General features: G+C 49.1%; 1 long non-coding RNA gene across 1 annotated transcript; it reads left to right on the top strand.

The window, feature by feature from the left end:
- The first annotated feature begins 37,165 nt into the window (after positions 1-37,165).
- On the top strand, positions 37,166-43,644 carry LOC309857394. Its single transcript, XR_014307681.1, has 3 exons — positions 37,166-37,411; positions 37,854-38,002; positions 42,336-43,644. It is a non-coding gene; the product is annotated as an uncharacterized lncRNA (long non-coding RNA).
- The last annotated feature ends 27,966 nt before the right edge of the window (positions 43,645-71,610 follow it).

Below are 71,610 nucleotides of genomic sequence, written 5' to 3'. Positions count from 1 at the left end.
GCATTTTCTATTCCGTCTAAAGGAATGCTAACAGGCAGGTGGAATTCATTCTGTTGCACATGGGGAAACTGAGGCTCCAGGATAGTTGAGTCACTAGGCTAAGGCCTCACAGCTTAGAATCGGGACTTGAACTCGGGACTACGTGTCTCTGGAATCTGAGATTGGCGCACAGCTCTGTGTGCTCTGCTGCTTGTGGGTCTGCGAGAATCATGACTGCTGTGGCCAGGGTCAGGTCCTTGAGCTTCATGTATGTGACCAATTAAGTCAACGGCAGCAACTGCAAAATCTTCCCAGCAAGCTCTCAGCAGCTAAGGGTGCCTCTCCCACTGGACCGGACTCACAGGCTGCGTTTGTCTCTGATCTTATCCACTAGAAAGAGAAGAAGCCAATTTCTTTATGGCTTGCTTTCCTCTTGTAAGAACCTGGGCAGAGGCCAGAGGCAGACTTCTCATAGGTGGCCACAGAAAAGGGTAGAAGGAGGTTTCCATTCAGTGAGGTCTGGGGGAGAGGCATTCGGCTCCAGTAAAGCCGAGCCTTCTAGATTTCCTAATCATTTGATTTGCGTTTTCCTGCCATTTCTTTGCCTGCGTTTTCCTGTGACTCCCATTTTTATAAATGTGAACACCGAGACTCAGAGAGGCAACAACTCATCTGAGGCCATCTGGTTTTTCAATGGTAGCATCAGGTCTTAAACTCTCGTCTTGAGATTCCAGATCTTTCTCCCACAGGATGCTTCTTTTTCTATTAATATGGGTTTATTTGATTTCTCCTGCAACAAACCCATAAATGGTTTGTGATTTCTTTGACAGACATTCAGGAAGGAGAAATCCTAGTCCTCCCTGTTGCAAAGCTGGTATTTTCACTATTTGTTTGTGTCCAGGGGTCAGGTCTATCAGACGTTGAGCCCCGGGGCCGGATGGGTGCCCACTGGAGGCTGGACCCAGGAGCTGGGGTGAAACAATGGGCAGCTCAAGAAAAAGGCACCGCTGGGCCTCTGCTGCGAAGACCACCACTGGCTAGTTTAATTAAGAGCTGGGGGAGGAGTGCTCTGGGAAGAAGAAGGGTGCATTGTGTCCAGGGAGCTGATGAGGTCAGCCGAGGAGGGCTGGGAGGGGCCTGGGAATGGGAGGACACTTGCCCACCTCCTCCGGGATGGCGCAGGACCCCAGCCGGAGCAGGTCTGCGCAGGAAGCTGTTGGGGATGCACAGCAGTGGGACCCGCCTCTAGATGCCTGCTTCCTCGGATGGGGACCCTCCTGGGCCACGGACGGAAGGTCTCCAGGCTCTCTCCAGGCTCCCTGGGGCTCCCTTCTGACTTTCCCCAAAGCCTAACCCCAGGGTTCCCGTCTCAGGTTGTCCACTTACACCATCTCTGACTTTGGGTAAGTCCTGGCAGCCTTGATTTTCTCATATGCAAAATGGGAGTAAGTCGTCCTTACTCTTGCTCTTGGCCCAGCATTCTGGGGTGAACGAACTGCATAAGCAGATGAGACTGCATAGGAATCGTAAATCACTGGGTAAATGCGTGTAGCAGCGCTGAGGCTAACACGAGCCTCCCGCCGTCAATGCACCTTCACCACCCCAGCCGGACCGTGACCACCCTCTGCCTTCCTTTCCTATGATATTAATAGAATCATCTTGATTTTATTTAACTTTTCAACTGAAAATACTTTATTATTTTTCTAATTCTACCAATAATACAGGGTCACTGTAAAACGTTCAGGGAAAAGTTTTAAAGAAAAATAATCAAGGTTTCCACCTTTGACATTGTCACCGGGTGATCCGGGGGAAGCCATTTCTCTTCTCGGGGTCTGATTTCCCCACGTAGCCACTAGATCAGAGACAACAAGTGTGCGCTGCCCTTACTTCGTCCAGCGCTGGTGCCAGACCTCACTCAGGGATCACTAATGGTGATGGCATCTCTGACATCTTGGGCAGGAGGGACCCAGGGTTCAGGCCCTGGAGAAAAGCTTGGAGACTCCCTCAAGCAGTCCCAGCCCTAAAGGGAGTTTCCTCTTATCTGGTTCAAGCATCTTAAGCATGATGCGGCAGCTAATGGCTTCCATTGGGGAGTTCCCTAATAATTTCCAAGAAATTAAAAAAAAAATGAATCTTGCAAAGTCAATGGAATGCAAGCGAGTGACTTAATAAATTCACACCCACACACATGCCTGTGCTCCCTCTTCATCTCAACATGAAACTGGGTGGGGTAAAATATTTTTGAAGCTCAAGCTTCCAGAGAACATGAAGCGTGGGGAAGATTGCCGACAGTAGTGGGGACCAGCTCTGGACAGGCGCTGTGTGTTCCTCACTTCCTTGCAGCGGGGATTATTATCCTCCCCCATGTTACAAAGGAGGGAATTCAGACCCAGAGAACAGGAAAGAAGCCGGTTGTCCAAGGTCACCTGGCTTGTAAGTGATGAAGCAGGGACCCTGACCAGCTTCTGAAGCCCCCCACCCCCACTTTTCTGGGGGAAACCACACAACGTGCCGAGTGAAAGTCTCCATAAACTGGACTGTTTCCAGGAGTGAAGGGGGAAGTGTTTCCTCATTGCTGACGTCAAGAAAAGCATCATCGGAGTGTTACGCACCACGGGTCTCCCCTGAGTTGGACGGGAGTCCTTTGCCTCTTTGCCATGCTTACAGCTGGAGATGTAAGAAACGGGCAGTGCGAGAAGCTGGGAGAATGGGTTCTGGTCTAGCTAGCGAGCAGTTCTGCCTCCTCTCCGGACCGATGTCCCTTCGTGAAACCGTGATGGGACCCTATTTGCAGCCCTTGCACTGTGGTTAACACAATTTCCAGAGCCAGCCTGCTTGGGTTCTTTCCTCAATTTTGCCACATATTAGTTGTGTAACCTTGAACTTCTCTGTGCCTCAGTTTCTTCATCAGTCAAATGAGAGTAATACTCTCCTCTACCCCGCATGGTTGCTGAGAGATCAAATGAGTTAATCTATAGGAAGTAACTACAACAGTTCTAGTTCGCAGGAAGCCTTCATTAGGTCCTAGTTAAGACAGAATCCTGAATCTGCAGGCTTGACCCCAGGCAAAGAGAAGTGAGGGGTGACTTGGCATGGGGGGGCCCTTTCTGATTTCTCCATGGCACACCCAGCTGGGGTAGTGCCTTTACTCTGGGGGTCTTGTCAAAAAAGCTGCAGAGCTTCATTCTCGTATTTGGCTGAAGTTCGATGATATCACCTCCTCCTCCAGGAAGCCCTCCTGGATAAGTGGGCTGGTCTGCTCACCCTCCCTGCTGAGGGCTCCCAGCCCCTGCTGCTGATGCCACCCTTTGGCCTCAGACAAAGCGGGCACCAGCAGAGGTAGCCCTGGGGCCTGGGCCGGCTCGGTGGCTTTCATGAATCTTGAGCTCCCGGGAGCCCGAGCTGGGCTGGTCTGCTTTGAATGCTATTTGCATTGCAATAGGCAAGCCTAGCCTTCAATACAGGCCCCTTCTCTTTTGACAGAACAGCCTCACAATTGCCTATTGACCGGGCACCTGTTCCTGCCCCAGACATTATGCAAATGCCGGCCAGGAGCGAAGCCGCCAGCCCCCCGGGCCATTGTGCATTGAACCCTGATGGCGCCCTGCCAGCTCCCAGCGGCCTTTGTTTCCCGGCTGCGCTGAGCCGCCCCCCCCTCCCCCGCCCCCTGCCCGCCTGAGGTGCCCCGCCGAGGAGCCACCCGCTGACAGCTACTTGGGTCCTTGCACCTGAAGAAAGACCCCATGAGCTGGAGGCTGGCCCATGCTGAGCCCAGGCTGGGGGCCCCCTGAGGCAGCCAGGGACCAGCCGGGGCCCTTCACGTCCCTGGGGACCGCCGAGAGGGGCCTGGCAGGCGAGGAGGGGGCAACCCCAATCGTGCCATCTGGGGGAGGGGGATTATAATAATCACTTTCACATCTGCTGAGGGCCTTCCAGTTTGCAAAACCCTCTTATGGCCGTTCTCCCTGCAAGGCACACCTGCCCCTTGAGGAGGTGGGCAGGACAGGGGGATTGTGTGCCTTTCACAGGGGAGGGGACTCAGGCCCCCTGGGAGGAGCTGGCTGATACCACACAGAGAGTCAGGGGCAGAGGGGGACCCAGGGCCATGGTGCCTGCCTCCAGGCCTCTGGGCACCAGGCTTCTCTTGTTTCCTTCCTCTTGTCCCCCTGTCCTTGTTCACGGCTGAGTCTCCCCTGGGCCACCATGGAATGACGGGCAGCCCACCTCCTCCTTTGGGTTCTTCATCCTCTTCTCTTTACGTCACCCCAGAAAGCTGGGTCCCGGGACCAGCAGCATCAGCATCACCTGGGGCCTGTTAGAAATGCCAGTTTCTGGGCCTTGCCCGGACCTGCTGAGTCAGAAGCTCAGGAGTGGGTCTGGGTTTTAAAGATCCCCTGTGGGTTCTGAAGCCCAGGCAAGGGGGAGTACCAGTGACCCAGACGGCCATTTCCACTTCCTTCTCTACCCAGGCCCTGGCTGTCACTCCTTCCCTCCAGAGTGCGGCCCCCTCCCCCTGCCGCCACCCCCTCTTGTATTCGGGGCTCCTGTTGTCAGGTGCAGGGAACCTTACTCTACACCTGGCTGGCCCCAGTCTCCGGGCACCCAAAGGAGGGAGGCGCAGCTTCAAGAACCTCAGTGTGGGGAGGGCACAGCCGGTGGTGTGCTTCTGTGTTTGAAGGCAGAGTCCTGGTGCTTTGGGAGAGGTCAGGGGTGGGGTGGTGGAGGGGTGTCGGTGTAGACCAGGACTGCAGGGACCAGGACGGCAGGGGAGGCCCATGCGAGATGCATACTGCCAGCAAGGAACCCCTGGGGTGGCATGGGAGGGAGGGGGAGGAGAAGTGATGCTGGCGTCACTCAAGTGGCCCAGATGTCCCATCGCTTCTCCTTGAGCTCCCATCTGACACCACTCGTGGCTACTGCGCATCCAGGAGGAGGCTGGTGCCCCAGGAGGCAGGATGGGTGGGGACCGCTGAAACATTCTGGAGGCGACCGTGGGGGCACCCGAAGGCTGTTCTAGTTGGGGGTGCTTTGCAGAGGCTGCTCAAGAATGGACCCACAGAGGCATCCACAGTGGCAACAACGGATGTCCTCGGGAGGGTCGAACCCCGGATCCCATCGCACCCCTTATGCCCAGCCCAGCCATGTCTGCCCCATTTCCTTGCCTTGGAGGAGCCACAAGGATAGGGTACAGGAGCGGCAGCAGCGTGAGCACCAGCGGGACCCTGAGCACCATCCAAGCTGCCCGCACCGGCCCTTGGGCCCCAGCAATCTTTCACCCAATGCCAGAGTGCTTTAAAGACTTTGGCCAAGGCAGGGAAACCTGATCTCATGAGAGGCCCGGGGAAGGCAGAGCCAAGTGTTGGTCTGGTCTCACAATTTGTCTTCCTCAAGGCTGTCAGAGTGGTCTTTGCTTAAAAGATAAATGTAAAAGAAAAGTAAATACAGTCAGCCCTCCTCATACTGCATTCCGTAGTGCAGCATTCAAGGCCCCTTTAGGGTGTGGGCACTGCCTATCCCGCCCGTTCCTTGGAGCTCACCACGCCGTCATCCTATTACCCCTTTGAGGATCTGCCACGTGGTGTCGTTTCAACACTTCTTCCTTCTGTGTCCGTAGGACTAATTCTACACACGCTTCCCGACTCCTCAAATGTCTCCACCATTGGGAAGTCTTTCTAATCCGTCCCTCTACTCAAGAAACATTTATTAAGCTCCCACTGGGTTCTGATGTTCTGGGCTTTGGGGGTAAGGTGTTGGGTGAGAAGCTGCTCATCTCTCAAAGAATTCCCAGTCTAGCCGCCATGCTGAGAGGCCCTGAGGAGGGATTAGGGGGTTCTGGGGAGGGAAGGCTGATGAGAACTCCAGCACACCTACCCTAGGTGAGTTGTTCAATTGGGAGGGGTCCATGCGGTGGGGTACCCAGGAGTGCCTGGCCTTTGTCTGGATGTGAGGATGGTAGAATTAGCTCTAAGATGCGGAGGGAAGAGAGACAGACAGGGGTTGGAGATCAGATGGGAAGCTATGGAGTCGGGTCTTGGCTGAGTAGAATCTGCAGATGCCAGGCCCAGATAACTGAGCACTCAGTGTCGCGCTCTGGTCCCCACAAGACATTTGGGAACCGTGGACTCAGGATCGGTTGTCCTTGACAGGCACCAGCTGGGGACCCGTTGGGTGCTGGGCACGGGAGGGGTTTTGGTGCAACTTTTCCCTGTGAGTCGTCCCAGGGGCTTGCAGAAGCAAAGATCGCACCGGCCGCCCGACCCTTGCCAGATGAAGCTCTGACTCCCCGTATCCCTGGTGGAGGAGGAGGAAGCAAGATTTGAATGAGGCGGCCTGGCCGACCCTTCATGTGTTCCTCACTGACCAGTCTCCGTTCCGTCGGTCCTCAGAGCTCCTAGCTCTGCGGAGGGGACCCCTGGGATTCCCGCCATGCATAGGCTTGTTTCTGAGGCTCCAAAGCAGAGTCCTCCCCATTGGGTTTATTTGTACCCAGCCCAGGTGAGAAGAGGGAGCTTTGGACCCAGAGGCCCAGATCGCCCCACACATCACCCAGGGGCGCTGGCTGGGTTCTTCTCCTTCTTGGGTTCCCACTTCCCTTGTGTGCTCCCTGCTGAGGCTGGGGCCACTTTGTAACAGCTGCTGGGCTTCCGATGGCCTCCCTCTCCTCCTGAGTGCCGGCGGGCTGTCGGTGGCTGCAGAGACAGACTTGCCCCCTGTGGGCTTAGTAAACACTTCCTTGGAAATTGCGGTTCAGGCCTCCCCCTTCCCTGGTCATCATCACCTGATGGACAATCCAGAGAAACTATATTTTGTTTGTGAATTAGGAGTGGAGCAGGAACCCCTTTCCTTGGCTGTCCCAAGGGAAAACTGCCCGACAGACTGGGCTCTGGTTTGACTCTTCGAAGGTGGCTTAAAGTCAAGAGGGGACCTATGGGCCTTTATTTCTCAAGGGGTGTCTCTCCTTCCCCACGGACCACTCTCCTAGTCGGCTCTGAAGCCACCAATTCTCTGTATGGACGGCTCAGGCCTCCTGCCCTGTGCCTTCCGATCCAGGTGTCGGCATGTTCCTCAGGGGCCTCCTCTGCACTGGGCCCAAGGCCACGGTCCTTCTTACTCATGTGCTCCCTTTTTCATCATTTATCGTCCCATTTTATAAGGGGAAAAAAATCTGAGGCTCCGTGGGGAGAAATGAGCAGTGCTGGGCTGAGAAGCAGCAGGAGACAGAGCCAAGGCTGGGACCAGGTCTGCCTTCTCTCCTTGTCATTCTTGGGACATCCTCATGATCCTGTGTTCAGTTTCCCCCTGCTGCAATGGGAGGGCCCCAGAATGGAGTCCACTGGCATCTGGTGGACTGTGCGCTTCTTTTCAACCCTTATGTCCACAACCCTTATGTTCTTAGTTCTTACTACCTTGGACCATGATGATCACCTGTGGGCCTGTGGAGAAAATGGTTCACAGCTCTGGCATCCATGCAACTCTTTGCCAGAATCTGAGTGACCCAACATTGGGTGTGTCCTTTAATTTTGGCTGCTGTGCTCACAGAATAATCCAGAAGCAGTAGAATCTGAGTCTAGCCTGCCTGGCTGCCTGCGTTGAAATCCTGGCTGTGGACACATACAGCGATAGGACTCTGGATTATTGAAAGGTTTAAATAAATTTCTATGTGTAACATGCATAAACTGTTCCCAGCACATTGTAGCCATTGATTCATGGTGGTTGTAACAGTAATGGAGTGCTCTGGGTCTGAGAGGAGGACTGGGTGATTATTCTGGGTTTTTCCCCGCTTCTGCGGCAAGGCCCAGGACCTGGGGTCCAGATGGGGAGCTGTGGCCTGCATATCCGGCCTGTCCCATCCTTTCCATCTCTGGTGGGCACATGGAGAGTGAGAGGGACCATTTCTGGGTCTTCGGTTCTCAGGGACCAGCTGGGGAATACATGTGAGGCCCTGAAAATTCCAAGATCATGTTAGCCAGATCCGGCGACCAATGCATCCCAGGCTGTGATGGGTTCCAAATAGCGTGCAGAGGCCAGTGCTCAGGAACACCTGGGACATCCGTGACCCTACCTTGGGCCTGGGGACTGCTGCTTGAGCCCAAGACCCCCAGGAAATGGGCTGAGGCCCACAGAGTTCTTCTCACTCCTTCCAGGCCACCCTCTGGCCGGTGGTTCTCTGATGCTGCCTGGGCAGTGCAGAAATATATTTGGAGGACCTCTAAGCTGATCTGAGTAGCCCTCCCTCCTGGGGTCAGAACAACTCTAGAAAGGTTAGGCAGGACATCAAGGGCAGCCTCCAGCCCGGCTTACCTCATCCCCTCCATGGAGCCTGCCTTTTTTCCCTTCCTTCCTGCCTTGAACCAGCCATTCCTGAACCCATTCAGGGCTGCAGACACAGGTGGAGCTGTTGCTTGCCCTGCGGTTCCCCCTCCTGGGGAGGCACTAGCCAGCTCTGGGGCAGCTAATATGAGCTGTTTGCTGGGAAATGTCCAAAGCAGGATGTGTAGGGGGGTGCCTCCCGGACAGCTTTCTGGGGATAGGCGGAGGCTCAGACAGGATGGACAAATATTCTGTCTGTCTGGGTATCTCACATGAGGCGTGGGTGAGAGGAGAGTGTACTGGGGCTTGGTCAGGATCAGGTCTAGAGGCCTTGGTAGCCACTCTATGGAGTTGAGACTCTACCCTGAGGGCAGTGGAGACCCGGGGGTGAGGGAGACTAGGGCTGCGGAGAGGGTGTGGTGGGTGAACAGAGCGGGCTTATTCATGCATGGGAAGATCACTGCGGCTTCTGAGTGGACAGTGATGAGGGTGCTGGGGAGAGTCAGAGCTGCTGTGGTCATCCAGGCAGGAGGAGAGGGGAGATGGGCCCAGGTGCCGGTTGGTGGCATGGAGGGGGTCGGACAGATTTAAGAGTTATTTAGTGCTTCATCGTAGCAATGGGAAGGAAGAAGGAAGGCTTAAGAATGACACCTCTCTGTAGCATGCCTGCCAAGGTTGACACATATGCTTGCATACCTTCAGCAACAGGCACCTCACTACCCGGTTGTTCAGTAAGGTAGCAATTATTTACCTCAATTTAAACCGTATCCACATGAGTCCTAACGCTGCAGCCGCTGACATAAACCTTATTCTCTAATTGCCTCACAGGTGTTTGAAGGCCGTGTTGTCCCATACACTGTCCTTTTCTCCGTCTTTGTCATGTTTATGATTGTTGTTATGTGAACGTCCTCAGATTCCTCCCTCCAATTTGGGCATTTTATTCTACATGATTCTATTTTATCTTTGGTAAATGAAAACACCAAATAACGGGTTTACATGGAGAGCTGGAACGGTCATGTTGCATAGAACAGCCTTGTCATCCTGCTCGGCTTGTTCTCTTCTGGTGGATGATTCTAGATGGCAACCAGAAGGCCGCTTGGTAAGCAGGAAGACACAGACAAGACAGTTAGCTCGCTGGTGTTGCAATGTTCAGAGAGTAAGTACTTAGCCTCAAGTCCCACACAAAGGGTAGTGCCCCAGGAGCTCAAGTCCAGTCTGTCTGTCTGCAGAACCCAGCCCGGGACTTTGCTTCCCTTCTGTTCCCGTGCAGCAGATGGATAAGACAGGAGTGTCAGGGTGGGGGCAGGGGACCAAGTCACAGGCAAGCACAGAACTCCAGAACTCTGTGGCAGGAGTGGGGAGAAACAAAGCCTAGTAGGAGGCCTATTTGGATTTTTCATGGGCTTGGCTTCGGGGAAAAGGGTTTTGGGGAACCACTGATGATCCTGGATTGCTGGAGGGGGTACTGGTGGGTGGTAGTGTTCTTTTTCCCCCAAGGGGGCGTTCAAGAGGAGCTGGGCCGCAGTGGTGGCAGGAGGGAACGTCAACTTGGATGTGATGTGGGTGTTGGAAGGGCCTGTGGGACCCCCAAGGAGTGACCCAGTGGGCAGCGGTCCAGGGTGGGGAAGCATCTCTGTCCTTCCTGCCCTCCCGGTGACTCTGAGTGCAGCTCTCTCCCGAACTGCTTGGCAGCCAGCCAGGCTCCAGGCCCGGCACAAAGGATACCCAGCCACTCTAGCACAGGGCCTGAGAGGAGGGTGGGGGGCTGCTTGGCCCCTGCCAGACCAGCGGTCTGAGTCATACTGCAGAGCCCGGACACCTCCCTGGAGACTCATGTTCAGGAACTACCACACGGCCGGTTACTGGCACATCTGGGGACCTCTGGGGATAGTGGAGCTGTCCCCCGGGAGTCAGGCTGGATGATCTGGAGAACCTGGGTCAGAACGAGCACCGGAAAGTTCAGTGCTCAGTGCTCCGGCGGGTCATCGCAGCCGGGGGGCGGGGAGCAGCGTGGAGCGCTGTGTGAGGCCAGAACACACCGCACACAGCCCTCTCATCAGCGTCGGTTGACACTGCCGTGGGGAGGCGGCCCTGCCAGCTGTGTGACCTTGGACAGTCTCTCAGACTCTCTGAGCTGCTGCCTTTCCTGGCACACAGAGAGAAACAGAGTCCTTGTCGAGAGCAAATGAGGCAAAAGAAGCAAGAGTATGTCCTGTATCGCTGTGGGAGAGGTAAAGAGACCCGGCGGATGGGAACGAGAGAGAGAGAGAGAGAGAGAGAGAGAGAGAGAGAGAGAACAGGAGAGCGAGCCTGGGGCAATACACAGACACAGGGAGAGACTGTGCCACCCACTCACCCATTCAGAGAGAAACAGAGGCACAGACAGAGATGGAAGCAGAGGGAGGTAGACACACGGGGAAATGGAGAGAGTGAGAAACACTGAGGGGGAAGGCGAGGGTTGGCAAGGAGAGAGGCAGGCAGAATTGGGAAACCAGGAGGTGACGAGAAGGAGGGTAGAAGAGCGAGTGAATGAGCAGAGGTGGCAGAGGGAGGTCAGGGCCTGAGGACAGAGGGACAGAGTAGGGACGCAGGGAGGGGGCAGAGGTAGGAAAGGGGGTCCAGACTGAGAGCCTGGCTCACCGCCCCAGCCTCTGGCCCTAGCCCTGCTCCTGGCTGGCACACTCAGTACACGGACCCAGGTGTCCTGAGGCTACCCAGGGTGAGGACATCTTGCCGTGCCCCTGAGCCCGCTGTGGCCAGTGGATATCCCCAAATCCTGCCCCCAGAGATGCCCAAGGATGAGCACTGAACTCTGCAGTGAAGCAGCGGGCTGCCCAGAGCTGGGAGGGCCTGCAGGGCCTGTGGCAGGGAGCGGGGGGTCCTGGTGGGCCCTGTCGGCGGGGGGCCTGGTGGGGCCATGGGGGTGTCTGGTGGGGCTTGGTGGGGCCTGTTGGTGGGGGGGTGCCTGGTTGGGCCTGGTGGGGTCTGATGGGCCTGCTCAGATATGGGTCTGACAGTGGGAGTCTGGGTGTTTGCCTGGCCCCGCATCACATCTGCCGAGGGCCATAAGCCGAGTTCTCCTTTCTCAGCCTCAGTTTCCCTCGGCAAAATGGGTGCTCTCTCAGGACTCTGACACTGAGTCCAGGGACCCAGGCAGCCTAGCCTGTCCCTTTGCATGAGGGCAGGCACAGCCTTTTTCCATCTTGCGATTGTTACTTTAAAGTTGAGTTTACCCTGTCTTTCCTGTTCCTGTTTTCTGCGCCCATGGCGCAGTCCACCAGTCCCTCGGGCCCCTTGACTTGGTGTCTCCTCCCCGTATTTGTTCAGGGAAAGGCAGAGACCCTTGGTGACACATTGGAATGAGCTGGACCAGACCCCAGACAGCTAAATGGCTGTTATCTGGACCCTGAGGCTCCAGAGAGTGGGGTTTGGGGCACCAGGGGACCTACACAAAGATTTTACTGTTTGGGGGAGGCCCCATTTGATGAAGAATCCAAACCAAAACTCCACAACGGGTTGACACTGTGCAAAGTCAAGGAAAGGGTGAGGTCACAGTGCCCGATCTTCCCTCCCTGCCGAGGGCCATGGCCAGAGTCCTGTGGGTAGGGCTGGAGATGGGTGCCACTCCTTCTCACCCAGCCCTGCCCAGACCCTAGGCCGCCTCTAGAGTGGCAGCTAGTAGCACCTCTGGCTAGAACGACTGGGGCCTCTTGGTGGTAGAAGCCAATTACCCTTCTGGCTTTGAAGGAAGAAGGACATACGAGCCCACACTTCTCCTACCCCGGGTCATACGGCTAGGTGGTCTTTTCTAGAACCAGGGCAAAATGCTGGTCTTCTGACTTGCGAGATGCTGGGGACAGGAGCCTGCCTGCTCCAAGGATCTGTTTAAACAAGAGGGAGCAGCCTCTCCTGAGGAGTGATTCATGGAGGTACGGGGTACAGCAAGTGTCTGTTGAAGGGGGTGACGGCGGTGATGAATGAAGGTGATGGTGGAAATGATGCCTGGTCTTCAACGCCAAATCCAACGCAAAAACAAAGAAACAGGATGAGCCTGACTCAGCCCTGTTGAACTCCTCTTCCTAGTATGGAGCCTGGCACTTAGCAGGTGCACAGCAAGTACCTGTGAACAAGTGAATGAATTCACCCGTCATGCTGGCAGTCTGGATGTGCCACCAAATGTGGGAAACTCAGGGGGTTGGAGTCAGCCCTGGGACTTGGATTTCTGGGTGCCATGAGCCCTCTGCTGCCTTGCAGCCCCCTCCCCAGGCATGGCTTCGGAGGGTCGTGAGCGTGGCTGTGTTCAAGGATGGACCAAGGGAGATAAGAGACTTTCTTTTCTCCGTGGAATGGCCTCCATGGGCCAATCCCAGCCTCTCAAGTTCACTTTAGAGAAGTGACTGACTCAGATTTGGGCTGAGCTCTGGAGAAAGAATCCTGGGTCTGTTATTGGCACAGTTGGGGAACAATCCCCCCTTATTTCCCTGCCTGCAATCCTGCCAACTTTCTTACCCATTCCCTGTTTACCAGACTTTCTTCAGGCTCCTGCCCTGTGCCAGGCCAGTGTTGGGGTGGTCTGGCGGCAATAGCGAGGGAAGAAATGCAGGCTGTGGACCCGAGGGGCTCACCGTCTAGTGGGGGAGTAACCGGGCTGTTAGGATTGTCAGGTGCTATCAACGTGACTGTCGGCTTGCGAGGGAGTTCGGGCAAGGGCTTGGAACCTAGCTGGGGAAACTGATCCTGTCTTCCTAGAGGCCTCAAAGCGTGGGGCAACCCTCCCAACAGCCAACATTGCCTGAACCCGGGTGGCTGGTCCAGCCCAGATGTGGCACCCAGTCAGTGCGTGGCTGCCCCGCGGGGCCCCAGGCTTGGCCGGAAACGGCCGTTTGGCCTGTTCTGCCCTCTCCTGCCGCAGGCCCTCGCACGGAGGAGGCCGGAATGTCCTCAGGAAGGGGTTACCTCTCTCCAGGGGGTGCTTCTGAATTCCCGTTTGCAGCTCCAGCCAGGATGTTTTGCAATGAGCTTAGAGAAAGCATTCATTCCGGGAAGAATTGGGGAGTGGAATGCTCCCTGCCAGCAGGGGTGTGGGTGAGAGGGCTCGGGGCTGCCTGCTGGCCTGGGTCAGGGTCGGGTGGACAGGGGGCCTCGCTGGCTGCAGGCTGACCGGCTTCTCCGCCCTTGGGGACTCCAGCTAGGGGCTGTTTATCTGTCTGTCTGCTTGTCCATGTGGATTAGAGAAGCCGGCTGGCTCCTGCCGGTTTCCCAAGCTGTCCGCCTCCCACAAGGCAGCTTGAGCTTCTTTTTGTTTTTATTTTTGAATATTTTGGAATATGACTCAAAAGTGATTACTAAATGGAAAGGTACACTCACCTCCCGCCCTGCTCCTTCTCCCCGTGCCCCCGCGCCCCCATGAGTAAAGCTCCCCTCCTGCTTTCTGTTTATTCATCCAGTGTTTCTATTTGTAAAAATAAGCAGCTACATATTTGCATTGGGGCCTCCTTCACACCCTAGCAGAAACACTCTGTATGTGCAGCTTTGCACCTTGGGGTTTTTTTTTGTTTGTTTGTTTGTCATTGGACAGTATTACCTGGAGATCATTTTACACTGGTAACATTGGGGTCTGCACAGGACTCTGTTGGGAGGGGTCGTGCCATAACAAAACCAGGCATTTGACTGTTTGAACCCAGACCTCCACCCATATTGCGCAGATTCCCCCAGCCGGGTTCTCTTTCTACTTGTTTCCTAAGAATCCAACCAAAGTCTTTCCTCCTTTTGTCTAGCCCTACTGATGTCGACTATGCTCATTCCTTCCTTCCCGCGTGCGGGCAGCGTTACTATTCATGTTCAGGGCAGGAAATGGAGGAATGAAGAAAGCAAGAAACATACCTGAGGACATCACAAGGAGGTGGTAAAGTCTGGGATTTGAACTCAGAGCAATCTGGGCGCAGAATCCTTCTCTTCATGGTGTTGCACTGCTGTAGAACTTAGAGCTACCCAGTGCTGCATCTTCAGGAGCCAGCTGGAGCTCCTGAGCCCATGAGATGGGGAAGAGACTCCATCCAGGTCACACAGTTGCATCCCAGTGGCTCCCCGAGGGGAAGCATTAGTGCCTCTGCCAATCAGACCAGATATCTGAGGTCTCTCATACGTGAGTGGCGGGTTGTGAGAAGTACACCTCTGCTTCCCTGACCTCCTGGGCAGAGGGCTTCAAGCTCATGATGGCTCTTCTGCCCATAAACCAGACTTAAAGTCAGACTCACAGAAGTGGTCCACTAAACCATGGATCAGATTTGTTGTACAGGTGGACACACTGAGGGGGGAGAGATAAGGGAAAAGGTCACAGAGTGCACCAGTAGCAGGACTGGGGTGGATTCCAGGGTTCCTGGCTGGTAGTCTGGGCATTGGCCCTAGGTTGCCTGCACCCAACACCCTCCCCACCTGAGGGTCCTCACTTAGTGCCCCTCTCCTCCAAGCTTATTCCTGTCTTCTGTCAAGATGACCACTTCTAGGCTCCTCTCAGCCCATGCCCAAAGACCAGGCCCCATTTCTATGAGTGTTCATTGGCTAAGGCTGGCCTCCGCCAGCAGGGGGGAGTGGGCTGGCTTGTGCAAGAAATTCTGGCAAAGTCAGCAGCTGAAAACCACCCTGGTCAGCATGAAACACAGAGCTGTGTGTGTGTGTGTGTGTGTGTGTGTTGTATATGTGTGTGCATGTTCTGTGCAGGTGTGTTGTAGATCAGAGTGCATGTTGTATGTGTGCATGTGTGATGTGTGTACATATGTACATGCACACGTGTGTTGCAGGTGCATGTCCACATATGTGCGCATGTATTGTATATTTCTGTGCACACATGTGTGTACTATATATCATGGATGTGTATGAGTGTATGTGTGTATAGATTTTTATTTATTTATTTGACAGAGAGAGGTTACAAGTAGGCAGAGAGGCAGGCAGAGAGAGAGAGGAGGAAGCAGGCTCCCTGCTGAGCAGAGAGCCCGATGCGGGACTTGATCCCAGGACCCTGAGATCATGACCTGAGCCGAAGGCAGCGGCTTAACCCACTGAGCCACCCAGGCGCCCGAGTGTATGTGTGTATATCACGCATGTGTATGGGTGGACGTGTGCAGGTGTGGATGTGTTGTGTGTAGGTGTGTATATGTGTATATTGTGTATTTAGTGTGTGCATTGGTATTGTATGTGTGTGTATGTGCATGGGTGGGTGTTTATGTCTTGTGTATTAGTGTACGTGTGTATTTTGTGTGTGTATGCATGTCTGTGCACATGGGTGGGTGTGCATGTCTTGTGTATGTGTGCATATTGTGTATGTGGATGCGTGTGTATGCATATGGATGGGTAGGTATGTCTTGTATATGAGTGTATGTGTGTATACTGTGTATCTATATACACAGTACAGGTGGGTGTGTATGTCTTGTGTATGAGTGTATGTGTGTATATCATGCATATGTATTGGTGTGCACATGGGTGGGTGTGTATGAGTGTGTATGTGTCTATATCGTGTACCCATATGTGTGTGTACACATGGGTGGGTGTATATGAGATGAATGTGTATGTGTGTATATCATGTATATGTGTGTGTAAACACATGGGCGGGTTGTGTGTCTTGTGTATGTGTGTATATCATGTATGTGTATGTGTGTGTATGCACATGGATTAGTGTGTATATCTTGTGTATGTGTGTATATTGTGTATGTGTATGAGTGTGTATGCACATGGGTAGGTGGGTATGTATGTCTTGTGTATGTGTGCATATTGTGTATGTGCACGGGTGGGTGTGTATATCTTTTTTTTTTTTTTTTTTTTAAAGATTTTATTTATTTATTTGTCAGAGAGAGAGCGAGCGAGAGCGAGCACAGGCAGGCAGAGTGGAAAGCAGAGTCAGAGGGAGAAGCAGGCTCCCCGCGGAGAAAGGAGCCCGATGTGGGACTCGATCCCAGGACGCTGGGATCATGACCTGAGCCGAAGGCAGCTGCTTAACCAACTGAGCCACCCAGGCATCCCATGGGTGTGTATATCTTGTGTATGAGTGTATGTGTATGTGTATGGGTGTATGCATGTGTATGGGTGTGCGGATGGGTGGGCGTGTATGAGTGTGTATGTGTTTATATCATGTATACATATGTGTGTATATGGGTGGGTGTGTACAAAATGAATGTGCATGTGTGTATATCATGTATGTATGTGTGTGTATGCGCATGGGCGGGTTGTGTATGTCTTGTGTATGTGTGTATATCGTGTACGTGTATGCGTGTGTATGCATATGGGTGGGTGTGTATGTCTTATTTATGTGTGTATGTGGTAGTCAAGGCTCAGATGTATAGACCCACAGCCTTTGCTCCCTAACCTCTGCGTGTCAAATCTTTGGTGCTACCCCAGACACACAGTTTTGAAGTTCCATATATCCTGGGAGCCTTTAAATCCTTCGGAGTGTGATGGTAACAGGCTGAGGTGGGCAGCTGCCTGAGTGTGGTGGCCTGAGTGTGGCGTCGGGCCCCAGGGGACAATGAGATCCACCCTAAATGCTTGCTGGGCCATTGTTGGTGAGCCTGAGATCTTGACAAATCACTTCCTCTCTCTGGTCTCCGTCTTCCCTTCCATAAAATGGGGGTAAGAGCACCTGGTTTGTTTTACTGTTAGGGGCATTGCAAGGATGAGATGCGCTATTTGCCATTGGAGATTTTACCAAGCTTTTTCCAATTCTGGGATTCCCACATTTTGCAGGGACAAGAAATTGCACTGCACGTTGTCCTGTATATACATGTGTATGCCCACATATATAAGCCTGAGAGCGTTTAGGGACTAGAGTCATATATTTGAGCATGTGGGTATGTGTATGTATTCCCTAGGATTTAATCACCACCGAGTGCCTGTTCACCTTGCACAGAGCAGAGCCTGTTGGGTCTGCTTGTGTGGGAATCCCAGTGCCACTGCTTACTTAGTTGGGTCGACTTGAACCTCAGTGGCCTCTGTTCTCTTCATCTGTGACACAGCCAGTGAGGCTGGCTACCTCTAGGCTCTTCTAGAGATCGGATGAAAAGGTGCAGAAAGCTCTTGGCACAACACGAGCCTCGCTTATGCGTGTGAGCAGTTCTTCGTTCACCCAGAGCTGGAGGAGAAAGGCATTACCATCACCTCCACCGTGATTTATGATGAAAAGGAGGTTGGTACCCTCCCCCTCCCACCCCTGATCCCTTTCTTTTACCAGATGCCTGGATTTGATGGTCTTAGTTAAGGACCTGATACCTGGGCTGGGTCCTTCCGCTTGCCTGGGACACTGCCAGAGGAAGATGACTGGAGAGGAAAGTCTGGGACAGAGCCGGGAGCCCCGAGCTTTCCTTTCCTGGATGTACCTTTGCTGTCGGGACACCACAGCTGGGACAGAGAACTCCGTGTGTCTTGCAGAATCACCCATCATCCCTAGTAGCTCTCCTCTGCACAGGCGCTGCTGAGTCACTGGGAATCTGCTACGCTCCACGCTCACCAAGAGGGGTTCCCGCTTCAAGTGAGTCTGGGAAACACCGCAGACAGTATCTTTCTTCATGGACGTTAAAATGCTGCTTGGTATTATAAAGATGTTGTAAAACCTGCATTCAACAAATAATTTTGATTTGAATTGACCTGGCATTTCCCAGATGTGCTCTTCTTTTTGAATAAGCCCCACTGTAAATCTCTACAGAGGAGGTACAGACAAGCACAGATCCACAGAATGCATAGTACGGATGGAAATCAACAAAACCACATGTCTCAAGGTCATTCTCAAAGTCAGGCAAATGCTATGGCATAAAGCAGCGCTGACAAGCGGACGTGTCACCCAGGAGCTTGGAAAACGGCAGATTCTGAAGGGGCAGGTCTCCATGGGGCCCTAGATTCTGCATTTGTAACAGGCCCCAGGGCGGATGCCTGGGCTGCTGGTCCCTGGACCATACTTTGAGTGGTTAAGAGGATAAAGAACCCTCTGGAATTTCACCCTTGGGTCTGTCCTTTCAACAACACTTTGAGACCAGTGACCACCTGCAGCCTTTCCAGGATTGGGCCATCAGACCCATCAACACCGAGGTGGACAAACCATTCTGTCTGCTTAGGGAAGGAGTGGCCGGGCTGGTTGAGCGGCTGGGGAGAGCACCAGGGCCATGGTTTAGGGAGGACAAAATCCTTCGCAGCTAGGAAATCTTAAGTGAGTCTGCCTGAAAATATGACAGTCGGGTTGTCCTTCTGCCATCTCTCCTGTCTGGGCAAATAAGGTTGGGGTTGTTAGTGTTTTAATTTATTTATTTATTAATTTTTAAAGAGACATTTCCCCTTTCTTTCCTTGGGTCTGGAGTCATTAAACAGGGATTAGCTGGATAAATAGAGGAAGTGATTTTTAAACTGTTTGCAAACTTAATGTGAAGAGCCCAGCCTTGCAAATTATCACGTCTAATCAGAGGCCCTCGCTTGACTGCTCCAGTAATTGTACTGGTATTAGTCAAATTCTTGTTGTCTCCTCATTAGCCGTGAAAAGGAGACTCAAGATGTACTTCATTAGAGTGTCCTGGAAATCTATTGCTGATGTGGAGACGGAGGAGGGGAGGGAGGGAGGGAGGAGGGGGATGGGAGCGGGAGTGGGTGGGAGGCAGCCATCTCCCACCTCTGAGCTCACCCCCTGCCTGTGCCGCTAGGAGGAGGGCCAGCCGGGGGGCCGTTCTGTCTGACACTCTTGGGTCTCTGCTGCTAAGTCTGGAGCCTTCAGAGGGTGGTAAGCACGTGATGTTCTAGAGGATGCTTGGACTTGGGCTCTCCCGGGAGCTACGCTCACCAAGAGCTAAGGAGGCTGTGGGGGGTCCTGGGCTGCTCTGTGCCTCTCTGTCACTCCAAGGCCGCACAGGAGGGCCCACAAATGAACATTAGCCAGACACCAACTTGCAGGTTGTCTGTTGTCTAATACCAGTTGTCTAATACTTCCTCCCTCCCTCCCTCCTTACTGATGGGATTTTCCTTATTCTCGCCCTCATCAGCTTGACTCCCTTCCCTTTCCTTTCTCTTGTCCTTCTCTTTCAGAGGCAACAGGTATTCATGAAGCGGTAGCTATTTAAACGGAAACACATTGAAATAAAATACACAAAAGAGTCAGTTCTTCATTTGCATGAGCCACATTTCAGATTCCTGAGCGCCACATGCCACTAGTGGCTACTGCATTGGACCGTGCCCAAAGCTCCACTGGACACCTGTGGCCTAGTCCTTCTCTGTTGCACCTGTGCTGATGGGCATGGAGGGAGGAGGAGGAGCTGAGATGCTCACAGTCAGGTGGGGGAGACATCACAGCCATTCTAGCTGTTTGAGGATGGGTCCAGGTGCTAGACATGAGGCACACACATGGAGCTCTCTGGAGGGTGGGGGTCAGCCTGGGAAGCTGGAGAAAACTGCCCAGAGAGCAGGGAATTTTCAGCTAGAGAACGGTCTACATTTGGGTTTGCTTTAAGGACAAGACTGGCCCATCAGTGCCCATGAGTGTGGGGTCCTCACTTCTGAGCTTCGGGTAACATTATTGTCAGTGGCTGAGCAGTGAGCACCAATGTCCCTGCAGCACATCTGTCCCCCACCCCCCAGCAGCCTGAGAGGTCTCCTGAAGGACTGGTGTTTCCATGTCTCTGCAGAGGCTAAGTGTTCCTGCGCTCAGGAGCTGGCGGGCCCAGGCAGGGCATCTGGGAGGCATCACTCAGGTGAGCCCAGGTAATGGTCCAGGGCCCCTCACCATGGCACCCTCTCTCCTCTCTTCTTATGGAGCCTTCTTGGTCACTGACCCCAAGGCACTGCGTGGGGTGAGGAAAGAAGAAATATTCGGGAACTTTAAGATTAGACATATCTGAATTGATCCTGTCTCCCTTGCCTGAGTCTACATGAAGCTATGAGCTCCCTAAGTCACTTCGAGGTATGAGCCTCAATTGTGGCAACTATAAAATGGGGATAATAATGTCTATTTTGAAAGTTTGTCATTGTTAGAAGTAATGATACTACGCGCAGGGTCCACCACGAAGTTGTGGACAATAAATCAATCCTTTCTCCTCTCTGCCTCTCTCCCCCCCTCCTCTCCTTTTTCCCTTCCGTAGGCCCCACCTTCGCTCTGGTCCAGAACTTTGGGCTGTTCCCCTCCTTGAGTCCTTTGTCTCTCCAGGCTTCTGGATGCAGACTTGCTGTCCTCTGTGCCTTAGAATCCAATTTCTCTTGCTCTGTGAAGACAAAGGGCTGAGTCAGCTCCCCAGAGACTCACTCTCAAGGTTCCAAAGAGTCTGGGGGCCTCTGTGCTCGCAATCGGGCTGCTAATGGATTCAGAATGGATTCAGGGCTGATGACACAGCCCTGAAATGTGAATGCGCGGAGGAACCACGGTGGGTTTTGTTTTATGTTGCGTTTGGGTTTGGTTTTGTTTTATGTTAACTTACACAAAATAGGTTTCCTTTTCATCAGGAATTAGTTGTCTGCATTTCTGGCTTCTGGTAACTTCCTCCCCAGCCCTCCAAAGGCCATAGGGGTCTTATTAGTTCGATGCCTCTGGTGCTGTGGGATGGAAAGGGGCCGAAGAGGTGTCCCTGGTCCCTGTGCCTTGTTCTGGGTTGTGTGGGAAGCATGAAGCCTCAGAAGAAAGCCCACTTTGCTAGGTTCTCAGATGATCCTGGCAAAGCTGATGCAGACCTGTACGGACACAGAAGTCAGAGGCAGAAGGAGCACGAGTGCTTTGGGCAGGATTTAGGAGGCCCAGAAAGGTTAGTTGACCTGCCAAAAGTCACACAGCTGGTCAGGTGAACTGGGCTAGACTGTCCTTCCCAGGATCCTTGGCACAGTTGACCCTTAGTCAATGAGTCTGTCATTGCCCACCTACTGCTTGTGAAACATTGTGGAGCTCACACATCATGTGTTTCATTGTATTAGCTACGGCTCCTGGGAGACATGCTGTGTTTTCATGCAGCAATTGCCTTTCCAGCCAGACTGTCAGCACAGGGTAATGAGAGAAGATCCGGCCTCCCATGACCTTGGTGGTGTTGCCTCCCTCCACAATCCAGTTTCCCTTTCTGAAAGCAAAGGGTAGTAATGGCACCATCTTTAGAACATTGCTGCAAGGCAACAAGGAGATGCTATATTGGTGTTCGAGAAACTCCCTACTCAAGAGACTGCTCTTCTAAGTTACTACTCTGGTAAGTTCTATAGGGACCGCTGGGCTAGAACTCAAGTTCTCAAAGTGTGGTCCCCAGACCAATAGTCACAGCATCACTTGGGAACTTGTTAAAATACAAATTCTCAGCTCTGTCCCGTACCCACTGAATCAGAAATTCTGCAGGTGGGGCACAAAGCTCTGTATTCTAATAAGCCCTCTAGACCATTCTCTTACCCCTGCAGTTTGAGACCTTCTGGGTGAGACATACCCTTTCTATAGGCCCAGCATAGTGAGAGATCATTGTGGGTGACAGTATATGCTCGGGGAAGGCTACAGGGGTAGCTGCTGGGTGCTTGCGAGGCATTTATTTGCCATGAGCCGTGCTCAGGAGTGGGAATGTTGCAGGTGAATTTGACAAAGCCTGACCTGTTCCCACCAGTGCCCACAAAACTGGAATGGTGACCACTGAGGCTGGGATCAGGATTCAGATTCTGTCTTGGTTGGGTTATCACAAATGCTATTTCTGGTACTGGGTCAAAGGAATCGGGATGACCACCCATCCACCCATGCACCCCACCATCCATTCTTTCTTCCAACTAAAAGTCATCTATTTGAATTAAAGTTAAGTTATTTGAACTTTATTCTAGCCAAGCTTCCAGCCATGCCCTTGGCTTACAATGCCAGACAGCCCGAGATGTTAAGTTGTGTGCTTTGATTAATTTAAAAAAAGTCAAGTGGGTGAGCATCTGCTTTAATGGAAACAGGTTCACTATCTGCGATATTAAATTAAATATTTCTGTGTGGCGTGAAGCAGGAATCATATTTAAAAGGTCTGGCCCTTCCTTTGCTTTGAGGTGATTTTGAGGCTGGGTATAAGAATGAACCCTGAGAACAGTGGGACGTCATGCCCAGGGGAGGGTCATGAATAAGAATGCGAATTTATTATTTAGCTCCTAGAACTTCCCATCTCTCTCTCTTATCCATTTTCTGATTTAATCCTGAAAACAATACTGTGAAGTCTGGGGAAATGCAGACTCAGAATTTAAATGACTTGCCCCAAGTTACAAAGGAAATGAGCTAAAGAACCATAACGAAATCTGAATCTTCAGATTCTCCCAAGTCCCAAGCTCATCCGCGAGCTGGACGATCTCCTAGTGGAAGATCGGGCTCTGTGTTACCCGAGTCCTCTTTTGGGGAAGCTGGAACCCTTCTGGGATGTCCAGGCTGCCCAATCCACCCATGTGAACAGACGATGGTGGAGTTATGTCTAATCCAGAAGACAACTCAGGACAGACAAGACCCATTTCTAAAGAAAAGTCATCCACTTTCCAGCCTGGGTCATTGCGGGGAACTGGAGACACTTGGTCTCACCACCAAGCGTGACTCCTCTGAGATCAGAATCAGAAACCTCCACGGCTTTCTAATTCCTGATGAATCCCAAGGATTCGACACTTTTCCCATGCCATGTCACCGTGGGGAAAAGAAGTCAAAATAGACATCGGTAGTCAAAATGTGGCTCTTTGGACACTATTAAAACACTTCAGCAACATTTCATATAGAATTAATTAATATAAAACCCAGCATCCTCACTGCTGCATGGCCCTAAGTGGTTGCCAGAATTTAATTAGACTTAACCTTTTTTCCTACACCAGTACCACTTTATAGTAACTGCAAATCATTATTAATTCCTTTGGTGTTCACTGTAATAACATTAATCATGATGAACTTCTTTCTGTAGTAATGTGTATGTAATATGTAATTCCATAGCAATTTAGTATTAGTTAAGGCTAAATTGAAATTAATTTCACAAAAAGATACTATTTGTTATTGGATACTGTATATTCATAAAATAATATTTTAGAGCAATTTATATTAAGGTGGCCAGATTAGGAGGCACTTGGCAAACTGTTGGAAGTTTGTAGATAGAACTATTTGCTGGCCATTACTAGAACAGGCCTGACTGCTGGCATCTCGTATCTCGAGGTACTTGAACTATCAAACTAGAAAATGGGTAAGCTATTATGAGATGGTCCTTCGAGACCATCAACCGAAAGTCACAGTGTTGGGCAAGAACATAGCTTGGAGTTTCTTCCAGCAGCCGAGCCTACAGTTTATTATGCCCAATGTCAAAATTCAAGACACCTACTTGGCTTTTCCTAAGCCCAGTGTTCTATCCTGTAAAATGGCTGTATTATCCCTTCACTGTGGTCATCAGGGACTCTCCATGGATGTGTTAGATTTGAGACTGGAATGGAAAATAGCAATTGCCAAGAACATAGGTGTTGCTAGAAAGAAGAGAAGCAGGAGTCAGAGATATGCAAATAGGAAGAAGACAGAACTTTGACTTTGCGAAGCTGCTAGTCCAGAGGATGATGACGATAAATGGATAATTAAAGTGTATTTTATTTTAAATTGTTTTCTTTTTTTTTTTTTAAATATTTTATTTATTATTTGGCAGACAGAGATCACAAGTAGGCAGAGAAAGAGAGAGAGAGAAGCAGGCTCCCGCTGAGCAGAGAGTCTGATGCAGGGCTTGATCGCAGGACCCTGGGATCATGACCCGAGTGGAAGGCAGAGGCTTCAATCTACTGAGCCACCCAGGTGCCCCTAAAGTGTATTTTAATAAGGGAAATGGAGAGGTGCTTAGGTCATAGGAAATAAGGGGCAGACCCTGACCAGACTGCATGGTGGCTGGTGAGTGGGCAACAGGAGGGTGTCTAGACTGACTGGACACCCGCTGAGCTCAGGGGTCCCGCAAGAGAGCTCTTGAGCCTGGCTTCAGGGAAGCTTCCTTAGCGAAGGACAGGATCTTAGATGAAAGTGGGCTTTGGCTAAAGCAGGGAAGAGCTGAGGCTCAGCTCAGAGGCAGGAGGCCCCTGACATGCATAAGAGGACAGACTGGCATTTTGTCCCTGTGAAGGATCCGGTCTTCTGGGGGAGGAGGGAGCAGCCTTGTTGGACCAGTGTGTAGGACTCCCATGGAGGAATTTGAAAGCCGCATTGGGGAGCTTGGACTTCAAAGATGAGGGTCGGGGTAGGAGTGATGTAATGGGGTAAGAGCATTGCTTTCAGTTATGTTTAGTTTTCAGCATTTAAAAAAAAAAAAACTTGACCTCACTGTTAGGGTAAAAATGATAAATACCACATAAAAATTAAGCATTTATGTCTCTATATAGATACCATAAACAAAATCAGAAGATATTTGATAAATGTTGGGAGAAAAGACTTATAGCATGTATTACAAAAAATTGATAGCCTTTATCTCAAGGGAGCTTTTTACAAGTCAATAAGAAAAAGACAAATAACTTGATAGATAAATGGACAAGAAAAAGCCACAAATAACCAATAACGTGGGGAAAAAAGAGTCCCTCCCTAACAAAGAATCACGGAAATACAATTAAAATAACAATGAAATACCAGGGTTTTTTTTTTTTAAGATCTTATTTACTTATTTGAATGAGAGAGAGCTCGAGCCCACCTGAGTGGGGGGATGGGCAGAGGGAGAGGGAGAGAGAGAATCACAAGCAGACTCCCTGCTGAGCACAGAGACTCCACAACCCTTGATTCCACAGCCCTGAGATGGTGACCTGAGCTGAAACCATGAGGCACATGCTTTACCGACTGTGCCACCCAGGTACCGGTTTTTAAACCACATTAGCACAAGTAAAAAATGTTCCTAGTATCCATTACTGAAGAGGGAAAACGGGTACCCTCATACTTAGTGGTTTAAAGTGTAAATTGGACACAATCATTTCACTATGAAGGTTTGAAATAAGTATGTCATTTTGATCAGAAGCCCCATTTTTGGAAATCTTGGCTATCAAAATACTCAAGGAAGAAGGGGAGGTGAGATGTTGAAAAAACCTGGAATTTTATATAAAGGTGTTTAAATTAAAAAAAATCCATGCTATAGAGCATTAATCAGTGACTTGGAGGGAGGACCCTGGTAATTATTATGAGTACTGTACACTAGAATGTGTACTAGAAACCCACTAATGTTAAAAAAAAGTTTTATACGTCATTATAAAAAAAAGTCAGGACAGTAAGAATACCACCAAGAAAAAGGATAGTAAAAAGTCCTCACAAAGTGTAATCCCCAGAAATAAAAATATGCAGAGATCTTGAGAGTCTACACAGACAGGAGTATAATGGTGGGGCCATAACATAGAGGCAACATTTTAATAAAAAAGTATTCCATTAAATTTTATGTTAGTTTAAAGGAACAAGAAACTAAAATGAAATGGAAGGAATTGCTCCATTTAGATAAATATTTCTTCAGCACAAGAGATATTATTTTCTAATAGATTCCCTCTTAGGGATTACAGAAAACACTAGGAGGTTGGAGCCTATTTTAAAACGACATATTTTAAATTTGCACAGTATTGATTGACTTCCTGCTCAGAGAGCTGAGGAGATCAGCACTTACACTTCCCCGCCTCCCTCTTCCCACTCTTTGATATTATTACTGATATTATTTTTATCTTTTACATTATATAACATTTCTATGCCACCCCATAATAATAATTATGTCAGTTTTTAATGACATCATGAATGGAGTTTCATGAACTCTGAGTATAAAAATCATAGCTTCTCCATATCTCAGCCCTTGATTTAGACATATCTGTTAGTTGACTGGTGTATTGATCAGAATTTGGTTCCACTGCATAAAACAGCAACAACAAAAAAACTGATGGGTTAAGCAAAATAAAAGTCTGCTTCTTTTTTGTATGAGGTAATCCTGAAGAAGAAGTCCAGAGGAGGTGAGGCAAGTACACAAATTTATTAAGCAGGTAAACTCCTAGGTGACTTCTCTATCATCATTAGGCTTTAGTCTTTGTCTTTGTGGTTTGAGGTGGCTGCTAGGGCTCCACCCATCACATCTGTCCTTCAGGCAGCATAATGGATGAAGGCTAAAGAATGTATCCTCCTTCCCTTTAATTAGACTTCCTGGAAGTTGCACACACCATGTCTGCTTATATAATATTCACTAGAAGTTTAGGACTTGACCATTAGCTAGCTATAAGGGAGGCAAGGTTATGTAGTCTTACAGGTGGGTGGCAATGTGCCTGCAGAAATGTCAAGATTCTTATGACCAGAGAAGCAGGAAAAGGAGATAGTAGGAGGTTTTCTGGATTTTGACTAGCTGGATTATATCATCAAATAGCCTTTTAACATGGGATCAAGAGTAAGCATAATTCTTTCTATTCTTTCCTAGTTGGACATGTCTTCCTGTGGCCTTTATTCCTGAGTGACATCTTGGGTAGATATAATAATCTTGGCTTACATTTTCTTTCCATCAGAATTTTGAATATATTCCTCCATGTCTCCTGGACAATGTGTACTGTTACACAAAGATCCTGAGGCCTGCTTCATTGCAGCTTGTGGGTGACTAACTTTTCTACCTGGATGCCTAAAGAACTTTCTCTTTACTGTTAAAGTCCAGAAATATTGCCTGACTATGTCTTGATGTTGCTTCTTCTGTATTATCTCCCCACCTCCTATCCAAGACCCTTGGGACCAGTGGTATTTTTAATCAGCAAATTCCATTATTTTTCAATTCAGGGATTTAAATATTTCTCTTACTATATTTCTATTTCATTTGCCATGCTTTCTGGTTTCTAACAGAAAGTCAACTTTGTCCTCCAGATCCATCAAAATCTCACTGTATTACTTTGACCTTCTTGTGTTCTTCCTCTGCATTCACTGTGATCACCTCAAGCTGAGGGCCACAAGGGCTATGAGTGCAGAGCCACAAGGGCCCCTGTTCACATCACGGTCTAACAGATATGAACTCCCTGGAGCTATACAACTTGGCAGCCCATTTAAAATGCTTTACTTGATATCAGGAATTCATTTCTCATCTGTATCGATTCTGTTCTTAATTTTGTATGATTTCTTTTTCATTCTATTAAGGTATTATGATGGTTCTTGCTCTGTTCCATGGGCTCTGTGGTTTCCTTTCTATATTGTTCTATTGCTTTCTTAAACAGTTTTACAGAGATGTAATTGACATAAAACAAGCTGTACATAATTAAAGTGACAGCTTGATACGTTTTGACGTATGAGTACGCCATGAAACCAATAACACAAATCAACATAATGAACGTCTCCATCACTTCCCAAAGTTTCCTTGCACCCCTCGGTAATTTCTTTGTCTCTTTGTTGGCTTACTTTCTCGAAGTTTTATTCAGTTATTCCGCTGTTTTAGTCTTCTGGAGTTTGTAGTATATGCTTTCAACTTATTGTTATTTCCCTTTCGGTGTTTGGTGTAAGATCCTTACAAGATACTTTTCTCCCACTCTCCAGGCCTTGAAGCTATATGGTTACACATTTTACCTCCATATGTGATAAGCCCTACAATAGCTTGTGATTATTTCTGTCCCAAACAGTCAATTAGCTTTTAAATCACTTTAAATAAGAAAAAAAAATATTCCATGTTTACTAACATGCTTACCAGTTCCAGGGCTCTTTTGTTTCTTTGAAGGGATCTCCATTTCCTTAAGGCATCATTTCCTTTCTGCTTGAATGGTTTTCTTTTCCATTTCTTGTATGAGAAGCCTAGTTGTGATGAATTCCTCCAGCTTCTGTTTGTCTGAAAAAGTCTTTATTTTGCCTTCATTTTAGAAGAATCATTTTGCTGGGTATAGAATTACAGGTTGGCCAGCCTTGTCCTTTGGCCCTTTAAATATGGTCTTCCATCTCTTCTGGCTTGCTAGTTCTGATGAGACATCTGTTGTTCTCCTTCTTCCTCTCTCTCTACAGCACCTTTAGCCCACCTCTGGCTCCTGTTAGAATTTCTCCTTATCATTGATTTTAAGCAATTTTTAAAAATCACATGGCTTGCTGAACTGTTCTTCACGTTTTTTGGGCTTGAGGTTTGTTGAGTTTCTCAGATCTCTTATGTTTATGTTTTTCTCAAATGTATAAAAGTTTTAGTGATTGTGTTTTCAGATGTCTTCCCTGATTTCCTTATCAGAGTCCAGTTACCCATCTATGAGGGCACTAGAGTTTGTTTTACATCTCAATCATGCTTTGTCCATCTATTTTTAAATTTTATTTATTCACTGTTGAATTTTGGATAGTTTCTATCACTTTATTTAAAGCGTACAAATCTTGTTTTTCTGCAATTGTTTATCTGCTGTTAATTCCACCTAGTGTTTTTTTTTCCCTCCATACTAGACTTTGAGGTTTACGTTTCCAGGATTTCAATTTTGGTTTTTATATCACCAGTCTCCAAATCTCTTTCCTTCATATTCTTGAACATATGGAATGCAGTTATAATAACCATTTTAATGTTTTTGTGTGTTAATTATAAGCTCTGTGTCATTCTTAGTCAGTTTTGATTGATTACATTTTTTCTTTACTATGAGTTATCTTCTCTGATAATTTTTTATTGGATGTCAGACATTTTGAATTTGGTCTTATGTGGCACTGGATAATTTTATAGTCCTACATATGTTATTGAGTCTTGTTCTGGGATGTACCTAAGTTTCTTAAAAACTCAATGCTATCAATGTCTTATTTTAAGCTTTGTTAGGCATGACCAGAGCAGCATTTAGTCTTAGACTAATTTTGACCCTCCACCTTGAAGCAAAATCTTTTGAAGTACCTTACTTAAAGCCTGTGGAAGCAACCTGGTGGGGACAGGAACAATTCCACCTTCTCTGCCCCCCATATGAGCAGCTGCATGTGTGGATGCCTGGAGGCCCTCCAGGCAGTACGCTGGGGCGGTTTCATTTCTTGTTTGGTGTCTTGCAACAGTTGTTTCAGGTTGTTCTGTTTTCTTTGTTGTTTCAGGTGATAGGGTAGATCTGGTGCCGGTTTCTTTATCTTCATATTATTTTATCACCTATTCTTTAGGTTCTTATTTTGATGACTTTTTTAAAAAAAAGATTTTATTTATTTGACAGAGATCACAAGTAGGCAGAGAGGGAGGCAGAGAGAAAAGGGGAAGCAGGCTCCCTGTTGAGCAGAGAACCCAATGTAGGGCTCGATCCCAGGACCCTAGGATCATGACTGGAGCTGAAGGCAGAGGCTTTAACCCACTGAGCCACGCAGGCACCCCAATGACATTTATTTTTTTAATTAGATTTTATTACCATGGGGAAGTGTTCTTCTGTTATTTGGAATTACTTTTTTTCCAGAATGGGTTCTTTATCTGGTTCTTACTTTTTCTACTTTTTTTTCCTGAATAATGTTTGCATGGCTGTCACACTGATTATTTTAATCTTGTTTATTCCTAACATAGAGACTGCTATTCAGTTCTTGACTACCAAATAGTGAGTGGATGTGCTTAACTGTGTTCCCATGTGAGACATAGTTATCCTTCTCTTTACACTACATTTTAAGTAGTATAAGGGTGTTTTACTGAGTTACCTCTTCTGTTATTGGGGTGAAAGTGGAGGAGTACAGATTGAAGGAAGAAAAAACTTTCAGTTTTATCCACAAGGTCTTTGAAATTTTAGAAAATATTCAGGGAACTAGGCTATAAACACCATGAAGTCAGGGACCCTTTTCTTTCTTTCTTTCTTTCTTTCTTTCTTTCTTTCTTTCTTTCTTTCTTTCATCAACTTTGTTAACTGTTGTATTCCTATCTTATAAAAATGCTTGACACATAATATAGTCTCAATAACTAGGATTTGAGGGAAAAAGTGAATTCCACTTTTTGGCTCCTGGTTTTATTCCAACTGCTCCCTTCTAGGAGGGCCCAATTCTCTTGGGCAATAGAGTAGGTTAAGTATCTGAGCATCACACTGGCACAGATGCTCTACAACTAAGCTTATAGACAGGGGTCCCCTAGACCACAGTTCTTTTAGGCGGCAGTGCCAGTCAATAGTGCAGGTATGACCCTTTGGATGTACGACCACATTATATGACTGACATTGATCTCAACCCAAGTCAGTGGGAGAAAAACATGGTCTCTCCAGTGCAAAGATCCTATTTAAGCTGAACATAGCTCTTAAATCCTGTCTCCTTTATTTCCTTCTTTGTCCATAGCACCAACTTTCCCAAACTCTTTAGGTAGACTAATGAGAACATGTGTTGGTCCATATTCAATATCTAATAACTGCATTTATGTGTTGCTTTCTTATTCTGATATTCTATTCTAAAATGGGGAGAGATTCGTTTTCAGACCAGCCTCTGTTAGAATCCCTGCTTCATTTGGTCAAATTCCAGTGGGTTCTCTGCTCCCCTCACATTGAGGTGGCAAGAATGCAAACAGTCTGCAGTGATTCCCCTCCTTGTTTTGTCTGTACATCCACAAGGTTCTAGTGACCTGTGTATTTTCCATCAAGTTCACTGACTTCTGTGTTTATTAATTATCATGATATATGACCTTTTTAGTATAATTCATTTCCTTGTGATCACTGTTGCTCAATCACCAACATTTCGGCACCACAAACACTGCAGAGCGTCATGACTCCAGTGCAATGTTTGCTCCTTTTAGAGTCCCTTAGCCTTTTTTGGGGTGAGGGGCTCACAGTGGCCAGTAGCACCATTGTCCAGACTCAACTATGATGTCTGGGCTGTTCCATGAGAATGAGAAGGGACAGGAGTGGTGAGGTCCTGGGAGACTCCCCATTAATAATGTAGATTCACCCCTAACTGCTTTTTTGGGGTGTCTGCCAAAAGTCGTGATGGGGTCAAGATAATTGGCTGGGGAAGCCTCACAGTACAAAGGCAGAAAGCCATGGGCAGCTCTCTAATGAGACGTGTCCAGGGAAAGTGCTGTGAGTTCCAGGCTTGCCAATATCTGAGACAGAGAGAGGAATGACAGGATGTTCACAGAAGAGCAATAAAAATGATTGAGCCTCTGGAGAGGCTGATTTATGACAAAGACTCTAGGAGCTAAATACATTTCATTGTGGCCCAGCAGAGCAAGTGAGGGAAGGGGAGGGTCATGGGATTCTCTGTAGAACCAAGCATGGGAGAGAGGTAGGAATGGAGGTGGGCTCTGGGGAAGGAGGGCAGGGCAGAGGAGTCCTAGGAAAAAAGGAGAAGAAATCTAGAGAAAGGGAGAAAAAATGTAGAGGACAGAAATAGTCTGGGGGAAATCCACAAGGACCCCTGTGGAATGCAAGGGCCTTGGGATTTGAGGGGCAGCTGAGGAAGACTTGGGGTTCCTAAGGTCAGCAGGGTCATTCAAATGTTCATCTCTTCTCTGTCAATGTCAGACCTGGGGCCCCTCCTGTAGCACCTCCCAATCCCCTGTCCTGAGGACCTCTGAATCTCCCTTCCCCGTCTGGAAGTGCAGTTAGTTGAGTACACCGCCTCCTGCAAACCATGGGCTTCCTGGAGGTCTAGCCTCCAGCATACTGTTAGGCACTCCGACCTTAAATCAAATCCCTAAATTTGGAATAGAAAGGGCTTTTCTGTCATGGGGTAGTTTGGTGTGCCTCTGGAAGCCCCTGCCTCAGTGCATCCCTTTATTCCCATCCAAGAAGGCCTCTGGCTGTGGAAATCTCTTTATGTTGCATTGAATAGCAGCAACAGGGCCGCTGGGAAACGGTGCTCTGAGACCCCGGACTGAGCCTTGGAGGAGAAGTATGAGGTTGAACTGTTAGAGAGGTGTCTCCAATTCCACTTCCAAAATTACAGTGTAAAGCTCTTCAAAGACGAGATGAAATAAGGGTAATCATAATAGTCATGGTGAGGTCCTACATTTCTATGCCACTTACAGGTCACGGAAAGCTTTCACATCCATTAACCGTTTGCCCTCCTAACATCCTCGCCTAGCTCAGTGGGTTGTCAGGAAAATCAAAGGTTTCCCCCAGGAACTGAGACTGCAGGCATGCCCCACTTTAAGCAAATCCTGCTGTGAAGAAAGCCTGCTTCGCAGAGGAATTTAACGGCATTATTTTAAATGGTGGGTTCCCCCAGCATGCGAAGAAATAGGAGGCCATTTAGTAGAATGCTTGATTGATTGACACATATCTTGTTCAGCACCAGCTGCATGCCGATAGCATCTAATATGTGCTGAGCCTGACTGCTTGTGCTGGGAGATGAGGGAATGCTTCTGATACTGTCAGCCCCAAGAGTAGAGAAATCTTTGCATCTTTGGGTTCATTTTCTAACCCCTCCTCTGCATGTACAGCCATCTCAGGAACGAGCTTACATTCCTGGGATGGTGGGGATGGCATTAAAACTGTCCCCACTTCTTCCACTGAGCTGGACTTCTGTGATACCTTCGATTCAGGTCTGGCAAAGAAAGGCGGTCCCCACACCCCATGATGGTATGGGGGGCTGTCAGGTAACAACGGGCGCTGCCCATCGTCACTGTTGCTGTGCTGTGGAGGAAGGGGGAAGACCCAGACTAGAGACCCAGCACAGAGAGACAAGGGAGGTGCCCTCTGGGGCCCTGGTTCTGGGTCTCCTGCCCTCTACCCCCCATTCCTAGGGCTTGGCTATTCAATTCCTCCAGCTATGACTCAAACACTTCTTCTTTAACTCAAGCTGGTTCAAGTTAGGTTTCTCTCCCTGATACTTTTAAAAATCACTAAAAGCATTATCCTTGGTTGAAAGAGACAGGATATACACTCACAACCCTTTGATATATACAAAGGCAGTTAAATGTGGTGATTGAGAGTTAGGGGTCAAATCATTGAAAGAGCGAAGATGGGAAATATCCAAACACCAAACAAAAAACAGTTCAGTTAAGTAAATATTGGTGTGCAAAGAGATACAATGCAGCTGCAGGGGAAAAAAAATGAGTAGAGTTCTATTCGGATATAGAAAGAGCTCCAAATCGTACTAAGCTTAAAATGTGAGGTGTGCTTTGAGGTACGACTCCACAGATCTTAAACTGGCTGAAATAAAAAATGTTGACAATATCAAGTGCCGGTGAAAATGTGGGGCTGTCATGCTTTGCTGGTGGGAAGGCAAAATGAAACAGCCACTCTGTTTGGCATGGTCTGGCAATTTCTTACAAAGTTAAACACACAGGAACAGGTGATCGGGCCATTCCACTCCTGGGTATTTGCCCAGGAAATACGAAAACTTACATTCATGCAGAAACATACTCATACATGTGTGAATAACTCCACAGCAAGAGCTAAAAAATGGAAACAACCCAAAGATTTTTCAGCAGAGGAATGCTACTCAGCAAGGCAAAAGAATGGGCTAGTGGTACTTGCAAATGCTGGGTGGATTTCAAGGACCTTAGGTTGAGCGAAGAAGACCATGGCAAAGGTCGTGTGCTGTGGCTTCTATTTATCATTTATTGTTCTTGGAGTGACAGAACACAGTGATGGAGAATAGCTCCGTGGTTGCCAGGGGTTAAGGCTGGGAGAACAGCGTAGTTCTAAAGGAGTAGCATGTGGAACGTTCTTTGTGGTAAGGGAGCAGTTCTGGATTCTGACCAACGTGGTGCTTACACAAGTCCGCACATGCGATAAAGCTTCATAGAGCTATTTATCAGAAAGGTAAAAAATTAGTGTACCTAAACCTGGTAAAATGGGAGGAAGTGTAATTGGATTGTGCTATTGTCCGTTTCCTGGTCTGATAGCTGTACTATACCTACAGAAGATGTTGTCACTGAGGGAGGCTGGCTGGAGGGCATTTGGGAATTCTCTACTATCTTGCAACTTCTACATGAGTCTGAAATTATTTAAAAATAAAAATAACAAGGTGCCGAGCAATGCGTATAATATCTAACCTTTCCTGCAAAAGGGGAGGGACGGAATTTATGTTCATGTTTGCTTGTACACTCTTAAAGAAACTGCAAGTTAATTTAAGAGACATAGAAGAATAGTTATTGAGAGGAGGGTGGTTGAAGATACAGAGTAATGATGAAGAAGAGGCTTTGCACTATCTTTGATGCTTTATGGATTTTGAATCATGTTTATGTTTTCTTAAGTTTCTTAAAAATTAAGAGAAGAGGAATGTGGGTTCTAGACTTACTTAACAGAGGGGTAATTACATTGGAATCCCGGTTCTAGTATTTACCAGCTGTGTCACTTTGTACAATCCAATTTCCCTCTCTGTGCCTCAGTTGCCATGTCTGTAAACTGAAGCTGATGGTAATAGTATATGTCCCATAGGACTGCTATGAGGATTAAATCATCTGTAGCACTTTTCCTACTTGGAAATATACTGGTTTTATTCTTCTCACCTGCCCCATTTTGTAGAGATGGAAGCTAAAGCAGAGAGGGATATGAAGGGTTAGTTCAAGGTCACATATTAGTAAACATTGGAACTTGAACTCAAATCCAGATGTCTTACTCTGAAGTCCACATTTTTGAAGTCTATACTTGCCTGCCTCCCTTTCCCACTGAGTGGTTCCTTCTCTGAGTTTCCAGCTGGGAAAAGAAGGGTGGAAAGGAAGCCAGCTAGCTCCCAGCATGAATATACTGTTCCTTCCAATCTCCTTCTTGTGTCCAGATAATAACTCGCCATCTTGGCAAGCAGCTGACCTGGGATGGGGTTGGTCATAACCATACCATAGCCAGGCACTGGGCTGCAAGGGTCAATATTCCCAGAGTAGGCCCTGCCCTCAGGGCCCAGCAGCAGCCATAGGGCCTGGCTCCAAAACAAATTTTAATAAAATAAATGAATTTCACATTATAAATAGTGATTTCTGTTTTATATTATAGGAACGGCTTTCCCAGTACATTTTGAGCTGAGTGCACGTTGGGGTGGTCATGGCTTTTAGGTCTTCTACAGACGTCTGCCCAGGATGGGGGGTGGGTGGGAGGTCTGGACCCCTGAGTGTGGGCAGTGCTCTGAGAGAGACGGAAGGAGAGAAGGCCTAGGAAGGGGGGGGGGGAGATGTGAGGGGCTTCCACGTCACACTGCCCTACTCCAGACTCAAGGTTCAGTTCAGCTGCCAACTCATGATTCGACCTTATGCAAATCCCTTCTTCCTGCCAGACTTTGGTTCCCTCATCTGGACCATGGGCTCTACATCCCTTCTGCTTCTAATCCTTCTTGGCTCTGGTCTCAGTTTCAGAGCCTGGAAACATGGCGAAGGGATTGGAGGGGACATTGGCTTGGACTGGAGGCATGTGTCAGGTTTTGGATTAGGGACTGACGAGATAGAGAATGAGAAAAGCAGAGAGGTTTGAATATTGTTTATTCTCTCATTGGACAAACACTGTCTGAGCCCCTACTTTGTGGGCCCTTTTCTTAGTTGTTTGGGAACAGGGGTGTCTAATCCACACCTGTCGAGGGACCTGAAGTTTAATTAATTAATTAATTAATTAATTTGTCAGAGACAGAGGGAGAGAGAGCGAGCGAGCACAGGCAGACAAAGAGGCAGGCAAAGGCAGAGGGAGAAGCAGGCTCCCTGCCAAGCAAGAAGCCCGATGTGGTACTTGATCCCAGGGCCCTGGGATCGTGACTTGAGCCGAAGGCAGCTGCTTAACCAACTGAGCCACCCAGGTGTCCCATAACGGGGACACAGAAGAGATGAGGATGGCACCTGTGGTGAGCACTGCAGTGAGAAAGGGAGTGGGAAGGAAGGAAGGAGGCTCTCCTCTCCATGGGAGGGGAGAGCTAAGCCGACCATTCACCCAAGGAAAGAAATGCATCTCTGATATAGAGGTTTCAAGATGGTGGTCCATGGGCCAGATTCCAGCATGGATAGATTTTGCTTGGTTCCATAATATATGTTAAAATTGTAATAAGCTTCCAACTATGAAAATATATTTTTTTTAATAGAAACCTGGGATTCTGCTCTTAAAGACGTAGCAGTACAGGCTGCATTCCCGGGATGTGACAGTGGTTGGCCAGAGCCAAGCTGAGGTGGCCTGTGAGGGAAGGGGCTCCCCAGGTCCCCAGTCTCCACCACTCCCTTGTGTTCCCCTTTCCCTGGCAGCTCCACTTGCTTTCTTTACCCTCCTGATTCTCCTGACATCCCAGTTTGTCACTGTTGGTCTTGTTATTCCTGTAAAGGGCCGACTGGTCTAGTGATTGGATCCATTCAGGGCCAGGTGGATAGAGGCCTGCCGCGTGTCCCCAGGCTCCAGCAGCCACTTTGCTTTGGTCATCATTAACACAATCTGCGGCCAGGTTGGAAAGACGGAAAGCATCCTTTCAGGCCCAAAGGGTCCCCCTTGGCAGGTGCAGAAGCCAATTTAAATTGTTTTTCTTTTTTTATTTGCTCATCTGAAAAGTCCTCCCAGATCTCCCTTCTTATTAACAACCTGCGCACCACGCTGTGCTTAAAGTTCAGAGCGCCATAGGATACAGAGCCGTAATTAATCTCCGTCCCCGAGTTCTAGAACACTTAGAGCAATTATAATTTACTGTCGGAAAACCAATTTGGGGAAGCGGTGGTGTTCTCACCCCTGATCAGGGCTCCACCAAATGCCACTTCCTGTCCACATGCTGCCTGCGGGGAGAAAAAGACTTTTAGCCTTTGTATTTCCGAGAGGTGACATCAGCTGGCCAAGGCAGAGGAGGGCCCGGGAGGGGGCGCGCCGCCAGGGTGCTCACGGGCTTGCGAGCCCGAACTACCCCAGAGCTACTTTTCCCACTCTGCTTGTTGCAGGCACCTCTTATTTTCCAATTTACTCCAATTTCCCATCCACTGTCCGGGTCCCTCCCATGTTCCAGACGCTGCTTGGTTGGGGCCGATGCCAAGGCCCGTTTCCATCTTCTGTCCTCACCCCTTTCTAGCCACTGTCCCTGCTTCCCTGGGCCATATTTGAGCTTCCAGGTTCATGGACAAAAGTTCCTTTTTTCTCTTCATTTCTTTTTTTCTTTTTTTTTTTTTTTTTTGCCCAGGGACAGATCGTCATATCATGGAAATCACTCCCAGATGACTGGGTCCAATGGACTCACCAGACACGTTTCCAATTATCATTCATGGGACGCCGAGTGGAGCTGCACGCATGCGCACCGGGTCGGGACGGCGAGCTGCTGGATACGGCAGGGTGTTTACGGGCCCGTCTCCCCTGCTGTCTGTGTCGTCTGCCAAGGGCCACATCCCGTTTGTCCACTGGGCCCAGCACCCAGCAAGAGGCCCACATAGAGCCAGTGAGTGGTTAAGTGTGTCCACCGGGATGGGTAGCTTAACAGAAATGCATATACTAACAGTAGTGTGTGTGCAAATATAAATACCCCAGGAGAACAAGTCGGTAATGGCATTCATTCATTCATTCATTCATTCACCCAGTCCTGACAGTAACCAGGACATGTGCTCTACTAAAATTCATATATCTTGTCTCTGACCCCAGCTTTAAATTATCCATAATGCAAGATAATAAAAAGCCCTATTTGAGGCCCATTTAAGGGGTCCTGGGGGCACACAGGAGGAGTCCCTGACTGCTGGGTGGCAGGAAAGCATCCTGAAGGAGGTGATATTCGAGCAAGGCCCAGATTATTCTGTGCTCTTCTCCAGCACTGCACTTAAAAGTTGTTCCAGCACTACACTTAAAAGTTGTACTAAGTTTATCCGTGTATGTGTTTGTGTCCCCAGGAAGGCTGGGACCCCGTAAAGAAGGGACCCTGTCTTTGCTACCCTTGGATTCTCACCACCCAGAACAGTGCCTGGCCCACAGGATTATGTATTTGGTGCATGTTCAGCAGATGAACCAACGAATGAATGAATGAATGAGGGTTTTCCAGGTAAGAAAGAGGAGGGGGTAGAGCAGGTGCATGGAATAGCTCAGATGGGTGGGAGCAGGCAAGCCTGGGAGCTTAGTGTTGGTGCTGAGAGCCCAGGCGAGCGGGGTAGGAAGGGAGTGTAGTCAGCACCAGCAGAGTAGAGGGGCAGAGACACAAAGGACAGCTTGCGGGGGTCACACTTGGGGTGACAAACTCTGATGCCTTCAGAAGCCAGGCAGACAGAAGACATTAATGAGGGTGGCAGGAGTGGTGGGGCCACGGAGGCCTGGAGTGAGCATAACCCACCGGCGGCACTGGAATGCAACACGGCTCACATGCTCTTGTTAGCCCGTTACAACACCCAGGTTTGGGTTACAGATTTGCCACTTTCCCCACCCTGCCCCCTGTGCTTTAGACTGTAGACAGGGTTGTATGGATCTGTGGGGAGGTCCTGCCTTGAATTGCTGGGGAAAAGGAGATACATCCCAGCTTGGCCCTTTAAGCTCCAGAAGCCTCCTGAGCCTCTTTTCTTTTCTGCCCCTGGCTTGTTCACCTGCTTGTTCACCTGCCCTTGCACACCTGTTGGGCTGGCTGGGACAATGGATACTCAGTGGTCTGCAGATACTGGAGACCTGGGCCCCGGTTGGGGCGGGTGGTTCGTTCCACGGCTGAGGCTGGGGAATGTCTGAGCTACCGTGGAGAAAGGCCGACTGTAATGGGCAACCTTACAGGAGATCTGGAATATCTCCCTGGAGGGAAGGTTCTGGCCGAGCGGGAAAGGCCCCTGACTGGAGTGGGGAAGCAGAGTTCATGCAGATGAAGTGACCAAGGCAGAGAGGATGGCCGGGGAGGCTGGAGTGGCCTGAGAAGAGATTCTGGAAAAGCCGGAGCCGCTGAGGATGAATGGCAGCAGGGCGTGAACAGTTAGGGAGGTGGCCTGAAGCTTCCCCAGGAGCTTGATTCCCTGAGACCTGGCCAGAGCAGGAGCAGCATCTGGAAGAAGGTCGGCCAGTGGAGGGCCTCGATGATGCTTCTGGAAGCCTGCGGTGGAAGGCTGGGTTCGATTCTCAGCCACACCTCAGCAGTCCGCACAGCCAGACACAAGTCCCTGTCCCCCACCTGGACCAATCCTGGGGTGCCCCTGCTCACTGGTACTGGGAGGGCAGAGCAGGCCCCAGTTCCCAGGGTTGCGGAAGTTAGCTTCCTGGTGACTCCAGGCCCATGTGTGCCCGGCACTTTGTCTCATCACCCGCAGAGGTGCCCGGCACCTAGCAAGGACTGTGTAAATGAGTGGAGGGTTTGGAGTCCCAGGCGGAGCCCATGCCCGGTCTCCAGAGGCCTAGGAGCAGTTGGACAAACACTTCCTGGGCATCTACCATGAGGCAGCAGTAGGCAGGGGCTAGGGCCTCTCCCGTGGCTGGGACCGATCGGGTCCTGCCCCCAGGGAGTGCATAGTACTAGGGGGAGGCAGAGCCCTGTGGTCCTCCATGGCCAGGGAAGCTGTGGCTGCCCTGGCGGGGGCGCCCTAGGGAACTTTCTGAGTCCTCCACTCTGTGTGGGCTCCTCCTTCCTCCCCTTTTCTTGCCCTCCCACCAGTTCCCATTCCCTCTCCAAGGTCTGGCTCAAATAGCACCTCATAGGGCGAGTCCTCCGGTAGCCTCCTCCCAGTTGGGCTTCCTCTTGGGCCAGCTTTATTCCGCTGTTCTCAGTCACTGTGCTTAGGGGCTCTGTGCATCCATGGCATCCAAGGCCATGTGCCTGGCGGGTGTTTGTTGAGTGAATGTCTGACCTGGCAGGCCTTGGGACGTCCTTCCTCTCTTCTGCTTGGAAAGTGCAGATGGGGCACTGAAGGACTTGGTCCTGCTCTTTGTCCCCTACTTCCACCCTTCAGGTGGCCCAGAGCCCTGGCAAATAACAAGAGACCCTGTTTTGCTCGCCTTAAAGTACTTCGGAATCTACCCCAGATAGTGCTTGGCCTCGGGTATGCATCATTACATTTTATTCTTGCCATGGCCTTAGGATTTGATTGTGCCATTATCATCCTCATTTTACAAAGAGGAGGAAGTGAAAACTCAGTGGCTCAGAGAGGCCAACACATGGATCCAAGTTCACACAGCCCAGGCTTTGTCCTTAAGACAGATGGCTTAGCCTGTGTGTCTGGTTAAGGAGGGTCCTGTGTCCAGCTGAAGAGGACAGAAGGTCCTCCTGCCCCCACGACACATTCCAGATACTAAAACTGTCTCCACCTGGAGTCCTGTGGACTTGCCCCAGCCTTGGTGTTGTTCCCACGGGGAGCTGCCTGGGCTGCTCCAACACTTGTAGCTTCCCTGATCCTCAAGGCCCGAATCACAGGTGGGATCTGATTTATGCTGCTCTTCCTTGTGCGCTGCACAGGGGTCATTCTTGGTCATCTGGCCTCACACTCGCTGAAGTCAGGGGTGGAGCCTGGACACACAGCAGGTGCTTAACTAAGCACGTGTGGCTTTATGGCTATGTGGCTAAGGTCGTGTCTCCTGGAAGGTTGTCAGTCTCCATGCATAGCCACCTGCCTTTCCCTCTTGAAAGCTGGTAATTCCCTTGTCCATTCTAACCAGTGTCTTTCCTAGATGGCCGCTAAAGAGTTGGCCTGGCTGATGGAGAAGGCAGGAGGCCCAGGGCATCTGTCTCAGCACTGCCATGGATGGGTTGCAGGGCTTTATCTCTGGGTCCTCAGATGCCTCATTTATGGACAGAATAATCAGACACGGCCTTCAGGGTATAGTGAGGGTTCAAGGAAACTCAGGGGCCATCTTCTGGGCCTCATTTTTGGCTAAGTTGCCCAAGGCTGAGAACTACTGTGGGTACCCTTTGATTCCAAAGAAGATGCCAGATGAACAGGCTGGGGTTCGAGGTAGATGAGTAATAGCAGTTTTTATGAGCGTAGCGCCACCCTCCTCACCGTAAGGGATAAGGAAGAGGCCCTCAGAAGAGTTCTCTTGGGGGTTAGGGGAAGGGTGCTGGGGCGTGTGTCCTCTCCCTCACCTCCAGCCTAATGAGAGGCTTTTAGGAGGGTATGCCAGAGTTCTCCAAGAAACAGAACCAATAAGATATTGCTGGTCTAAGCCTTGGAGTCCAAAGACTAAGAAGCAGGAACTCTGATGTCCAAAGACTAAGAAGCAGGAGCTCTGATGTCCAAGGGCAGGAGAAGGCGGATATTGCTATTCAAGAGAGAGGGAAAATCTGCCCTTCCTCTGTTGTTTTGTTCTAGACCTCAAGGGATTGGATGATGCCTGTCCCCATTAGTGAGCATGAGTCTTTTCTACTCAAATTCAGATGTTAGTATCTTCTGGAAAGACCCTCACAGACACAGCCAGACATCATGTTTAACTGTGACCTGGGTATCCTTTAACCCAGTCAAGTTGACAAATAATATTAGCCATAACAGAGAGCTTGGCAAAGGACCCCGAAGTTTGGGAAATACGATGTTAGGCTCCATGCCCAAGATGTCTGACAGAAAGCTACTGTGGGTGGCAGGGTCTGGGGCAGCAGAAAGAACAATGAAGCACGCGTTTAGGTCAGCTGCCCTCTTGCCAGTGAACACACAGGGGAGCACCTGTGTTCCAGCATCCGACTGAGCAGCTCCTCCAAAGAAGCAGGCCCAGAGGGGCCGTGGGGCCTCAAAAGGCTCCTCAGAGGCCCGGCAGCTAAGGAAGCATCTGGAAGTGATCAGCCATAGCTGAGATGATGGTATTCTCAGCAAGGGACTCATCCAAGAACGCATGACAGCCCCACATGAGAAAGAGCTGGATTTTATCTACCAGCTCCATGGAGGACAACACCAGGTCCCAGATGCCCTGATGCAGAAGAGTCCGGACATCCGGCCCCTTGATGGCTGCTGGGCCTCACCCTCAGGGATCAGAATCCAAGGTCATGCACTAAAGGAGGAGAGCAGAGGTTGGGAGAAAGGGGAGGTAGGTTGACTCTCTCCTTCAAGGCCAGTGGCATTCCAGCCCCAGCTGATGGAGGAGGCTGGCTGGAAATGGCATGAGACTATGGTCTTAACTGGACTGGACATTCTAGTTCGCAAAATAAGACTCTTGGTTACTTATGGAATTTATTACTGGAGAGTAATAGAAAAAAATGTATGCTACTAACCTGTTGAGATTTCATTCAGCTCAGGGAAAGAATCACAGCCATCTAGCGGGTTTTACATTTTGGTACTTTGTACATTGTGGATGTGGTGGGTTTTTTGTTTGTTTGTTTGTTTGTTTGTTTTGGCCTTTTTTGATTCTGACTTTTTTAAAACAGTGCTTTAAAATATGATTTATTTGGTATTCCTGGGATTTTTGATACTATCTTAAATTTTGCTCCCCAGGCCAGTGCCTCCCTTGGGCTCACCCTTCTCCTGGTCCTCGGTGAGGAAGAAGACGAAGGTCATTCCCAGCTTGCGCACTCCTGGGTTTCGCAGATTCACTCTGCAGCCTCCAGCACGCTCTGCAGCAAAGCCATGGTAGTACCACTGCTACTGAGGATGAGGATGACGACTAACTTTTGTCTCTATTCTACAGAAGAGAAAAGCAAGGCCGGGAGAGCTCAAGTGAGCTGCTCGACATCTCACCGCAGAAGCGCCCCAGAGCTGGGATTCGGACCCAGGCAGTCTGGCCCCGGAGTCCACACTCTTAGCTGCTCCCTATAACTGCCCCCTGGTAGACAGTGTCCTTGTTTAGTGTCACCTGATGCTGCCTGGGCTTAAAACCAGAGACGGGCGGCTCCTTGGCAGCTGTTTTCCCAGCTCTCGTTGGAAATGGATAGTGGAAACCCAGTTTGCACCCAGAGCCGGGTGCATCGCCCCACTCTCTGCCTGGGTACAGTTCTACTCTGTGAGGCCATGCTCAGCTCTCTGTTCCATCTCCTAGTCCCCCCAGGGCCCCTCCCTTGGTAGGTAGGGGGGGAGCAGAGGGTGGGCCCTGGGAGTCCGAGACCAGGGCAGGGACTGGCCGTTGGGAGTGAGGTCCAAGCCGTGCTGATTTGCAGATGGAAATTTACATACATAATGTAATTTGGGCCAATTGAATTGTCGATTAAGATGGAATCACTTGACATGCAACACGTACTCTGGCGGGTGACCGAGGAGACAAGAGGCCCTTGAGATGCCTGTAGCAAAAACACGCTTTTGTTTTTCAAGGAGATGGCCATTTCCAAATTCCACATTTTAACAACCTCCTCTCTCAAGCCCCCCTTCCCTCTGGGTCACAGCTGGGATCTGTTGAAATGAAAAACTTTATGGGCAATTCACATTTAAATCCCAGGCACAGTCAGCATGCTCCTGGGTGCAGGTGGGGAGGGGGGCCCTAGACACCTCCTCAGACTGCGGAGGCTGCAGGCCAGGGCCCTGGGTTGGAGCCCTACAACCCCCCACCTATGACAAGCTAGGAAGTGGTGCTGGACACACACTGGGGCCGTGGGGGAAGGAAGGGGTGCACTTCCTGCCTCCACGATCTTGGGCACCAGGCTTTGCCTCTCAGAGCCTCAAGCTCCTCATCTATGAAGTGGAGAGAATGTTCCACCATCATCTGTGATGATTATGGTGGGAAGGCAAGGTGATAGCCTAAGAACCTTGGAAATCATTACATGATGCTCATAATAATAACAAAGGGTAACTACCACATTGCCAGGAGGCTCCAAACTCTCCGTATTACTTGGTATTTTCAGGTTTATTAAAACAGCAAATTCCTTGTTGCCTCAGGGCATTTGCACAGATTGCTTGATTGTTCACTTCCTTCCTGCTGTGCCCTCCCTCCTCCCCTGCCCTTTGCCTGGTGGGCCTTCCATCTTTCCTTAAGCTTCCACCTAAATTCACTTTTCCAGGGACTTCTGTCTCCATCCAAGCCTTCCTGTTCTATGTTCTGAATGCCCCGAACCTTTCCTTCTTACACAGTTGTAATTTGATGTGATTCCTTGTGTCCTATCAACCTCCATACCAAGCTCTAAGTTCCACCAAGGCAAGAGCATGTTTGCCTTATTCACTGCTGATCCTTGGTGTGTGCTGCAAAGTAGACTTTCAAAAAAACAGGTGTTGCATGTTGGCAAAACACACTCCTTCTCTTCACCTGGCTAATTCCTGCCAATCCTTTAGGTCTCAGTGTACACATCACCTCCTCTGGGAATCCTTCCCAGATGCCCCTGATTTAAGTAAGGTGCCTCCCTTGTGGGTGCTATAACAGCCCACCCCCGGGGAGGGGTGCTTCCCACCACAAGACCCCTGGACGATGACTGCTCATTTGTTGGTCTCCATCCCCCACTGGACAGTAAATTTCCAAGGTCAGGGCTGGCATCTCATTCCCTGGGGCACTCCAACACCCAGCTCAGGACCTGGCCTACAGTTTATCACCGAAAAAACAAATCAGAGGTCCAATCTGGACAAGAGACTGTGGCTCACACTGTGGCGGTGGATGGAGGGGATGGGACCCAGAGGCTTAAGGTGAGGGAGTCATGAATCCCATGTGGAGATGGCTGGGACCGTGGAGAGCGCTCGTCAGGCATAGGAAAGACCTGTGCCCAATGAATCAGGGAGCCCTGAGTCCTGGGAGAGCCCAGTTTGGGTTCCTACAGGCTTCTTGAGAGAGCCAGACGGAGCTGAATGTTGGGGGTGGGTGGTGGTGTTTGGGACTACTGGTAAGTTGGAAAGAGGGGTCTGGCACTGAGAGGGTGACACAAGAGCTCCTTGGCCAGCTAGCTGAGAGCCCTCCCAGTGCCCAGAATGGGCCGCTGTGGGGATGCCATCTGGGTGCCCTTGTCCCATGGGCTCGCAAGGGCCCATGTGCTTTCTGTCTGCATGCAAAGTGAGGGGCAAGGCTGGCTGTGGCGGTTCCGCCCCCTCTTCTGCTGGCTCTGGCTCCAGGATTATCGCTCAGCAACTGAAGTCTTGCTGCCCTTGCCCTGCACCAGGTCCTCACTCAAGGAGCCCGGCCAAGAGTGTGGAGCCTTTGGGGGTCTTATCAGGCTGTCTACTCCCAAAATCCCTTGGACTCCAGGTGTAGCCCTAGGGGCCTGGCCTTGCCTCAGTGTCCCCACTGCATGGTAAAAGAGCCTTCGTAAATCCAAGGGATGGAAGAGTTTTGCACACAGTAGGTGCTTAATGAATGCTTGTTGAAACCCAGCTGGGATCCCAAAACTGTCATCCCCCACACTTGTTTTTCTAGCCACCTGTTTAGAACAGCATAGACCTATGAGCTCATTTATAAACCTAATGAAAGCTGTTAGAGGACAAGGGTAGAGAACAGAGCCTATGGCACTCTACTAGGTATTTCCTTCTGGGCTGGTGTGAACCCATGTTCAGCAGTGTTTAGGAGTTTCCCAGGTTATTAGATAATCAATTGGGCCCAACTTTGTGGCCATAGAACTTATCTCTTCCTGACCTTTCTAGAATAAAGTATGGGGAAAGTCTGACAATACCTTTCAGGAACTCTTTGGGTTCTGTTGACTTTCTCCTCTCTCCCAGAGCCAGCCGCTACCTTCTGTGAGTACCGACCATCATGGGGAGCCGATCACCTCTGTGGAGACGGGGTACATATTGGCCTTGGAATAGATACTCTGGCCCATTCTCAAGGGGTGAGTCTGAGGGAGGGGGCAATGCGAGGGGACAAAGGAAGGGCACAGAGAAGAAGAGCCCCTGGGCTATCCCCATCTCTCTGCTTCTCACACTGCTCTTCCTGGTCACCCCAAATGGGCTTCTCCTTTTCCCACCCACCCCTCATCTCCTGAGGCCACAGGCTCCCCCCGAGTCAAGCAGGGTGGTTCACGACCCCTGTTACAGTGAGAGCTGCCCCCTTACTCCCCGGAGGACCTGGCATGTCCCATCCCCTGTCGGGGCCTCAGCCCTGTGCTATAAAATGAAACACTCTGTGGTCGATGGTATCTAAAGGTTTAGCACGTTCTGCACACATTACGGCCTGCATTCTCGGCCGCTCAGCCACAAACAGTGGGATGTCAGGAAAGTCCCTGCTTCTTTGGCTTTTAGAGCCCTCTGCTTTAAAGTTGTGGGGCCGGGGATGGGGGAGGCACGCTGGGTGCCAAAAGCTTCAAGGACTCTTCTTGCTGGTCCTTTTCAGGATTCTATGAACCCTAATACCAATGACTTAAAAAAAAAAAACTATTTAAAGAAAAAAAAATCCGTGAAAATCACTATGCTGTACAATTTGATTTCTCAGAAATGATCAGGAAGGAAGAATGTGGGATGCCTCAAGGTGGTGTGTGTGTGTGTGTGTTCTTTTTTTTTTCCCCTTTTTTACACTCCAGTGAATCAATCTTCGCAGAGAGTATGAAATGAAAATCTGCCACCTTGCAGTAAAATTAGAGCTGGCATCGCTGTCTTAACCAAAAAAAAAAAAAAAAAAAAAAGAAGAAGAAGAAGAAAAAGAAGAAAAAAAGAGAGAGAAAAATTATGACCAGCTGCCTGCTGGATTCACCCTGTCAAGGAAGTGCCTTGTGACACATTTTACGACCCCGAGGATTATGGCGGCCTCGATGCTATCATCTTAATTGCAGGAGCAAGGCTGCAGCCAGTTGTCTCCCTGGAGCCCCCATGCTCTGGCCCACAGAATGCGCCTGGCTCTTAATCTGACGAATTCTTTTCTCTATTCTACCTGCTCCAAATTACTTTGTGGAGGCTGCAGGCTTCCTGGCTACTACTGATTTTCTTTTTCTTTTTTCTTTTTTCTTCCTTCCTAAAGTGGGGCCGTGGAAGCCCAAAGAGGTCGCAGGAGGGAGAAGGACAGCTCATTCTCAGTGTCCTCCCGAGGTGGCAGGAGAGGTCTGGAGTGGGGCCTCTGTCTTTCTGGTCCTTGAGCTTGTGAAACACATGGTACAGTCTGCGTGTTCAGGGGTCATAGACAATGGCAGGATTTGGACCTCAATTTGGGGACCAAAGGAGCCACCAGCATCTTGGGAGGTCACCGTCATTAGACTGGATGGGACTGAGGAATGCTCCTGACCCAAGGCACCTGGGCTGGGTGTGGGGTGCCCTTCCGGAGACATTGCTTGGAGAGGACCTGCAGAGAGGAAGGGTTCTGGAAGCGCCTGTGTTGAAACCAGAGTTCCAAGTCCTAATCCCACCTCCACAACTTGCTCTATGACCAGAAGAAATGTCCTTTCCCTCTCTGGGTCCCAGATCCCCATTTGGAAAATTGGAACTTTGGATTCAAGCTGGCGTTGCAGATTAGTGGTCCTGAGATTTAACCTGCAAAAGTTGTTTTGTTTGGACTGAATGGTGCTTTTAAACCTGGAAATTTTATATTAAAAAAAAAAAAAATCCAAACTGTTTACTTCTCTTAAAAAATCAGAAGACTTAGAAAAAAGGGTTTATTTTGTCATGTGGCAAAAATGGCTGCCCCTAGACATTGACAAGCCAATCTTTTAGTCCATCCGAGTCAAGAGACTTAAAATGGCTAACCCAATCTTGAAGGAGGAAAAGGTAAAAAATACACACACTTCCAGTCCTCAGAAGTTACTACAAATCTACATTAATCAAGATATTGTGGTATTGGGGCACTTGGGTGGCTCAGTGGGTTAAAGCCTCTGCCTTCGGCTCAGGTCATAATCTCAGGGTCCTGGGATTGAGCCCAGCATCGAGCTCTCTGCTTAGCAGGGAGCCTGCTTCCCCTCTCTCTGCCTGCCTCTCTGCCTACTTGTGATCTCTATCTGATAAATAAATAAATAAATAAAATCTTAAAAAAAAAAAAAAAGACAGTGTGGTATTGGCAAAAGGGTAGACATGTAGATCCATGGAATAGAACTGATGGCTTAGAAATAAACCCGCAGGTTTGTAGTCAAGGGAATTGTTTTTGCCCAGAGTGTCCAGACAATAGGATGGGGAAAGAGTAGGCTTTTCAACAGATGGTGTTGGGGCACCTGGATATCCACATACAAAAGAATGAATTTGGACCTCTACCTCACACCACATCTAAAAATTAATAATAAAAAAATTGATCAAAGACCTAAATGCAAGAGCTGAAATGATAAAACTCTTAGAAGAAAAGACATAAACGTTTTTGACCTTGCATTTGTCAGTGGTTTCTTAGGTAATACCAAAAGTACAAGTGCTTCTCCCAAATTAGATAAATTGGATTTGCATTACATTTAAAAGCCTCTGTGCTGCAAATGGCACCATTGAGGAGGTGAAAAGACAACTCCCAGAATGGGGAACATATTTGCAAATCGTAGACAGATAAAGGACTTCTATTCAGAATATATAATAAGCAAGGTTTTCAGTTCAATAATAAAAGCAGAACTTAATTAAAAAATGGGCAATGTGTCTAAATGGAGATTTTTTCCAAAGAAGATACACAAGTAGCCAATACGCCTACGGAAAGATGTTTAACACCTTTGTCATTAGGAAAACGCAAATCCAAAGCATAGCAACCAAATCCAAAGCAACCCAGGACGGCTACAACCAAAAAGATGGGCGTGGAGGATGTGGGGAAACTGGAACCCGGCTACCATGCTACTGGGAGTGTAGAATAGAGCAGACACTCCGGAAAGTGATTTGGCAATTCATCCAAATGTGAATTGTAGAGTTCTGGCGTGGCCCAGCGGTTACATCCACTCCTAGGTACGCAGAGGAGAGAAATGAAAACCTGACACAAAACCTTGTGCTTGAGTGAGCAAAGCAGCATTTTTCGTAAGAGCCAGGAAAGGAGAGACAACACCAGTGTCCCTCAACTGGGGAGTGTGTGAGCACAGTGTAGGACATCCATACAGTGGAACAGTATTTGACAATGAGAAGGAATGCAACCCTGACGTAGGCTTCATTAAGAACATAGGAAGTCATAAAGATGGTTGCCGTGGACCATATGGTTTCATTGATATGAAATGGCAGGAATAGGCAAATTGAAAGAACTCCAATGAGCTTAGTGCTTACACAGGGCTGGTGGCTGTGGGCGGGGGTGGAGGGGGGTGGAAAGGGAGGGCGACTGCCAATGGGCATGGGATTTCCCCTGGGGTGACAAAAGTGCTCTTGTGTTAGATCGTGGCGATGGCCATGCAGTTCTGTGACTATATGAAAAAACAAGAACTGGATCACTTTAAACGGGTGAGTTCTACGGTATGTTTTCTGAAGTTCTATGGTGTTATATGGAATTACGCCTCAACCAAACTACTTTAAAGAAATAGTGTCTGGACCTTGGAAGGGGCATTTTCCTTTAGATGAACAAGGGCTTTTGGCTCCTCAAAGTCCCTGCCTGGCTTTCCCTCCACTCACATTACCTGCGCAGCCCTGTCAGCCTCTGTGTTTACAAGCCCAGGTCAGAGGTTTTTAGAGGACACTTCTGGGTCCTCTCAGCCAAAGATCCATGCAATGGCAGGTTCCTCCCTCCTAGAAACACTCTCTTGCTGCCACTTCCCTGTTGTATGACCTTGGACCCTTCTGCCCTTTCTGACCTTCAGGTTCCAGAGAGGTGCAGGGAGGGAGGGGTTTGAACTTGCCCATCACTCAGAACCCCCCACCTTCTATAGGTCTTTGAGCCTGTGAGCTCTGGCCATTACTGCCTCTTCTATGGCCTCCCATCGAACTGGCAGCCTCCGTGGCTTTTGAGGGGGCCAAGTCTGGGAGGTTCCAGGGACCGTGCCTGAGAGGCCAGCTCAGGGGTGGCTGCTACATGGCATCCCGAGGGTCCCACCTCATTTGGCCAGGAGTGGCCGCTGGGGCTCCCGGGGGCAGAACAGGGAGACACCAGGAAGCCAAGCTCTCACCATTTAGGGACAGGGCTTTAGGAAGGGGGTTCTCCTCCCCACCTTGTTTGAAAGGAGAGAGAAAAGCAAGTGGGGATGAATGAGAAGGAGGAAAGTAGAACTGCTGTAAGAAGTGCTGGTCCAGTCAAGGCACTGGCTACTCCGAACGCGGCTCCCCACTGTTGACACCCCATGAGGACGGCATGCTTCTGATCACTGCTCTTCTTATTATTACCCCCACCGTATCAGGGAGAAAGTTGAGAGGCAGAGGCGTTGAGTGACCTGCCCAGGGTCACTCAGCTAGGAAGTGGCAGAGCCTGCATCCAGAATCCACACTCTTAACTACCGTATGGACTTAGGATTTTTATTAAAATGTTTCAAACTCCCTTCAGATTGGCCTCAGCCTTCAGAGGCTGGGACAGTCAGGGAAGGGCTCATTTTCAAACCCATCTAACTGGGGGAGGTTGCTGAATGAAGGAGAGGCAGAGGGTATTGTGATGAGGCCAGCCCCCTTCTACTGAGCATGTAGGGGGTGTGGCCGCCCTTGGGGAGCAAAGCTGACCCAGACCAGGGCTGCCTGGATCTGGCCCTTCGCTGGCTGTGGGACCTTGGGCAGGCTTCTTCGCTCTTCAACTCTTCGCTTTCCTGCCACAGGGATGCTCATCCTTAGGATGAAATGTAATGTAATCATGTTTGCAAACTGAATTTCACACCGTCCCCAGTGGCTGGAAAGCCCTCAGTGAATGGCAGCAGCAGACATTCTAACCACAGTTATGGTTGGCATTTTCGGTGATGGTAGATACTCTGTGGGTTGGAGCTCTGATGTTCTCCTGCTGTTACCGCCCTGCAGAGACTCAGTCTTTGTCTTCAATGAAGGGGAGGATGGTAGGTCCTAGTGGACTGGCCTGTTGTTCAAGTTCAACGGGAGCACAGACTTCACCTCCCACTGCATTCTTGACTTCCTGTGCATGGGTGTGTTCCTGCCCTGCATTCTCATTCTTGTCTCCAAACCCATCTTTATACTCTTTTCCCCTTCCTTTCCTGGAGGTTCCCCTTCTTATGTCCTTGGGTTCCACCGTATCCCAGTTCAGAGTTGTTCTGTGTGTGTTTGTGTGTGTGCACGTGTGTGTATGTGTCTAGGGGCAAATGAGAGGCAAGAAGTGATCTGAGTTAGGAGCAAAGAAAGTCTCCCAAGACTTTCTCCAGGACACAAACCTGAATACCCAAGGGAGCCAGGCCGGGTTTGGTCATTAGTGAAGCCAGGAGGGGTGATGGGGTCTGCGGGAGGCTGGAGCCCACAGGCTCAGTCTAAAGTTCCCCCCAATTGGTGCCTTGTTAGAAGGTGCCCCCAGAAAGGCTTGATCTTTAATTTTTCAGGAGAAACTGGAAATCTTTATACTAATTTTGAAGAAGAACACTGCATAGACCAGACAGATTTGTGCAATGCTTTTAAAACTTTGATGTACAAGGTCCTTGTTGAGATCTATCACCAAGATCTCCTGGGAGGAGGGGACTCTGAGTATGACTGGCCCAAGCCCAAAAGCACCAGCCTACCTATCTGGACATCAGCTGAACTTTGCTGCTGGGCCCTCCTTGCTCAGGGGTGAGAAGACCAGAGGGATGGTAGGCAAGAGGGAGGCCAAGAGAAGGTACCAGATATGGCAGATATGGTAGGTTTGGAGACACACAGAGAGAGAGAGAATGTTGGAAGGGATGGAATATTTGAAGTTGATCCATGTGTGGTGGAAGGGACACTGACTGGACAGGAGCCAAGGGGTCTGAGCCCTCCCACTGGTCAAACCCCAAATTTTGGTACACAGTGTTAGCAAGTCATACATCCTATCCCACAACAGGCCTCGTCTCTTATAGCAGACTCAAATATGGAAACAAATCTTTATCTTCTATACCCGTGCACTGCCCTGGCTGCCACACTGTTTTCAAGGAGGGAGCCATCATCTGTGCTGCTTATGGCCTGGCTCCCCAGGGAGGGAAGAGGGACATTTGAGCTGGGTATAGAAGAATCAATAGGGTGCTGCCATCTAGATAAAGGGGAGGGAGCTATTTTAGACCATAAGCTACCGAGGCCTGTGATAGCACCTACAAACCAGAATGGTGTGTAGCATGTGACAGAGATGGAGAGACTCGTGGCAGGAAATGAGAGCAGGAAGAACTGGGGTCAGATTATGAAAGGCTTCAGTACTGGGGAAAGACCTCCCAGAGAGATCATGGGGCTGGGGAAGAGCCATGACAAGCTTTCAGTTCAGAAAGAGCCCTAATACACTCATTTATCCATCCATCCATCCGTCCGTCCGTCCGTCCATCCATCCATCCATCCATCCATCTGATATATACTGAGCACTGAGGACTCTATAGTGAGCAAAGTGTACCAACTCCTGCCTCTAAGAAGCTGATGGTCTAGGGCAGGGGGAGATACGAATGAATGAAAGAGTCATACAAATAAGTTTCTCACTTAAGACCGTGCTAAGAACAGTGAAGCGAGAAGCTGAGAGGCTTTAACTAGGAGCCAGGAGGGAGCGGGGAGGGAAGCAGAGGAGGCTGGAAGCCCACACTGTGTGGACTCAGCCACACACCCAAATTAGGATCTTATCCCACATGCCCAAAACCTGTGGATTGCCTCATGCAGGGTAGGACAGCCACAGATTTGCCGGGAACCTTGGCTTGGGCTCCCCCACCCCCTTTATCTCAGATTTCCCATCTGTCCAATGAACAGGCAGGACAAGGCCACCTCCAAGGCCCTTTGTAATTCCCTGTTTCCTTTCCTCCAGCTTCCTTCCTCCCTCCCTGCTTAGCCTGTTTCTTGAGGAGACACAGGAGAACTAACAGCAATTTCCCATGGCCGTTTCTCCCACTCGCCTCCCTACCCTCTTCTTGGGAAGCTCTCTCCTGTCTCTTGGCTGCCTCTGCACTTCATCAGCCCAGCCTGGAGGGCAGGAGTGTGACAGTGAAGGGCCCTCCTGATTGCTGAGACTCATGTCCTGCTGAGGAAGGTCCCCTAAGGGGCTGAGGGGAGCTTAGGTGTTCAAGAGTCCAGGCAGCCTAGCACTGAGGGGCCAGTCCCTTGAACCTGACCAGTTGTGGCAGCCTGCTGGGGTGGCCAGACCACTGGCCTGAAGCTGGGCTCCTGGGCTCTAAACTTGGCCCCGTCCTTGACTCACTGTGTGCCCGGGGCCATCATGCCATCACGGCCTCAGTTTCCCCAACTGGTAAGATGAAGCTGTTATTCCAGAGAAGTAGTTTTATTAACAGTCTGGAGCTCCCTCTTTTTTGAGGAAAATCTTATGCCTGATGCTGTTATATAAACAGGATAGAATTGGAGTCACCGAACTTTTTCTGCTGGATGAGGATAAGGGGACCACCCACTCAACTGGTCTGACCCCCGGGGGAGCCCTGGGTTAGATGACCCGGGCTGGGGGGTCCCCAGGTTCCTGGGCTTGTTGTAATTAATGCTGGTGTCAGAAGAGACTGTAACTGTTTCAGGACTGAAAAGGGTAAGGTCTCCTGCCTGGACAGGATAGGTGAGGCTAGGGAGGATAGAAAGGAGGGGAATGGCCCACTCCCCTGCCCACTGGCACCCCACTTCTCATTAAGGATCGCGCAGTCCGGAGGGACCTCTGGGAGTCAAGAAAGAGCTGTCTCCACAGATAGGTCCCTCTGGTTTTGGGGGGAGAATGCTCTGGTTTGTTTGGGCCCAGGCTTCCTTATTTGCCCCCTGGGGGCTTTTTCTTTAGCGGCACCGAGAATCTTGCTCTCCACCCCCACAGCCTGATGGAATGTGGGAGGGGAGAGCAGGCCAGGCTGAGGCAATGTCTTGAATTATTTTGCAAACACGTTGGGTTCACCAAAGCCCTGCACACATCTTGTCCCCGGCACCCTCTGCCTGGATGTGTGAGCCCATATGTTCCTGGGCAAACGTGCTCCGTCTGCCCAGGGTGCATTTGCAATTAGCTCATCAGAATGCTGTTCTCTAATAGCGCTTTGATGTCCAACGAGCCTCCTAAGCCTGTGTGTTTCCTTTCCTTTGAAGCAGGACATCGTGTTTTGCCAGAAGTCAATGAAACGCCCTAGTAGAACAGAACGGTTTAATTCCCGCCTCAGATACAGGGCCGAGGAAGTTCAAACGGGCTCCCGCCCATGCCTACTGCCGCAGTCGGCCTGTCAGATGTCCACCAGGGACGGCTGCTGGAGGCCACGGCCCCTGGAGGCCCTTCTGAGGAAGCTCTGACCACCTCCGTCAGGGAACAGCCCAGACTGCCTTGCAGCCCTAGGGTTAGGGTTAGGGTTAGGGTTGGGCCCTTGGCCTCCTTCCCTGAGTGCATTTAGACTTTCCATGACCCTGATTCCTGAGTGGGCTCTCACCTTGGTTTGCTGTTTCCTTTGATTCGACCTGGCGTCGGGCCAGGCTCGGACTCCTCCCTCAAGTCCTTGTGCCCCGTGCGCCCTGGCTTGGCTCACGTTTGGCTTCGGAACTCCATCTCCGCCTGGAAGCTCATGGTAACCCCATCCACAATGTGTCCGAGAACGCTTTCCCCCGGGGCCTGTGGGGGCCTCAGTGTCGAGCCTGACCCCGAGTGGCCTACAGTCCAGGTACTGGTTCTTTCCTGAGCAGAGCACACGCCACCTGCTCCAAGTCCTTCTCACCATGGGGAATTTGGAGTTTTGAAAACTTCTCTTCCTTGGTGTTTTGGGATTGGCTGAGGGTGTGGTTCCTTCCTGCAGTTTTAGATACAGCCCGTAGGGATTGCTCTCTATAGCTGCTCACCCAGCCGACCCCGGGGGCTCCAGGCCACACCAGCACCACTGTACTGGGCCGGACCCATTCTCCCAGCAGAGTGCTGCTTCCTCAGAGCTGGCCCTGCCTGAAGCCGATGATCTGAGCTGTCCCTGGACCCCCCAGTGGACATCCCGAAAGTTGTTCTCATCAGCGCTGCTTGGGTCAGAGCGGAGTAGTTTGGACTAAGCTCATGATACCAAGATGCAGATCTGAATATATGGCTTGTAAAATTAGAAGGATCACCGTCCCTGCCTTTAAGTCACTATGCCTGGGGGTGCAGAGTTCCATGGCAAGGCTCCTTGGGTCCCCGGGAGGTTTTCGTTCATTGATACATTCACTCACCAAAACAACCCTGGACTCCTGACAGGTGCTGGGCACACACGGATGAGCAGGCCTTCTCCTGCGTGCCCTCACAGAGCTTATACTCTCGCGGAGGACATGACACATTACACAAATAAAACAGTATTTATTTCTGGACAGGAGATATCAAAGCTAGGATAGAAAATAGGACAAGTAGAGCTACCACAGACTGGTTTAGTTGGAGGGGTTAAGAACTTCTTTGAGGAAGGGATATTTAAGCTGAGACTTGGATGATAAGCTAGAACCAGCCACGCAAAGTTCTGGAAGGAGAGCATTTCTAGAGGAGGAAGCAGCCGTGCGGAGATGGGGACTGAGGATGATTGGTAGACTCGAGGACCAGAATGAGGGCCTTACTTATATCATATATATACAATACATAGATTATATATGTAATGTATATTATATGTATATAATGCACTATTATGTATTTCTATATATTATGTATTATGTATTTTATGTATATAAGTGTATATATAAAAGAGAGTTTAAGTATAAAAGTATATCTGAAATAAGTACTAAGCTAAATTTTAACAACCGAAGGTAACTCTGTCCTAAACTTGGAAAAACACTTATCATGGAAGGCTTGGATGCCCTGTCCCTTCCTTTCCCGGTACTTCTGATGCTCCTGAGACACCCTGATGGTCCTTGGCCACTGGCCAAGACAGGCTACATCTAAAAGGCTCCTTTGGAACACAGCTGGAGGGATGGGAATAGACTTTGCTGTAAATTGCACTTTTACCTGTAGGTTTGAAACAGCCGGTGCTGAAATGCACCCACTGCTTTACCTCCCGAGGCCCGTGCCCAGGTCGGGGGCTGGCAAGCGGCCCGGTGACAATCCCTAGTGGCTGGACGGACTCTGGCTCCAGCACTGGTGTTTGCTTCCTTTGGAATCTCTCATTTGAAGCTCAAGACTTGCAGCTAATCCACATATGTTGTTGGTAAAGGTGGAGGATCCGATGATGTCCCATTGCAGAGCCGGGCCCCCTCCACGCCTCACCCTTGACAGGCTGTGTGATGGGGACAGATCATGAGTTCCCATCTTGGGCCAGTCTCCTCATCCACAACATGGGATCAGGATCTCTTTCTGGAGACCAGGATGGGCCCCCTTGGGCCCGGCCAGAGAAGGGCTCCACACATGGTTCCTCTTTTTATTAGTGAATGTAGCCTTGGTTGCAGAACAAAAGCCAAGTTATGAATTAGTGATACAGAGCCTTGTTGATTCCAAGGATAATCAATTGTTGGTTAAGCCTAGCTCTTGGCCAGGCACTGATGTGCGAGCATGCCAGCAAACGGCTATAAAAAATTAATGGCCTTAAGGCAGCTCGACCCAGCCTTCCCACGTCCTCCCCGGTAGAACAGAGGCTGAGGCTGAGGCTGAGGCTGTCCAGGCAGGATGATGATGGTGTTGGAGGGGACAACGCCAGCCCTGCCCTGTGTCTGTGGCTTCGAACCAGGCAGGGAGCCTGCTGGACAGACACCGCGGCTGACTCTCTCCAGGCCACTAGCCGCACACAGCACAAGGCCTGACACAAATAGGGGCTCAAGGGATGGGAACATTCAAACACAGGTTCATTTACCTCCAGTCCCCAGTGGTTTTAATCAAGGCACGGCTGGATCCTTTACAAATAAACACATCAAATATATGGTTACTCTGCGACAATGGTCTCATTCATGCCTTTTGCTTAGTCCTTTTTCTACCGGGCTCACTGCTTAGATACTGTCCTTTCTGTGTACCCCCATCACATTCACGGACACTCATGCACATGCATAGTCTCACACACACATCTTGCACATACACAGACTCAGAGCGTGGGACCACAGGGTGGCTAAGAGCTCTGTGCAGGAGCCCAGGGTTTGCTCTTGGTGCCAGCGTGTCATGGCTGGGTGATCCTGGGCAAGTTCCTTCACCTCTTTGAGCCCCAGCTGCAAAATGGGGGAAAAAAAAATCACAGGCATCACTTGTTGTAAAGAGAAGCAGGTCAACCACTTGACATGGCACCTGGCACACAGGATATCCTCCATAAACGCTGCCTGTTCATCCCCAGGGTCCCCACTAGCACTTACTCATCAGTCCTCGAGGAAAAGTACATCTAAGCCCGCAGCTAAGAACTGGGGCTCCCCCCCCTCCCCGTGAGCCACTGAGTCAGGAGATGATCAGGGAGGGGCTTGGGCTGGTCCTGGCTGGAAGCTGCTGGGCCTGGCTGTGGGTCTCCGCGGGGGGCTGTGCTGGGCCCGGTGCAGCAAAGGTTTCTGTCTGGGAAGACATGGATGGGAGCCAGCGACGACCCCTCTTCCTCTTGTCAGGCGGCCGTGAACTAAAAGCTGGCTGGCTTTTGTCTCCGTAAAGTGGTCTTTTATATCGAGAGACAACGAAGGACAATTAATATAGCAATTGGGAGCAACCTTTGATGCCCTGGTAATTTCTCTGCCTTATAATTATCAAACAATCAGGGTTTTTCAAGCTCCCAATTAAATTCCAGTCAGAACCAGAGGCAGCCAGAGGGGGCACCATAGCGAGAGGCCACAGATGCCCGAGGAAAGACAACGATCTGTGACCCCCAAGGAAATGCGTGGGGTGGGGGTGGGCTGAAAGAAGGGTCTGGGTTGGGCGATGAGCCTCGTGCCCGGGTGGCAGCTGGACCAGCCTGGGAGAAGAGCAGATGCCATCGCTGATGGAAGGTTTTGGAGGGAGCATCTGGCCCCTGGAGCTGGCACACCCCTCGCAGGAACAGGCTCCTGGCACGCCTGCTGCCCCAGCCTGGCGCGCCCTGAGACCAGAAGTCTCCATCTGGGGGAATCAGCGTCAGCTGAGGCCAGTCTGCTAACACACCGAGGGCTGCAGACGGCGCCCCACGCCTGTCTGCTCTCCCGCAGGCATCGGCCTGTTACACCTCGGAGCTTCCTGCAAGGGCAAAAACTCAGTGGTGAGGCAGCCCCGGGGAGAGAAAGGTCAGTTCTTCCTGAGAAGGTCAGTTCCCTGGGGGGAGCACACCCTCTGTGATGGGCCCTCCCCAGCTGCTGTACAGCAGGACAGCTGTTCTGGATGCTTCCAGCTGGGCGTATTGGCCCTGGATTCAGCCACCCATTCTGGAACCATCTCTTCCTCCCTCCGCATTCACGTGGCTTCCATTTATTCAGCTGCTCCTAGGTGTCAGGCTAGAAACGCCACTCATAGTACCTTGTGTGTGCCCCACAGCAGCCCTTACGAAGCACTTACTGTTGTTTCTGCTTTCTGGAGGAGAGGACAATACTCTGCGAGGGAATGTAATTTACCTACAGGCATGTTGCCTGTAATTGGCACCAACGAAATTCAGATGGATATCTATCTGACTTCAAAGGCATAGCCCTAACCATTGGGTCACATTCCTCCCCTTGATAACTGCAAATTGGACCGCAGGCAGCTGGAGGCTGGCAACAGCTCACACCACAGAAAGGGCTGCCACTGATCTGGCCACTGTTGGTCACTTGTCACCACTGTCTCTGGGTCTTCGACAGCTCTGCTGCACTACCTTGAGAAATCTCCAACTCTGCCTATGTCCTCATGTCACCTGTGTCATACTCAGAGTCTGGAATGGGAACATCCTGTGGGTCCATTCTAAATCCCATTCTCCTGTCCTAGAATCTGGGAAAAGAAATTTCCACCCAAAGGATAAGATGAGGGATTTAAGACCCTGCACTCCATATGCTTTGGGATTCTTTCAATAAGAAGTGTTTCGGGATGCTGGGAACTGAAAAGAAAAAGTACATTTGTCTGGTTCAGATTCTGAGAACACCCCCCCCCCCAACATGTGGGAAACAAGCTGGGATTGATTCATGAGATCTGTAGCCCTGTGGGGAGTGGGGGGGGGCGGTAGGCACACACCACACAATGTCTATCTGACTATCTGAGAGCCCATCGAGCTACCTTTTTTTATGGATGGAGACACTGAGGCCCAGAGAATGTAATACACCAGTAGGAGGTCACACTGCTACTTGGCAGCATTATAATTGCAAATAAAAATTCCATCAGTGCATACCAGCTTGTGCAGCTCGTCTAAACCAGTGAATGTTCAGTGGAAGACCTCTCCCTTCTTTCCTCCATTTTTTCCTTTCTCTTTGTGTTAGTTAGCAAACCCTAAGAGAAATGCTCTGGGGGATAGTAATACCTATGAGACCTGATCTCTGAGCTCAGGAACTATCCCGAAACTCCCAGGATTTGGGAAGGGTGAGCAGGGGGTGGTGCACTGAGCAAGCTCTGCTGGGTTGGGACAATGACTTGGGTCTCGTCCTCCTCTTGCTTGAGGCTGAGGAGCATCTGGGCTCTAAGAAATCTTGGCAGGGTTATAAGGTTGAAGGTTGACAATTTCTCCAGCTTGGCTAGGGACAGTGTTGCTGGCAGAAGGTGTGTGGGATGGCACGTGGCCTGCCTTTGGTCCGTGGTGGGGACTTACCGGTTTTTATTCCACAGAGAGGATCTCTGTTTCCTTGGCTTTAACAGGGAGAGCATGGTCAGGCTTACTTTACAGGGTTGCCACGAGGACTGAGCATTATACGGTGATTTGAGGGCTTTGTAAACTGTGAAGTATGTGCATGCTTGTTGTCACCGACATTTTGTGAAGCAGGAGGTCCCAGGATGTCCGTTCCTAGGAGACTCATGGAGGTTTGGAGGCCTGGGACTCAAACTCTACATCTGCTTGGTTCGGCTGTTCTAAGAAGAGAGCCTGAGAAAAGCAAGCGACATCATGGGAGCAACGGAAGGAGCCTTGGATGATGGCCTGGGACCTGGGCCTCATCCGGGACTGTGTGGCTGGGGGACCTTAGACTGACTCTGGGGCCTCAGTTTCCCATCTGCAAGATGAAGCAAAGGTGAAGGGACCATGGGAGTGGGTGGGAGCACTTGAGTAATTAAGAGCTCCAGATGGGAGCTAAGGCTTGAGTTCAAACCCCAGTGTTGCCACTTAAGTATGTAAATGGCTTAATCTCCTCCTCTACCTACTACCCTGTGCCTCAGTTTCCTTGTCTTTACCACGGCGCTCTAACAGTGTCTCTGTCAGGAGGTTTCTGGGAGCATCAGAAAGTCAGTACATAAAAAGTGTTGAGGATGTTCCAGCAGTGAGTACTAAACCATCAAACAGTTTTGTCTCCTGCACTCATTTCTACCCCTTCTGGCATTCTCTGGTTCTATGGATAGGGGTGGAATGTTTTATGGAAGGGGGGCAGACAAAGTGGCCTGGAATGGATGAGCAAGGGCACTGTGCCCCGGGGAACCGGAGAATGATGAGTAGTAGCTCGTTTCCTGGGCGTTTAGCAATGGTCCCACCCAGCCAGGCACAGCCACTAAGCCCCATACCCACCTCTGGAGGACACTGGGAAGTTCACACTTGCATTTCTGAATTCCTCCCTCTTGGAGAAGCCCCAGGCAGCCTCCATGTCAAGGCTGCTCCTGGTAATTCGGGGTGAGTGACAGCCCAGCCCCGCGGGGGTAAATGGTGCCCGGCTGCTGCTGGTGTGGGGTGGACGCTCCTGGCACGGGGACGCCGGAGCAGGGAGCTTCATTACGACCTATGACTAGTTTACCAGCTGCGGCATCACCCACCAGTGCGCACGTGGCTAATAAGCGAATCACTCTATTTTGCCCGGGAGGGTGTCTCCCGAGGAGGGAAACCATTGATTTTCAACAGGAGGCACATAAACACAGAGCTATTCCCTAAATCTTTTGGTCCCCAGCGGTGCCCTGGTGGAGAAAGAGAGCCACTTCAGTCATCAGACTTACACACAACCAAACCAGGTGGGAAGGACCTGGGCACCGTTGGGTGGAGGGACTGTGGCGGTCTCTGCAGTGGTCCTGGGGACTGTGGTGTCAGATCTCCAAAGTCACCCTCATTCCTGCCCACCACCCTTTCTGAGCTTACAGGGAACAGATTACCAAGCAACTGGAGGAAGTGAGGTCTGGATTGCAGGGACAGAGTCCTGGCTCTGGGAGAGCAGAAGTGAGCATGGGACGTGGATTCTGACCTCTGAGATGTGATAGCCAAGGGCTGCGGTCATCATTCGCCTCTGTAAAGTGAGGAAACAACAGCCACCCTGTGTGAACCTGGAGGAGACGGATGGACAAGTTTGGTGCATATTGACCATGGCTTTCACTGTGACCCAGGGCGTCTACAGGGTGTGTGCTAATAGCCCAGGGAAGCGGCTTACTCAAGAACCCCTGAGCTACCAGGCTAGATGGAGACTTCCCTAGCTGCAGTCCTACCTGCTCATTTTACAGATGGGAAAACTGAGATCCAGTGAAGGCGAGTTAACAATGAGTCCTTTTGTTTCCTGTCTCAAGCTCCATGAACCCATTCCGCATCTGCTTCATTCTCTGAAATAGTCTTCTGGTCAAAGACCCAAAATAGCTTCTCTTATCTGCTTATCTGCTTTCTAAATTGTCTAAAGAGACTTTGCTTTTATAATTAGAAAAAAGATAAGCCATAAAAATAATGCAAATGCACTGCCATTTTTTCCTTGTAAAGAAAATACAGCAAAGTAAATGTCTTAAGAACATTGGAAGGTACAGAGTTTAGCAAATATTAATTACACCAAGCTTATGATCTATAGGATTTCAAAGACATTTTAGTAAGGTTTTTTCATAGCCTGCAGGAAAAAAAAAATAATAACAACAAAAAACCTAAAGCCCTCAACCCAGCCTCCAAAGCCTCCTCCTGTCTGTTCTTAATCCCCCATTTCCCAGTCTCATCCGCACTCACACATCCCTCTGCTGATAGCAGCCCCCATCTGCTTCCTCTTCCTCCCCCTCACGCCATGGCATGCCATTCTCCCAGCTCCCAACTGCTCCCTCTGAACTTCTGTCTCTTCCTTCTTTCAATTAAAAGTGCTTTTGAGTAAAAGAAAAAAAAATAATGCTTTTTTTAATTCAAAGTGCTTTTGAATAAAAAAAAATGTTTTCTGCAATGAAGACACTTAAAAAGTCTGATGGTAGACAAGGGTTTAATGATGTTGTCAGGGTCGTTCTTTCTGTTCCAACATACTCAGCATACTTCATGTATGCCATCGTGTTTATTGCCTCATGGTCACAAAATGGCTGCCACAGCCTCAAGCATTAGCTCTGTGTTAAGGCAAGAAAGGGAGGAGGTCAGCACCAGTAAATCTATCTCTCATCAGAAAAGCAGAAGCTTTCCAGGAAGCCCTGGCCTGACTTTCTGAGATGTCTTATTGGCCAGAACTCATCATGGGCCTGCTTCTAGCTATAAGGCAGTCTGGAAAAGTAAAGGTCAGTGAAAAGGGAATATGATCACTTGATGGTCTTAAACAAAGCATCCCTAAGGGTAGGGTACATTGTCACTGAACAAAATTGAAGTGTTACTGTTGTTGTTATTGTTTGTTTGTTTGTTTGTTTGTTTTTTATTTTTTTTTTTAGAAGAGAGAGATGGAGAGAGAGAAAGTGGGGAGGGGAGAGGGAGAGAGAATCCCAAGCAGATTCCACACCCAGCTTGGAGCCCAACATGGGACTCAATCCCACCACCCTGAGATCATGATCTGAGCTGAAATCAAGAGTTGGACATTTAATCAACTGAAACACACAGGTGCCCTAAAATCTACGTTTTGATAGCAAAGAAGGGGAGGATGATTTTGGAGACTCCTTTTCTGGCAACTTCCTGGGCACTGGGTTTTGGGTCTGGAAGTCTCTATTCTTGAAAGTCTGAATTCTTGATCTTGCCCATATTCCCAGTGGGTAAGTCAATCTGTTGATCCACCAAACTTTGATCCATCGATTTGTCACGAGAGCCTGAGAATTCCTGCATTGGTCAGAGTTCCAGGAGTCCTCACCCAGACAGTGCCACAGACACCCACTTCCCTTGGCCATTTTTCTACCCCCCCACCACCTCGTGAACCCTCTCTCTAGTCTCATTCTTTAGCTTCAACCTCCCATGTTCTCCTCCTGTATTTTTTAAAAAAATCTTATTTGTTTATATGCCACAGAGAGATCACAAGTAGGCAGAGAGGCAGGCAGAGAGAGAGAGGGGAAGCAGGCTCCCTGCGGAGCAGAGAGCCTGATGCAGGGCTCGATCCCAGGACCCTAAGATCCCAGGACCCTGAGCCAAAGGCAGAGGTTAACCCACTGAGCCACCCACGTGCCCATGGTTCTATTTTTTATTAATTAGTTAGTTTGTTTGAATCCATCTAGCCCTCCTCTCCCCTAGCACAGGGTTGCACACTTATTGTTAAAGGGCCAGAGAGTAAATATTTTAGGCTTTGCAGGATATGCAGCCACTGTTGTAATTACTCGACTCTGTCCTTGTGACACAAAAGCATCCAGAGATGATGCATAAAGAAGGGGTGTGGTTGTGATTAACAAAACTTTATTTACAAGAGCAGACAGTGGGGTGGATTTGGCTCAAGCCAAAGTCCTGGTCCCCCACTCCTCTTGCCTCCCCTTTCCTATCTCATCTAGAACCCATGGAGTATTGCTTCCACCCCCCCTCTCTCTAGGCCCCTCAGCATCTCTACCCTCATACTTTTAACTGTGGCATAGCCGACATTTCGTGAGAACATTCTGGGTATGGAGGTCTAGGCTAAGGACTTTCCCGATGAAGGGGAACACATCAATCCCGTTTCTGTGCCGGGGCTCAGAGAGGTAGAGGAACTTGCCCCAAGTTGCATAGTCGTGAGTGGACTCAATGTGTCTGACTCTAAACCTACACCATTAGCTGGTATGCTCCCCTGCTCCTCTGGACATGGTGGGCTCACACCCTCTACCCACCCCTGCCAGGCGGAAGTCCATGCCGGCAGGAATGGGAGCCTGTGAATGGATGGGGAAGGCCATGCTTTCCACCTCTGCAAGCTCATCGCTCCCATCTGAGCTGAACCGGCAGCAAAGTCAGGCATCTTTCTTGGGCTCAGCCCCACCCTACTCTGCCCAAGACCACCCTTTCCCCTCCCGTATCCCCATGACCACACCTCTGATGTCACTGAGAAAACAGGCCACCAAGCAAAAATACCCACCTGGTTTCCATCCTCTTGACCCACCCCTGGTTTGTGGGTCGGAACCCCCTACTTGTCCTTCCCAGCGGCCTCCAGATTGGGTCACGGCCTCTAGGGCATCACAGAGACCACCTTCCCCGCCTCCCTAAGGGACCTTGCTTCATTCATTACATCCGGTTTCTTTAGAGACCCTGTGCCACTGTCTGTAATCCTGCTCTCTCTCCTCTTCAAGCGCCAAAACAAACATAAGAACTCCAGTCCTCCACTCAGCCTGCCCTCTAGATACGGCTCCTTTGTCTGCTCCCTTTCACAGCCAAGTGTCCCGACGGGACAAGAGCCTCCCCTCACCGTCTCCACTCTCCCCTCCCATTAACCCATCAACCCTCTGGAATCATGTGTTCCCTCTCATTAGTACTTCCTTGAAATTGCTCTCACCGCGGCCACCAAATGACCTCCTAATTGCCAAATGCAATGGGCTTTTCAGGGCCCCACGTTCCCTGACCTCTCCGTGGCATCTGACCTTGTAGACCATTTCCTGCTTCGTGAAACTGCCTCCTCCCCGGCCCTTCCCCCCCCCCCCCCCCCCCCCCGTTCTCCCTCCTGCCTCCCTCCCTCTGTGCTCATTCTCAGTGTCCTTAGCCGGCTCCTCTTCCCTTTGCTTTAGCCGCTGGGCTCTCTGGGCTCTGTCTCTCCCTACACCTCCTCTCCAGGTGTGTCTGCCAGTTCTCTTGGCTTCAGTGATCACTCATGTCTTGCTGTCTCTCAAATGGATTTCTCTAGCCTACTTCTCCCCGCTGAGCTTCAGACATAACGATCTGGCGGCTTCTAGAAACTTCCACCTGCATCAACTTGCCAACACTGAACTTAATGAACCTTTCCTCCCAAGCCTGCTCCTCCTGTAAACCTTATTTCTCCAGTGGCCCCCATATCGGTTGAGTCATATGAGACCAAGAGTCGGGAGCTGTCCTAAACTTGCCCCTGTCACTCAGTCCCCATATCTGACTAGTTGCCAGATTTTGTCGATTCTACCTTTTTCATATTTCCAAATCCTATCCATCCTTTCCTCTTCAGCTCCTTTATTTACATGTGTCTTGGGAGTAATCTAATTATTTGACTTAGTGTCGGCACTCGAACCATGGTTAAAAATCATTCAGCTGTATGGCTTCTGTCCCTCATGAGTGCTGGCCTCCAGCTGTGCCTAGGACTCCTTCCTTTGTGGTTACTCAGCCCCTTCCCTGCCCTTCAACCTCTCACCCACACATCTGAGTCTCTGCAGGAGCTCCATGGTCCCTGAGCCCTGCAGGCTCCCTCTTGGGTGACTCCTACTTCCATTTCCAGGAAAAACTCCAAGGCTCACTTAAGCACTTCCTCCACTTTCCTGTTTGAATTTTCACTAGTTAATGCAATACTGATTATGTCATTACATACATGATAAACAAGTCAAATATTAAAAATATGAATGGACAGAGGACTTTTCTTGTCCGCAGAGACACCTGATCTATTGATCAGGTAATGACTATTACCAGGTCCTATAGACTTATCAGAAATACTAATTATCCATATGCATACATGTGAGCATGTTCTAGCCTCTATTACCTGGTGCCAGAGTCACATGTGCTTATTTCAATTTAAATTGATATTAATAAAAATTAAGATTAGAAATGCAGTTCCTCAGTCACACTGTCACGTATCAAGCATGGTTAGCTGCCCATGGCTGGTGGTTCCCATACTAGATGGCACCGATCTAGAGCACTTCCATCATCACAGAAAGTTCTACTGGATAGACAGCATCTAGGTGATACAGTGCTGGGCACCTGGATATTTAAAAAGCTATTTAAAGGCAATGCCTCTACCTAATTCCTTATCATGACTGTATACTATTCTCTGTTAGTTGTTTAACCACTGATGGACATTTAGTTGTTTTCTGGGATTTGGCTGTTAAAGACGATGTTCCCGCCATCTTTACATATAAATGTATTTATGTCAATGTGCTTGTGTATCTGCAGGATGAATTTCTACAAGTAAATTGCTGGTTGTAAAGGCATGAAAATTTTAAAACATTGGAAAAATTTCCTCACATGTCAATTACTCCATAATAGTGGGACACGCCCATTTCTTCATACACTCTTCAGCAATACACATTATCAAGCTTTTCAGTCTTTATCAGTTTGATAAGGGACACCTTTGGCACATTGTTATTTTATTCTCCATATGTAAAAGAATGAGGGATTATAAGTCATTTGTATATATTTTTTTGCTGTGAAATGTCAATACCCTTGTCCTTTCTCTACATTCGATTGTTTGTTGTCTTTCTTCCTGATTTATAAGATTTCTTTATACATATTAGCCCATTGTCATCTTGGTTGCAATTATTGTAATCTGGGTTTGTCTCCACTCCTTCCCTTGCCAGGATGAAATGTTTGGTGTAAATGTAAAATCTTTATCAGTATTTTAATGGCTTCTGAATTTTGTGCCTTGCTTAGAAAAGTCCTCTCTTCTCCAACATTTTAAAACATTTTCTTATATTTTCTTTTATTGCTCATTTTTTTCTTTCTCCTTTGATTTATGTGGAGTTAATTTTAGTGTAAGGAGTAGAGGCCTACATTATTTTTCCAGATGGCTAGCTAGCCTCAAATTATTTATTGAGTGATGCTTCTTTCTCCTAATGAACTAATGTGTCAACTTTATTATATATGAGTTGCAGAAACGTCTACGCACCTTGGTTACCAGATTTGTAAAGTGAGCATAATAACTCAGTGTTGTTGTGTGGGCTAATGAGATAACTACAAGTACGTAGAACAGTACCTGGCACAGAGTAGGTGCTCAACAAATGCTCACTATCATTACTGATACTTCCTCTGGAGGTACAGGGTCTGTTTCTGGAACTTATATTCTGTTCACGTAGCCTGTATATCAGCCAGGATGTGAAGTTGCAAACAAGGAAAACTACTGTGCCAATTGGAGCAGAAAATGAGTTTATTAAAGCTACTGGGTGGCTCTCCAGGACGGCCAGGGAATTGACCTGGTGACCGTGTAGCCAGGAAGACTGCACCTGCCTCCCTGGGGGCTGCCGCTGCTGGGCGCAAATAGAAAGCCTGGGGTCTCCACTGTCTCCCCCATCATCTCATGCCACCTGCAGCTCCTGCTTTCCCATTGGGCTCTCCTAACCCCAGCCTCACATGGGGGTATCTGGTTGGCAGAGCCTGGGTCACGTGCCTGTGTGCTAGCTGTTGGTATTTTGGGATCACACTAATATAGATTCATTTAGTGAGAATTGGAATCCTTACAACAGGACTCTTCCAATCCAAGAACGGGGTGTATTTTCATTTCTTGAAGTCTTCCTTTATGTTCTCCAGTAGAGTTTGAACTTTTTTTTTTTCCCCTTTGGATTAGGCACATTTTGTGTTGAGTATTTTTCTAGGTATTTTATCTTTTTATTGCTACTGTAAATGGGATCTTTTTTTTTCCCACTTAATTTCCTAATTGGTTATTTTATACAGGAAAGCTGTTGACTTTTGTATATGTTAATTCTTACTAAGGTCTTTTAGTGTTTTTAGCAGCTTTAAAAGAAGCTGGGTCTTTCTCTTGTGTTTCAAATGTATATAATCAGATGATGGATAAAATGATAATTTTGCATCCTCTTTTCAAACTCTACTTCCTAATTCTTTCTCTTATTTAGTTGCATTGGCTACTAGGTCAACAACAACATATAACAAGAGTCTAATGGTGGGTTGTCAGGTAAGTCTTGTTACAATAATTCTGCATAACAAACCTCTCAAAGCTCAGGGGTTGAAAACAATCATTTTCCTAGTTCATGTTTCTGCAGGTCAGCGGCAGGTCAGCTCCAGGCTGGCCTTGACTGGCTGACCACAGGCTGCTGGCTGGCTCCAGGTCTGCTCCGTGTGTTTCCCACCCTCCCTGACCAGCTAACAAACCGTGGCATCCTCTCTTATGGTAGTGATGGAAATGGCAGAGTGGTCCGTACAAATACATGGTGGGTCTCAAGTCCATGCTCAGAACTGACACTCTGTCACTTCTGCCCACTTTCCATGAGCCAAAACAAATCCCACGGTCAAACTAAACATCGGAGGGGTGAGAAAGACCCTTGTCTTTAAAAGAACCTGCAAAACCATATGGTGAGTGACATGGATACAGGGAGGGGTGAATATTTGCCCAGTGCTATGAATCGCAACATCCTTCTTTGCTTGTTCTTGATTCTCACGGGAAGGGTTCTAGCGGTATGACATCAGAGATCATCTGATTTCGATTTCACTTATGAGCTATGTCTATCAATTCATATTCAAGGAAATTCTGTATGTCCTATTTTCTTAAGAGTTTTCCATCAAGAATCAGAATTGAATTTTTACCAACTATCTTCTAGGATACATAAAAAATAGTACGGTTTTCTATTGATATTTTGATATGATGAAATGTATTAATTGATTTCTTCGTAAAGAACCACCCTTGCCTTTACTAGAATAAACTCCACGTGGTGCTGGCCCATGATTCTTCTAAAACGCATCTGTGTTCTATTTGCTAGTCTTTTAGTTAGGATTTTGCATTTATATTGCCTTCAAGGTAGGACTGTGTTTTGTTGTTGTTGTCGTTGTTCTGTTTTGGGAGGATTTTGTTTTCACTGTCACACTGAATTCTTAGATTCATTTCAAAGTCCTCCTCCTCTCCTCGTAATGTGCAGGAGCAGCTTGTACGGTACTAGTGATCGATCTTACCTGGGAAACTGTCTAGCTCTAGTACTTTAATGGATAGTGGTTCTTTGACAACAGTCTCAATTTCTTGTCTGGTAATCGGACTGTTTAGATTTCCTATCTTTTCTGAGGTTAGTTTTCATCATTTATGTTTCTAGAAAATCACCCATTTTGTCCATATGTTCACATTTATTTTCAAAGCATCAGACTGAGTAATCTGTTATAATTCTTTTAATGTCCTCTGTATGTGGTTATTTCTTCATCCTTATTTCTAATTATGAGTCGTTGTGCTTTTTTTCTTGATTGGGTTAGCTAATGGTTTAGCTACTTAATTTCTTTACCCTTTGCCCAACCCTGTGCGCACAGACTTCCATCAAAATCTGCTGCCTTCTCTCTCCCATTCACCTCGATCCTGCTACCTCTGCCTTGGGCCGGCCCCTCCCCTCGTTCTCCAGACTCCAGAACCAGGCTCTGAGCCATATCCTCCCTGCATCCTGTTTTCTCCAACAACTTTTGCTCATTTTTCTTTCCTAACAGCCTATACCCATTCTCCAGTTTCTTCCGTCTTGAGGCCTCCTTGCCCAACACCCATCTCTAGCAGATGAATGATTTCTTTATTTTCCAAGGCTTCCTGGGAGTGCATTTCCTAAGTCCAGACCATAGCATTGCTCCTCAGGGCCCACATCTGACTCTCACACTTAAACTGCCCCGTTGAGGCCCTCTATGACCTTCCTGAGAGCCAAGGCCATGGGCACTTGCCTGTTCTGAACTCTTCTGACTGTAACTTTGGCCAGTGCTGACCAATCCTTTCTTCTTGACCCTCATTCTGCCCTCTCTTTCCCTGACACACCCTCTTTGGTGCTGCCTCCTATTTCTCTGACCATTTCTTCCCAGTGACTGCAGATGTCTCTTCCTCTGCTTACTTAATACACGCAGTTTGAGGCAAGGTTCTTGGTGACCTTGCCCACAAATGTGGCATAAGTGACCACTTACATGTTGAGGACTGCATCCCATCCCCCTGCCCCACCCCCACTGTACCTGCAGCCCAGGGCAGACCTCCGTTCCTGCTTTCTAGATGTGTCCTCTTGGCAGTCCCACAGACGCTGTCATTCTGGATGTTATCGTTCTCCGTTCAACCCTTGGCATTTGAAGTGTCCCACTCCATAGTCTTCCTGTTCTAAGAGAAGTTTTTCCAATATTTCCTCTCCAGGGAATGTTCTAAATTACAGGCCTATTGTTTCATTCCTCTGCCTAGCACCTCCAGTGGCTTCCTGGGACTTTAGGATCAAGGTCAACTATCTTGGCTTCTCCCATGGTCCTCATGCCCGGGTCTTGCCAGCCTCTTCATCATCACCTCTTGACCGGCCCATGCGTACCTTTGCTCTTAGTCCTCTGATTACTTGGGTTTCCTTGAACGTATAGTGATGGTTCGTGCCTCTGGGGATTTGCCATATGATTTCTACTTCTTGAATTTGCTTTCTCACCTTTGCTTCCTGCTTTCTGAGAAGTTGGCTTAACATTCACATGCTTTGGGAAGTCATTCCCAACCTCCATTCTGGTCTGCTTTTGATGCTCATTTGGGAGGAGCCTCCTATCCCAAATCCTGCTCTCTTTCTATTTGCCGTACTCTGACGGCCACCTCCCTTTCGCCTTCTAGAAGGAAGTCGTCTTCGGAGATGGAGTGTGTCCAAGCCCCAGAAGGACAAGGAGAGAAGAAAGGGATTTTGAATGGTACAGACCTAGAGGCACAACCCCAGGCCTCTCAGAGCCCGTTCCTCATTTGTAAGGTGGGGACAGAAGGAATAACCATCACGCATTGGTTCTAGGATTAAATGAGATAATGTACATGAAAGTGCTTTGAACGTGGACATTAATTTTGTGAAATGCATTTGTTTCTTTTCCTTTCCTTGGTGTTTTTATGGCACGAGGACAGCAAAGGATATCTTCAAACATGGCCTGGACCAAAGCCCTTAGGGGAATGAAGACACCGATGAAAGGAGCTAAGGTCTTCCATGATTTGGGAATACAGTGTAGGGTTGTAAAATGGCACAACCATTTTGGAAAATGGTCTGGCCTTAAAAAAAAAATGGAAGTGTACATCTGTCATATGATCCATCCAGTCCACTTCTAGATATCAACCCAAAAAGAAAGGAAAGTGTATATCCATACACAGCCTTGTATATGACAGCTTTCATAGCAGGGTTCTTTGTAATAACCCCCAATGCAAATATCCATCAATCAGTGAATGGTGAGTGTGTGGCATAACCATACAATGAAATACTACTCATCAGTAAAAAGGAACGAACGATTGATGCGCACAAAATCACAGGGGAATCTCCGAATAATTCTGCTGAGTGAAAGAAGCCAGACAAAAGAGCACATGCTGTGTGACCCAGTTGTGTGAGCTATAGGCGAGGGAAACTAATGTGCAGTGATAGAGAACACATCATTGGTTTCCTAGGGACGGAGTCAAGGGACATGAGGGAGGAATGGAAAAGGGGCACGGGAAAACTTTGGGGATGATGGATACGTTTGCTGTCTTGATTGTGGTAATAGCTTCATGAGCTAAACATCTGTCAGAGCTTATCAAATCACACACCTTAAATATGGCATATAGTTTATTGTATGTCAATTAAACCTCAATAAAGCAGTTAAAGAAAAAGAAGTCCCTGATAATACAAGCTTGGCTGCCTGCCTATCCAATATTTGTTCTCCCTTCTTTTAGCTTAATGGGGCCCCAATTTTGTTTGGGGAGATAGTGTAAATGGATCAGTGTCTATGCCACTCAGAATGGTCCCATTACACACTCACACACACACGCACTCTCTCTCTCTGCCTCTTTTGCAGCTGGGAGAGGCCATATGACCAAAGAGCCCTGAGCTGAAGTCTATTGGTGATGTTCTGGGAAAGCTTTAGCTCTTTCAGTAAAAAAAGGGCCATGATAGCTAGCTGAGCCCTTTTCCCTTCTGCCTTCATACTGTTTGGAATTAGAACATGATCTCTGGAGCTACAGCAGCTGTACTGTCACCTTGAGGGAAAAGCCAAGAGAATTTTAAAGATGCTGGCTAATTCCACAGAGACTTTAGGTAGCCACCCTCTGC

This window comes from Mustela nivalis (genome assembly GCF_964662115.1).
Source record: "Mustela nivalis genome assembly, chromosome: 2".
Taxonomy (NCBI): Eukaryota; Metazoa; Chordata; class Mammalia; order Carnivora; family Mustelidae; genus Mustela; species Mustela nivalis.
Note: the sequence above shows the minus strand (reverse complement) of the source record. Positions and strands in the feature narration are given on the sequence as shown.